Raw genomic sequence first — 62494 nt, forward strand, 5'->3', positions numbered from 1 at the left:
GCGTCGTCCACTCACAAGTCCCTTCACTCTTCTTCGCCGTGTGCTGTAGTACTCCTGTCACCTGAAGTGTGGACCTTATCTAAATTATTGGTTCGTTTCTTGTTCTTGTTAAATTTATTGGTTTGGAGGCCAAATTAAATTCTGAGATTGTCACATCAGACAAACTGGACATGGAACGAGAATAGTAGGGCAAATGGAACCTACTTTTACCCTGAAGAAACGACTGCCTTAGTTAAATTTCACACACAAAGTTTATTTCGTCATTGGTCAGAGCTCATAGTTAATCCAGCGTAACTGGATATGTGCTTAAGAAGACAATTACAAAGGCATTTAATGAATACGGCTTTAAACGCTGACTGGACATTGTTCATAGCCCAACAATTTATTTTATGCCTCCATTCAAATGCAGCCAAGCAAACGAGAAAACGATTCATTAAAGTGGAATAGACAGCTCGGAGTGTAAAATAGGACATCACTGAAATAGGTGGGTATCTTGCATAGCACGTTGGTTTGATATTTGATTGGACAAATGATTTTATCAGCAGTCACACATATTTCAATTTGGATGTTATGTTAGTGGACAACCAGTCTGGTCAACTTTTCTTCCGTCGGTTGAGCAGTAGTGGTGGTGGGGTTACATCATATCAAATACGAGCAGTAATAGGATTAAATTGCAGGTATTTTCTCATAAGAATTGACCATCATTACTGAAGAAGATTCACTCAGATGTGAAGAAGAGTAGAAAAAGATGCAATTTTGAATCGAATTTTACTGGCTAATGCTCAATTAGAATCGAATAAAGACACGGGTTACACGACCAACTTTAAAAGCAGGGTCGTGTAGCTTTATTCTTAAATGTTCTGATTTGAATACTTGTTCAGTGTTAGGTGTCGATGCGAGGTGGACGACGATCTTCATCGACGACGGTGTCTGTCCGGCTGGCTTTTATTTAACGATGATTTGATTTGATCTGATGCGACAAGATTTCACACCTGTCCGTCTCGCACTATCGCGACAACTCTTTAACAAAACGTGATTGCTGTCTCTCCCAAATTGAGAAAAGGTTTTTGCATGTAAAATTATAAATTCAAAACAATTTTCATAACTATAAAACACTCTTTTTTCGCATTAATGACGCAAAGCCAAAATTCTGAAGGAATGCGATCCTACAAAACCAATATGTCACCGAGATAGCATCAAAATTTGAAATGAACAAGCACTTATTAAATTCAAGCAGTGTTTTATGTATCCCTTCCTGGACTGGAATATATTTATCAGAGGAGTTCACACGCAGAGAGACAAATTGAAATGAGCCTTAAAAATGTTAGGCTTGGCTTATTTCAGGGATGGATCGAACCCACTTTGTTACGGGATGAAGTAACCACTTCGTCCATTGTTTTAGTAAATGCTGTTAAATTACCTCCAATTTAATTTAACACCAACCACCTCCTCTCTCCACCCAAACATTTAATGCCAAAACGTATAAAATCTAATTGCCTGAAAATGGTGGTTCAACAGCCAACTAATTCCTTGCTTGGCATTTATTTTCAAGGCTTATGTACACACGTTGGAAGTCAGGATTGTCATAAACCACAAGTCTACGGTAATGTCCACCGTCAAGAAAAATCAACAACACACCCAACCCATCAGCACAGCACGATTACGACAAAAGTTTAAAGAAAGCATGACACTCGGAAGAAGAAGAAGGAGAGATCTCATCTTAAATTGAATGAATAATTTGTCTGCCTTTACTCGCAGCAAATGACCAACTAATACTTCCTGTGTAAAACAAATCTCTCTGGTGAAGCAGTGGTCCTACTGTTTTTATCGCCTTTCTCCATCTGCTATGCTAATACCCGACTCTGGTAATAATTCACCTTCCCGTCTCCATTTATTATTTATGTGGGCGCAAGTAGTACTTGGTAATACGGCAGGAGGGTAGCTCGAAAAGGTGTAAAAATATGTAATAATTCGTCTCTGAGAGCTTATTTGTTGAAAAACTTTTCACTTCTCTACGCTCCTAACTGTTCAAAATGCAATTTAAATTTAAATGTTAACTTCTTCCAGACAAGACACTTGCTCTTCGTGCATGCATGACTGTTGTGGAAGAAGTGACTTGAAGATTCACAAGATAAAAGTGTGCTGCCGTTTCATTTTCACCAACAATGCTGAGATTGCTTTATTACAATTGTATGTTTCTAGTATGAGTTGTTTGGCTTCCTTTCGAGTGAAGGAAGTCAAGTGAGTGAGCTACAAATTGTTTAGGAAACTGCTTAATTATGATGTGTCGTTGGTTTAGGCTTCTCTATTAAAATGATAAATTGCTGGAAAAGGAGGAAGAAATTGATTTCTCAGACACACGCCTCTGCTTCATTTCTGACATGACAGAGAAGCCAAACCAGGAAAAAGGATAATTGTAATTTTTGCTTAAACAAATTTCAAAATGAAAATTTTCATTTAAAACCTTTAATAATTTTTAAGTAATTTCGATTTTTACAGCTTTCTTACTATGTCGTCGACCTACGACATTTTTCATGAAAGTTAATAGTTTTTTCATAAAGCAGCAAAATTTTAATTTATATTGTAATAAAATCAGTAATGTGCATTGGTAACGTGATCACATTCAGCAACCACAACTGTGCTGAGCTCCCACTGGTTTTCGTTGACTTTTTGAGATGGTCATCGTATATACTTACCTGTGAACTCTAGCTGTCTGTCCAGTAATAAAAATAGAAGTGTTATAAATTCAAAATTCTTCTTGGTTGAAGCCGAACCTAGGAGAAGACATAAAATTATTGGTTATCTCTCAAATAATCGACGGCCGAATGATGTGAACAGAATAAGCAAACAGAAGAGGGGCCCGGCCATTAATGTCATAAATTTGTTTATTTTTCCTTTTAGTACTGAACATTGCTTCGAATTTAGTCTCATCACTAGTTTCCATATAATAGTTCAATGTTTTATGAATAACTAGTCAACAACAATTCAGAATATTATTTAGTTTATCGTCCAAGTAGTGTCTATTGTGCTTGCCTTTTACATGTTTCTGCAATTGTGGGATATGTAGTTATCCATTTCGTAATACCAGTTACCAATTAATTAAGAGTGTATGTACAAAATTCTCACACGTCCAAGTTGGCAATATCCATATTATTTATGTATTTACTGGCGGAAGAGGATGTAAACCCATATTTACCTGTCCGAATGTATAATTACTAAATTAATGTAATCATCCAGCTTGTGGTTGGAATTGTTAAGTTGATTGCCAATTCATGATGACATTTGCATTTCAATTATAAATCAACACATTTTGCAAAATAAACATGTGAAACGGTGCAGAACTTAATATGCGAAAAGGTGGTTTTCCTCCACTCTAATTGGCTGATAACTGCTATTGAACATGTCCACTGCAGAAAAGTGATGCCAGATATGGTTAGCTAGCACTTTAGCAGGTTACAATTTGCATACACGCAAAAGTCATGGCGTCTCTCTCATGAACAATGAGAGACGCCATGAGTGGACATGACATGAATCTTTCTGATTTTTATAGCAGGATCTTATTAATTTTATGGACCTAACCACAGCTATAAATGACTAAATAATGAACAAATAGTTTAGAAGCTATATGTAAATGAACAGTATTTTAGCCAGCAGCAGCTGGACACCTAACCAATTCAATTCCAGCAGGATGTCGTTTAGTGAAAAGTGGTAGATGGACAACAGGATAAAATTTTATAGACATATTTTCATACGGTCTAATTTTAAGTGTCGAACTGGACACATTTTTTCCACCCTGCAGTGCCCCTTTAATATTTATGGACGTCATCGTTTCAGACATTTACTGGCCGATCCAATTTTATGGATTTGTTTGCCTTCTGTTGCCTGCTACTTGAATATAACGATGAAATTGGAGGTGCCAAAGTTGCCTTTAATTATTACGCATTTTATATCTTTAGGATATTGTGAGAGTTAATTTCTAGAGCTTGTTAGAAAATTTAATTTCCTGCTTTTTTCCAAATTGTGTACAGAAAACAAACAAGTCTGGTCTAGCCAACTAACCAATATGAATTTATGGGCACGGTACAGGAATTAAACTAAAATTCTTATCAGTCTTAAGTACATACAAATCGTTCTTAAAGGATGTCGGTTGTTTGATTTCTTCGGAATGAGTCAACATGCCTCTAGTCAAAATGCGTAAAGAAAGTGAAAGTTTCGCAAAACGGATAATAATATAAAATCCGAATTTCGGATTCCAAAATGGAAAATTATATTTTTGCTATACATGAATCCGAAACCTGAAATGTACTCTGTTCCTCTGAAACTTAAAATATGTGTCCATCGATGCACAACAATTTCTATTTAGTCATAAAAAATACTCACTCTTAGCCCATCTCTCAAAGAAATATACAATGTACGCGAGAGAACTATCATGGTCAGTCACAAGTAAATCAAACTCGCTCCACCTGAGGAATTGAGGACAGGTTCGGAACTGAGGGGGGCATAGAATTGACGCTGTTCAGCCACTAAAAAGCAAAACAGGTCGGTCGGTAGTCGCTCCGTCATCTCCAAACGGAGAAAAAAAACTTAAGGAGCCTTTAAAATTTCAACTTTAATTCCAGCCAGAATCTTATCTACGATGTGATGATGATGAACCACTAACACTATACGTACCAAAAGTCAGAAGGACAAATAATTTAATATGGTTCGCAGCACGTCTCGCTTATACGCAAGCCTCCAACCTCACTAACTGTCAAAATGATAACTAGTTGCTTCACTAGTTGCATTATTTAAATATGTGTATGCGGCTCTTGTTTTATTCTCCTTCGCCAACAGTTTATTACGGTTTTGAATTAAAAACATGAAATATTTAATGGCTTTGTTCTCAGGTGTGTACAAGCATTAGGCAACAAATACAAGGACATTCAACCAGTGGTAAGCCGAGATTTTTAATTTGCTTATGTTTTGTGTACTGGCTACTTGTCAGTTTTTTTGCAAACAAGAAAAATGTGATATTCACTTTTACTTATTATTATTGTAATTCAGTCGAATCGACTTGTCATACGGTTTACAATTTAGTTAAAAAAGTTGGTTACATACAATGTATTTAGGAGATTTTTCGTTATTTTGACTTGACACCTGACAAGCGGCATGCGTTGGTGGTCCGTTGTCCAAGTTGGAAAAGGTAACATCATGATTTTCCACTCTTACATCATTTCAAAATTTTAATAGTGGGAGGAGGAGACCTACAGATTGGTCAACAGTTTAAACATGTTTGCATTTTAATAAGACAAGCAAGACAACAAGGTTCACTTTTGATTATTTAATTAAACAAGAAAGACCACACTATGTGCGGTTCAATTATGCTAAATAGGAACCGATACTTGGTTTAAGTTTTCACTGTCCATTAACTCTTCTTATGCGCACGTCAAATTCCAAAATTTTACTTGCTGGACGTAACAATTTAATTTTTACCAGAGAGAGACCATTGACCAGAACGGATGTCATTATTCCATCACGTTAACCACTGGCATATAAATATTTTGGGGATAAACGTCCTTTTCAAGTGTGAGCAACCGTTCAAATTCAAAATTTTTCCATTTTTCCCAATAAATTCTTTTACTAAGCGCATCATAGGACTGATTGGATATATTTATTTCGTTGACAATAAATATCCCCGCACGGCAAGAACTAACAGATCCGATCTCCTGATAAAATAAGAAAGCTCTCGAATTTTTGGATTTTTGAGGTAAATCCTTACACTCATATAAGTACATATAATCTCTTCTTCTACCCTCTATTAATTCCCGCAACAGTAGTTAATGACCAACTAAATATTTCTGACTATTTTGCTCCCTAAATAATAAGCCTATTCTCATATAATGGGTAAGCTCTCAACCATTGAGCAGGTATTGTGTCCAGTTTTTCATCACATTGTTCCCTAATGTCGATTGTCGTTTGGGTCTCCTCGTGAACTGAAGGGATGGAAGAACGGAGAGAGATTGTTTCACAGATAACACGACAAACTCATCGCGCTTCACCTTTCAACTTTCCCATGAGCTCTTTTATTAAGCATTCTTGTTCCTGGGGTTCGTCGGTCGCCCTCAACTTTGCTGCACACGGTTTACCTTTTAAACCGATTTATTTATTTCGTCGTCTGATTTAGAAATGGAGGAAAGCATGGCAAGCGAGAGGACATGTCCGAAATAGATAAATAGGGCACTAATACTTTGAGAGGATTACGGCCTACAAATGGGATCAAGTATAACGTTTTCGTTTAGCGATTCCACAATTTTGGTTATTTTAGTTACTCTGATTTAAGTAGGAAACCGTGTAATAAAGTAAAATTAAAACGGATTGAATAATCCTGGTTAAACGAGCGGAATTAAAATATTATTCCGTCACGAGAATAACCAGAGTTGAGGATTTGTCTGAAAAACAAACAGGTAAATTGTACATTGTTAAGGTAAATCACCCACTCATTAGAAAATTACAGGGCTGGAGGAGACAACAAGACAATGTAAAGAGGCAGTAAAGTCAGTATGCAAATTGGAGGTGAAACAAAAGATGAAGAAGCAGGAAACAATGAGGTGGGATGGTCAAGTTTTATGAATAATGTTCAAGAACGGTAATTAAGGTTCCCCAGAAACCACCAAAATTCCAGGTTCATGACTAATAAATTTAACATGCACTCACGTTCCTTGCATACAAAATTGCAAATTTTGGAAAGAGTCGACGCCGTTTTTTTGGAAATAATGAAAAATAACAATATTCACTTAGACGACAGATAAACATTTCTGTAAAGCGTAAGCATGCTATTTGTCCAGAAAAACGAAATTTCTTACTACGAAATATCACAATCGACTTATTTTGAGTAGAATCCTACTTAAAATTAAAATCCCATTATAACATGTTCCCAAATAAAAAAAACATGCTTCGGATCTCAGGTGAATGGAAACCGTGGTGGTTGACTTTAGTCCGCAGTACTCAAACCTATCTCTCAGAAAATATCCATTAGTCATCTTTCTATTAGTGGAAAGTCATCTTAATTCGGATTTAATGGTGCTTCCCCATTAGATTACTGGCCACGAGAGAATCAATTTGAATGTCTCCTCTCTCAGACAGACGGCTTATCTGGATTAATTTATCGTGGGAATATGAATACTCTTCATCTCACCAGCAGCAAAAGTGTGAATGGTCTTCAAGCTCTTCTTCTTTCTCATCTATTTTTTGGCGATTTATGTCCAAAGTCATCGGCCATTGTCATTATTGTCACTGTTTTCGTTCTCGACGCCATAGCACAACTCGAGGTAAAACATGCGTGAAATAGAATTCTCAGATTCCTTAAATTAGATTTTTTACAGTTTTTTCTTATCCCCAGACTGTAGGCTTTCATATCATTTTCTTGCAGATATTGCTTTAAATATTCGCTTAAATTTAATGCAGATTTAAATACGCACAACAACCCATCGTTTCATGGTGTTTGTTATTTTTCACACTTTTTTTCCCCGAACCCTACACAAAACGCCCGATTGTTGAGTATCTATTTTATTTTGCTAAGGTTTACACGAGTCAGTCCAAGATTAATAGAGACTTTAAAATAGTCGAGGAAGTGGCTGACACCTCACGCGAAAATGTTTTCCTATCGCACAGGGGAAGGCTAAATTGTTTAAGTGCAACGATAAGTCAAGTTTAAAAGAAATGGCATTCTTCCCCTAGAATTCAAACTTAATGCGTTTTGGTTACAAGTGCGTGACTTGGCCTAACTACTCCAGCTTTCACGTGGCATCATCAATGCTATACTTACACACCCACAAGTCTACACAATGCTTTTATGAGAGAGATAAATCTTACCGTACTACTTTACTTTCCTCATGGCTTTTTAATAATCACATTGCGGCTGCTGTTGTCGTCACCTAATATGTTTTGACTTTTGGTTTGGTTGGTGGTGCTGAATTCCATTCAAGTTGACTCACATTTTAAAAATAATACTTGTTCTCTTATATAATCTCATTGAGAGTGTTGTTGTTACGTTTTGTCGCAGCGCTTTGTTATTCACAATGTTTTGTGAAATCATGATGGTCATCATGGTAAAGGGCTACAATTCATAAGTGCCGACTTATTGCTTTTTTCCTGGATAAAGGAATTTATATTTTTTCAAAGGATCTGTGTAAGGATCATTAGGATGCTGTATGTCCTATACGATTCTACATTAAAAAAATGATGATAACAACAATATGTCAAACCGAATTGTTAGTTTTATACAACACTGCATACATTCTTTGTCAGGTTTTAATGGCACCATTCTCAAGATGAATTTCCCTGTCAGAAATCCAGAAAGTGAAGAAAATATGATTTCACATGATAACTCAATTCATATTTCTACTCAGAAAACATAATCAACACTTTTCTCTGGTACTTTTTTCTCTAAATATTACGTATGAAGAGTCAAGTAGTGGCAGGCAGCCCGTGGATTTCGGATCCTGTACAAAGAACAAATTTCCATTATCCGGCTTAAAAAACTCTACATCTCTGGTCCCATCAGAACCAACCACCTCAAGTCCAAGTCTAATCATTAGCATTGGAATAATTGCCTGACCTATGCGTGTGCAAAGGGTTATGACAAGAGAGCCACGATCCGAGAGGAAAAGTAATTTTTAACGTCTTGTTCACATCTCAGATCTTCAAGATTTCTTGATAATCTCAGCCATTTTTCACCGTCTTGTTTGTACTGAAGCCTTTTGTCCCACAATTTGAGCCATTTCCACCACTGCTACGTAGTATTTGTAAAATATGGGAAACTCATGCCATCATTCAGCCTCAAGTTTTTCCCTCTTATCTCAACAATTCAAAGGTTGGAGGAAAATTAATGCTTTCAATTAACCATGAGAGATGTGAGGACTCAAAAATATAATGTGCTTTCTTTACAAATTTCTTAACGATTTCCTGGATTCTGTGAGACTTGGAATTCTTTTAAATAATGAACCCATCATTCTCTCCTTTCTTTGATTGTGTTTCTTTAACAGAGAGAACGACGACGACGACGACTTCATTGTTTTTATATCATCGTCACTCTTTCAAACACAAATTGATGTAAAGATTTCCATATTTTGAACGATTCTATTTTTCAAGTAAATCATCTCATTAAATAATTTATGACTGTGAAGAAGGATTCTTCTAGAAATCAAAAACTTTCTCACACTTTCAACAAGTCAATAATAGTTATTCAGGTTTCTCAATCCCCACACATTCATTAAGATCTCATAAAATGGTCTCGTAAAATTTTCCGTGGGTTGGCCTGCTCCATGTAAATATGTATTTTTTCTGCTTTTACTCTAACTTTTGACTGCTGGCCATATTGAGATTTAACTTTGGAAAGGCTTGATTAATTTAAATTGCACCATTTAACACACCACGAGAGCAAACTCAGCATGTGCCATAAAGGAAACTCTTACGACCAACGACGATTATGACGGCAGATGCACATATGTAACATTTATATAACGTGGTTTCCATCGGTGTGTGCCAGACTACTAATTACTTGGCATAAACTTCATCCCAAAAACCAATAGTACCACGCAGTGTCTGCAAACTTTAAAACTTCATCTCATCCCCCTTCCTGGTTTCACTCTTGACTTTTGGGCATCGTCTTTTTGTGCCTGTCATAGAGAAATCACCGTATCTAATGGATTACGTAAGTAAACGGGCATTAAACTGATCGTAAAAGTATTCACTTGCCCGCAAATGGGTAATGGATTTTCCTACGCTTCATCGAACGAAGACTTTTCGAATTTGAACAAATCTGCTCATAAACTTTAACGTAATTAGGGATGTGGTTTACCATGCTGTGATACATACGTAAATATGTACGTACGAGCAAGAATTATTTATTTTGTAGCGTTGCGAAATGTGCTTTCGAAAAAAAATCGTTAAAGGTACGTGTATCGAATCATGTAGAGCAGAGCACTCGAGGTGGACGTTAATGCGAGTAAATTGTGGCAGAGAAAGCAGTAAAAAGTGAGACCACCCTTAACTCTTAGCCATTCAACTAATGCTACACTTGTTGTGGTAATTCCTTGCGGAGGGAGTTTGCCGAAATTAAGCAATGGATTATGAGTACAGATACAAATATAAAGAGTCATTACTCTTGGACAAGAACATCCCATAAAATAGTCCAAACTTGGTAAAACGAAATATTTAGGAAGTGCAAAGGCACCTCCGTTCCGTCCAAAGCTCCCTTTGGACTTTAGAATCTTTGATGATCCTCCAGATGCGAGTGTGGTGTGATGATTACACTGATTCCATTACAAAAGGTGTAAAGATGGAAGTGTGCATTTATTAGAAAGTGTTTTTGTATGCCCTCGTAATATTTTTCCTTTGTGCAAAGCCTTAGCTGGACTTATTCGGAGTGAGTACCTGGAGCGCTTCAAGTCACATAAATTACGTAATAGGTAATTTCACTCGGATGGAGATGGGAATAATTTAAAGTTTAGTGAAATGGATTTAAAATTGGGTTTGAAGAAAGGAACGACTGGGATTTGATTAATTCTGGGTGACAAGTTGACATTCAGTGTAAAATATTTTGACCCGTGCATTTAATAGAAAATATCTTATGTAAGTCTGACTAGTAAATCATAAAAGCGTAAAAATTAAATGAGGTTTGCGTCGTGTCCCACTGTTGACAAAGGATGACCATTTTTTACCGAAAGGTACGGGTTACGTGTCATGGGTAAAATTATAAAAAATATTTAACCTCCAAGAATTCTACAGAAAAAGTTTTCACAAAAATCAAACAGATACATAAATAATAAATCGTATCAAACGGACGTAACAAAGGGGTGAAACAAGTTAAATGTTGTCTCGTTATTACTTAAATTTAAAACCGTTGAAACTAAAATTTAGACCGTTTTATCGTCAAGTTTGACCTCCTCTTCAATCATCGGTCAAAACGATAGCTACTTCTGAAATCTTCATCTAAAATTGCGTCTAAGACCACCAAACTGAAAATTTCGTCATTTTTGATCTTTGACCTCGTCAACATTACGAGCAAACAGGCAGACGGACAGTACCGATGCATAAAGGGGTTTCACCCCTTAATAATAACACGAATTGGCGGTGAGGACCCGAATTTCCTCCACATTCTTTGTGACGTTTTTGGTGAGGGTGCTATTTGTTCTGCTCTTTTTCTATGACATTTGAAATTCCAGATATTTATTGGCTACCTGGAGGGTACTTTATGATCTTTGGTACAATTGCCACCATATAATTATAAAAGTCAGAGAAAAGAGAAGCGGACAGAGATTGAAGATGATTCTGGGAGGAAGAGTCTCAAAATGTCAATTCTGCTGCTGTCCTCGACAAGAGAGAGATGAGCCTTGGTATAAATGGGCAGAAGAAAGAGGACCCTTCGTCATTATGTGATACGTCCCAATTTCACAATAAACTTCTGTCTCCTATTTAACAAGGGTCTCATCTCACAGTTGGACACACAGAGTATGGCAAAAGGGATATCTGGAAATTAGGAAGGGCCACTTCTGCTACTACGAAATACTATTTCTCCCTTCGTAAGGAACTCAACCAACAATTCTTCCCTTTGGGTTGAGAGATGTATGTATGTAATAATATTAAATAGGAGAATAAGAAGACGACTCGCAGCCAGCGGTCGAGTGAGGTGAGCCTTTGTTGATATGCTGTGGCTTTGGCCATCTATTCATTTCAGTTTGTTATTATTGCTCGAAACTCGAGCTCTGAAATTTTGTCCAAAAGAATTTTCCTTGTATTTGGACACAAGAAAAGGAAGATCCTCCTGAGCGAGGGGGTCTAACAAAACATCAAGCCAGGTATTTACCTACAGATCATTCAAACTCAGAGGTCCCTGTTGTTGTCTCTCTCTATTTATGGAATAACGAGACACACAGAAGAGATATGTAGCAAAACATATGTACATGGAATAGTATAACAGTGCATTATTTCCTAAATACTGTATCTTCTTTGGCTTGTGTTACAGTAAGATCTGTGTGATTTCGTTTTTTTCTTCATTTCTACAGTATCATGTTCTCAATTGCGTATGAATTGAACAAAGAATTTCAGCTAGTCTCACTTTCTCCCTGCTATTTTTGTTCTATGAAATTCTTATCTTTAGTTTCCAAGTTTCTGATTTCATGATCCACCTTATCATGGAATTTTAAGATTTCTAATTGTACAATTTCTTATTACTGAAGTAATAACATCGTAACGAATGCGTTTTTGAGTCCGAGCAGTTTTACAAAATCTCAAAAATTCTTGCCAACGTCACATTTCGTTTACTGTGACAAATTACTCAATCCTTGCAATAAAACTTTGCGGTAGGGTCAACCATTTCCTTCAATTTTACAACTTTTTCCACAAATACTGGAATGCCTACTATTTACAATATTGTCGCAATATAACTGCCAATCAACCACTAGTGATGACTTTGTTCACGCCAAATTTCACACTTCCGCTGAACTCCAGTCCCAAATAAATTCCAGTCTAAAATTCAATATGTAGGTGGTATATTGCCCTCATTTACTTATTGCCACACTGTTTGGGGATGACATCTTTATTCCGGATGATTAAGATATTTCCTCCCCGGAAATTTATAAGTTGCAGCAGTATTATTATTATTGCGATCGCTACTATAACCATAAATTGCATGTCTCACTCAGGATCGGTCAACGGCAGTAAATTGAATTGTGCACATAAAGTTCAACCCATGACAATCAACAATGAATATCAGTGTAATTTTCGTGTGAGAATAAGCGTATTCATTGTGCCATACTATTGCATTTTACTGAATTATCTCGTATCCGCATCCGACAGCTCAATTTCAATTGAATCACTTTTTTTTCCACTCGCATCAGGCCAACGACATAATCCAGGGTGTGGTTTCATCCGAAGATCCAGACCAGTCTAATTCGAATCCATCAGAGGGAGTTGACCAAACTGGGTTAGGTTGCGTGCCGTGCGGTTTCAAAGCAGTGGTGGTGCTGATGATGATGATGAGCTGGAAATTACAAAAAATCATCTTGTTAGACCACATTGTTCAACAAGAGTGTGAGCCTAATGAGAGCTTGATTTCAAGGATGAGACGGCTGATTTCTGGCGTTGCTGACACCGTGTGTGAGGGCAAAGATCTCAAAACTCCATCATTCCCTATGTATGTATGTAAGTCATTCAATTCTTGCGTCGTTGGTGAACCATGCTGGAATTGAGAGGCGTTGTCACCTCGTTTCATTGAAATGTTGAGTCCTTGACAAAAATAAAATTTAAACTGTAATACATGGAATTGTAGATCGAGAGACAATTTCTGGTGTCAATTGAATGGTGAATCAGACTAAGAGAATGGTGCCCAATTATCAATTTTATATATGTCATCCTCTCACATATTTGTCTGTCTGATGCAACATGTCCAACTTCAAAATCCACGTCCTTCTTACAACAAATGGTGTGTAAACGATGAGTTTTACAGATACGTACGTATGAAAGTGTAGCTATCTTTGTCCATCAACAAATTGTAGAAGAATTCCAGTTTTTATTACAACGCTTCATCAAATGAGAAATGTTCCTAAAAACAAAATATGAAGAAATCTACACTAACATCTCAAATATTTCCAGTCTTCATGGTTGGTACTTGTTCATATTTGTTTAAATGGTGTCCAGCAGCAGTCCAGCCCATTTTTAATTCTTTTTCTCTCAACTCACATTCTTCTTTACAATTACACGTGTACCAAAACTCGAGTTTGTGTGCGTATGAATTGTTCCGTCCATCATTCATCCAAACTGGATCCATGTTAATACAACGTTATTATTATAATGCGGACCTAGTTTTATTAACCTTGCGAGTGGGACAAAGGGCTTTGGGCATTTTGCTAAATTCTCATGATTTGATTGTCCATTTTCTCGTTTGGTGGAAGAATTTAATGAAAAACTTTGCCTGAAATGGTGAACCTCCCACAAACATTTGATGCCTCTGTAATCAACACTTGTATGTATCCAATCATATCTGGAGCTGAATTGTCTGGATATTTAGTTGAGGCTGAGCCAACAACAAAGCCAACTAATTGTCAGATTCAACATGATTCCTTCCTTGGTCGGTTTGGTTGGGTAGTGGCAAAAGAAACGAGAATTACAGCAGAATTACAATTTATTATGCTATTGCCCCGGTTCCAGCGAGAGATGATATCCTGTGTAAATGAGCTTTTGTTACAGAAAAACCTTGGAATTCTTCTTTACAACAAACATCACGATTTTTAAGATCGCACTTAATAAATATATTTCCAGAATCATGACGTTGACTTTTCTGTGTTGCAACCGCAAAATTGTAGAATCTTATAGCAAAAAAATAACCACTGTATGATATGCCAGTCAATAAGAGAGAAATATTGGTGCTGATTGGATCTGATTTGAAACAAATTATGCTTTATGAGCCGAAATTGGTCATAAAACTTCATAAGAGGTATCTCTCTTTGTCATCTGACAGAAAAATATTTTTCGATTTTGTAAAACCAACTAAATTTGCAAATTACGATTGAGGATGTGGTTAAGAAAAGATTTGCTTTCTGAGTTTACATGCATACTTAAGAGAAGAACCTGATACAAATTGCCACATTTTGAAGAAATGATTCCAAATCTTATAATTGGGTATTCTTCCTTGTTCTCAGGTAGACGTACTCGTACGTAACCATTGTTATTCAAATTTTGCTTAACTACTGCAGATCAAAGAATTACCAGTACTTTTTTCAAACTGCATGGAGTTTACCTTGCCATTATTCCTGTCATTTGTGCACACACGAATATGGAAGTTGGCACATTAAGCCAGGATTAATGGGTTGTGGGCAAGTAGCCTGGCAAATTTTAATTGCTACCAGTTTGCAACCTTTCCACCCGCAGAGCACAATGAAATAATGCCAATATAATAATAATAACAACCAACCATCAGCAGCCCACAAGCCAGCTCCTTTTATTCCTCTAAATCTAATGACTTTAATTGCTTTGTAACTTATCAAGTTTTTTATATTTTCTCAAGTGGCGAAAATGACCAAGTGATGTTATCATTGTTGTGCGGATTACTTAAACTTAATTTGCAATTTAATTTCACCACCACTTTTATGCCTTGCTCGCGTGAAATAATCTGGTCAACCGAGTTCAAACTCCTTGCAAAAATGGAGGCTATACATATATTGATGGCAGCCATTATCACTGTTTGCTTTGCCAAACCTGCAAGAGCAATTCGTCAAGATAAGGGAGTGGTTTAGTCTGACCACGAAAAACAGGTGCGTTTTAGTCATCCCATGACACAGAACGAAATCCACGTAATCATATCGAGTGTGTATTTGTTTTCACGAAATTCCTACCAATGGGTTTTACCGACGGACGATAAAGTAAATAATTTAAAATGTAAGTTATGACTGAGGTGAGTAACCTAATTAATTCGAGAAAATTGGGCTAAGCAAAGAAATATCGGGCCCTAGTGACGTAACGAATATGATTTTGGTTGGCAAATTTTCAACCATTTTTCCCTTTTATAAAGTAACAATCTTACTTTTTAGCTGATGTCCAAGAAAAATTCTCTACAAAATAAAATTAATGGTTCGAATGAGGTGACACTGTTTCACTCCACCTATAATATTTCTCTTGTCTTTGTCCTACCATCTCTATGATGTGACATATTGGGCTGTGTGTATTATGACCACATTTGTCCCGTTGTCTCTTGTCTTCCCTTGTGTCCCACTGATTCTCCAATGTTCTTGTCCCAACCATTGCTTGCTTGTTTTCCATGTGGCTGATAGGATCTTGAGACGATAAAATCTGACCAACTATGAATGTTTGTACGAGAAAAATACACATGAATAGCCAGCAAGTCAATTGGAAGATAATTTTTTACTAATAACGTGAAAAGTCTTTGGTACGAGTAAACCACAGGTTGTCCTTTAAAAGGGCGTCTCTTCCTTTGCTCAAGCTTTTATTCTTTTGTCCCCTGCAAGGCAATTTTAAACTTGTTTTCCTAATGTCACCTACTTTTAAGTCACTTTATCAGGTAAAGATAAAGTAAAGGTTTAGCAATAATACAAATAGTGGAGGGGAAAATACATGTGTACATGGTCGTAATAATAAAGCAAGCCGAAGGTGGTAATTCCTGATGTAACTGCCTATTTTACGGAGGCTGTATTTTAAAATAAATCCAAAGTTTTGATTTAATCGCGTTTTTAATCTTTTATCAAGATTTCGACTTGTGTGATAAAAGGAATCTGTAGAAAGGAAGCACGCACATTGAATTAAAATAGGAGAACGGCAAACGCAGATGATTTTAATATTGCTTAATAAATAAATGCATATTTTGTATCTGTAGATAGTGTAGAAATTAAGAATTAGGCTAAAAATTTGACTAATAGAAGAGTTATAATTTTTCTACAAGAGTCGACATATGTAATTCAACGTATCAAAATAATAAAAATTGGCTTGGCCGAAATTTTAATTTCCTAATTAGTGTCCCAGCTATAATAAGCTACTGATCATCAGACTGATACCCAATAACTGGGCAAGAATGTCGCAATGTGGTCATTCCACCGTCTCCGTATATCCATGATCCTCCCACATTACAGGAAAATAAATAAAATGAAATGTGAGCGAAACAAGGCGATAAAACTCTGTGACACAGATTTCAAACCGCATCGACATCTACTTCAAGTTCCACCCCCCTCGGAGACTTTATTAGAAAAGAGAAGTACGGGAGACTGGGAAAGGCAACAATTCTACACAATTTATTTTTTAAACAGAAACGGAGCCGGGCAAGGTATGCATGTTTTTTAAGCTTCTAAGGACCAACTTTACGTTCATTCGTTCCATGCACATACATATTTTTTAAATTGATGATACCCAACCAGTTTGGCTTCCTTTCTGCCTAAATGTCACTAACTAACAAGCAATACAATCCAATTTCAATCCTTCGAGTCGTAATGACACGACGAGACGACGCAGTAACCCAAACCACAGGCAGTAGTTTTGTAGCAAGTGCTTTTTAGTGGTGGTGAGATGAGATGACTCGAGTTTTGTACAGATCTTTTGTGGTCCCCTGCAATTTTGTACTTTGTGGTTCAAATCTTATTTCAGATTGGGTGCAAAACATACAAACGTACGTAAAAACAGATAACTAGATGGGTTTCTTCAACTTGTACTTTCCTTCGTGTAGAGCAATGTGTTGTAATTGTGATCTTGTTAAGATTGCTGGGACACAAGATGATAAATAAAATGTATCATTTATGTGGTTTAGAGGATCTTGCATAATATCCCGATTTCTTGTTATGCACTGTAAATTGATGTAGATTGGAGATAAATATTTGGATCAATTGCAAACCACTCGAAACGAATGCATGCATACAGGAAAACGTTCAACAAATTGGCTTGTTAGTTATCTGTTGATACTTCTTGATTATTGATTCACTTATTTGAAATTTGAACAAGATACTTGTCTTCTTTCTGTTGTAAAACACTTTTATTTTTTGCTGAGATGATTCTATGACTGAACTTGAGACGGAGGATTTTATTTGTATGCAGATTAGGTATACATTTCCAGCACCCCGCACCCCACCTCAATCCATCACCCAATCTTCCCGTCACATCTCATTTGTCAAGAAATATTCGTTAATGAAAGTAAAAATAGAGCAGGATGCAGGTCACACAGAAAAACCTAACCACACAGAGCACCCTTTTTCTCCTACGCTTGTATCTTTACGTAGAGAAATACGTATGTATGAAATGGGGGATTTGAGGCTAATCCAGGAAACGTGAGATATTTTGGAGAAGATTTAAATCTCTCTGAAAATATAAGAACAACACAATATACAAATCTGAGACGTATTTGTAAAGCAAGCGAAAGTGTGTTCTCGGATCGAGTTTTGACATAAACATAGTTGCACATCATCAGTAAAGATTTGTTTCAGTGGCAGGGGAACTAAACGGCTTTCTACCGATTTGTAAATTTCCTTGCACACTGACGACTGACATTAATCAAAATATTATTGGACTTTTATGCATTCTTTTGCAACTATTTCAAAAAATGTGTGTATGTACATAACTCGAATCGTAATGTGAATCTGTGCAGTAGGTAAAGTAAAAGTAATGGCTGTTTTAAATTTAGAAACAAATATCGTTTCTTCGAATTTGTACTAAAATATTCAGCGGAACAAGATGTATTATTATTGTAAAAACTCCACACACCAAAAACATTCCAAACTCAAACTAAAGTTTTCGAAATGCAATTAAAATTCCGTTCCTGTTGGTGAAAAAGCTTTAAAATGTTACTTAAAATATTTAAAATGCTCATTAATGATTACATTGTTCGTAAAAGTGAGAGTGAGAAGAGGGTGACATTTTGGTTGGGCAAAAACGAAAAAAAACTTCCAATTTCATCGATAAGATATAAGGTTAAGATTGAGATTCAAAGGACGGAACTGTTTTTGGCATCAGTTCAGGGCAGGTTCCGCACTTTGCTTTTCAGAAAATGTGGTTCGTTTTCGTCGTAACTTGGTTTCAGAATGTTTCGAGCATGTTAACATGGACGAGGAGAGAAGAGGAGTGAAAAATGACAGCACGTGCAACTTTAAGCCCGACAACAGAACATCGACTCGGCAATTCGGCAACCAAATCGCTTTGAAACTGATGACATCGTGGCGTGGCCCATGTCATTGGTTGGATAGTGGACCCCTCTATTCCTACAGAAGAAACTGATCGTATTCACATTATTAGTATTCATGCTTGTAACCACCGCAAACTACAAAATGAAGTGGCGATAACTTTCCAGTTTGTACAGACTCTAGTCGTCGTGGAATCGCACATTGTTAAAGATGGACCTATTATTATCAAGCATGACAGAAATGCCCAAAAATAAGACGTTCCTGAACCAGAGAAATTTACTGCCTAAAATTTATGCCCATGAATTCTAGTCCTATTTAGAAATTCAATTCGTAAACAAAATGTTTGAAAATTACGATTCTCAAGACGGACAGAGAAACTAGTTTAAACTAATTTGGTAAATTTCCTAAGTGCAACATTATGTATGCGTCTTCTTATCCACTGGTCTCGGGTAACTGGTCTCAAAGGTCTTTGCATTTCTTCCAACAAATACATAGTTGTCATTTGCTCAATGAATTATAAACAGCTTTTCTCCCGAACTGTACGCACATAAAGAGAAGAAATCTATGCGACGCGATGAAAGACATGCAGAAAGAAAGTGAGATGACTTTTTGGTCGTCGTCGTCGTCCGTTGAGTTGTTGAAGCAAATGATGGAAACCGAACCGGGTGCTTATTTCTTCTCTCGACGACGACATCTCCTCCTCAGACTGAATATTTATTGAGGGATGCACTCTCCAAAGAGTTGAAGACAGGGAATTGAAAACTTGTTACAACTTTGTAATTTTATTCTTAGCATGTAAAAGATTAGTTGAACACGGTGCGTGGTGAATTAGTTGGCTGATACTTTGATGATGGGTCTCACACCAGTGGCAAAAGGGTGGCATTGAAATTATTGCTGCTGTTCGTAGTATCGTCACCATTTGCTGATCACGTTATTCGAAATAAGCAGCATCTGCATTACGACTTTTTACAACTTTTTTTCCTCCCCACTCTGAGCTTTTGGTGCATTCGTCGTAATTTCTTTGCCTCAAAAATAACATGTTACTGATTATGCAAGCCAGTACACAAATCCCTTTAGTAGATATTTTAAAGTAGTCCTGAAAGGAAAACATAATTAAAATCAGACACTGTTTATAAACTAGGAGACAAGATTATGGATTCCAATTGAGGATGTATGTTTGGTAATCTGTAATCCATGCGACCACGCAGTAAATTCTTGTCATGTACGAAATTATGACCATAAATGAACGTATAATCATACGTTTCGCCTAATCAACAGCCCATCGATCAAAACCCTTAAACCAACTTGCTAACTGACATTTGTTTAAAACCCGGACTCATTATTGATGTCCACCTACACTACATGTACAAATTCTTAAATGTACATTTTCAAAAAAAAATCAATCTTGCCAAAAAGTTACATAATTTCACATAAAAATTCACCTTTTGGAGTGTAACCCTACTATTAATAAATCATTATGGAGGTAGAAACAATAGAATTATAAACGATTTGATTCCAGAGAAGGTGATGATTTACGGAGATGGAATAATTGGTTGATTAAAGGTTTGAAAAATTTAAATACCAAACTTAATCCCTGCTAATGAAGAACCTCTGTAATTATCTCCGGTTTGGAGATTTTAACCTTGACTCATGCACACACTCTTTAAAAGGAATTTTGTTAAGCGTATTATGTGTATCTTGCTGATGAAAGAAAGAAAGGATCCCTTGACCTCATCTGATTGTATTAGCAACAGCCCCACACAATACGCAGCGAGCCCACGAGCATTAATTAAACGAAAATGCAAGTTTACGTAAAAGTTGTAATAATGCCAAACAAAAACTTGGGTGATGAAACACGAGTTGAATATTCATAACTTGTAAAAAGGAGACTCTATTTCTTATTCCATTCCGAATATGGCAGCGTGTTATTAAACGATAGGGAAATAATAACAGGATGAAGATGACTTGTTCAATATCAATTACACTTTTGGCGATCTATAGCCGACTATGAGTGCTTTTTGTGTTTGCCATAAAAAAAATATTCACAAAGTTGCAGCGTGGATGGCCAAGATGTTTAGCCAGTGATTGATTAAGTCATGTTTTTCCTATGAATGTGGTCATTTTACGCATGATAATTACATTATAAACGCATAAATTATCACTAACCAAAACATTGTTCTTTGTACTGTACTGTTTGCCCACACATGATGGAGAATATGTGAATATTAGCGAGAGACAATGTATGTGGCTGTGTGCCATTCTGAATTTTGAGATTTTATTAAGGGGAGTTTGCTATTTAAGGAAAATTAATATTCAACAAAAGTACTACAAAACAGGATAATGTAGAATCGTCTATATTTGGGTGGTGGTAGGAAAAAGAGTGCTATTCCATAATTTATAGTCTTGTTGAAATTACCTGCACGCTACTACTACTAATTATCAGCAGTTTCAAGGTTATCATATCACAAGTAAAAAAATAAACTTATTAAAACTCGATATTTATTAATTCTCCAACTCATTTCATCATAAACCCAATTAATTCCTGGTAATTAATGTCCTCTCGAATTCTGCATCCTACTACTCTTCTTCTTCTTCTTTTAAATGACTCAATGCCACGAAGAACACCAACCAAACCACTAAGAACAACTTGTGTTTGTCCAAATTGCAAGTATCACGACATTTGAACGCTCATATTCATGCTGCTCATTGTTGAATAGTTCGTGATGATTGGTGTTGACTCCGAGGGTGCAGCTAAAAATATTTTTCTATTCTCTTTTTTTCTAATTTTCTGTCTTCCTTGCAGACATTCCATCCGTTCGATGCTTAAAATAACAAGAACTATTATGAACTGAGGTGAATGAGTGAGTCAGATCGAGTAATCTTAAAAAAGAGCAGTTGAATAGAAAATTACTTTCAATTGAAATATATATGTAGCAGAGTTGTAGAGTTGAATAGAAGAAAGGTGATCATCTTCATGCATGGTGTGGGTTTCCGTCCGTGTGGATCACTGGAATTATCATCATCATTCCCAAAACAGACCTACCACCGCTGCTGGAGGAAAATGGTCGTGCTTCTGTAATCCAATTTCAAGAATTTGGTTTGGTTTTTCTTACAATTAAGCACAATAGGTATTTATACTTGGAGGAAAGAGTAGTATCAAATCAAAGTGAGGGGTGCTCTGGGCAGGGTGAGCATAACTAGAAAAGTGTATAAATAAGAAACTATCTATGACTTTGAAACTACACCAACCAACCCAACATTACACATTTGAATCATAAAATAATCTTATGCACGCCACATAATTACGGTGGGGATGATGAACTTGTTTAACCCAGACATCCATCCAGTCCAGTCCAGAACCTTATTCCATCGATGACTAATAATATTTGGTACGCAGTTCAATCACAAAGTTGAATTGAATCTCGAGACAAAATTAGACTTAACAAGGTTCGACTTGATGAAGAGAGTATGTAAAATGGTCATAAAGCTACTACCTCACGCTCTGCTCAGACGTTGACTGACAGAAAAATAAGAAACCATAAAAACTGAATCATTCCAATGGCATTCCATCCTGACAAGCGTAATCACCATCATTATCATTTTGGTAGGAGGAGAGAGAGTCTCTTTCAAAAACATTAAACTGTGAAATAACAACAAAATCTGGTGGCCGTAATACTGAATTCATGCAAAGTTGCCATCCCACTATTGCAACCGGCCCTGGACTCAATTGAAAACTGGAGGAATTGTTGTTCCAAGAAGAAGACCAGACGAAGGTGGCAAAGAAATGTCTTACAATTAGATTAAGATTACAGCAGATACCAAACAAACCAGGCAGCAGGGAGGCATTGAATTTGACACAATGAGAAAGTCTGGAGGACAAGAAAAGAACCAAGAACTGGACTTGGATACGATATGTGTGTACGAGTCCCCCTAAAAAACTGGTCCACTACTCAACATCCTAAAAAATAGACATCTTTAACGAGACCATCACCTCTAAACGATGAATCGCCCCATGTAATAAGTAATTCACTTATCTTTATCAAGTTTCAGGTCAAGTTTCACCTTTCAATCCGAATTCAATCCACCATTATACCTTGTCCATTACAACTTGTTCGACATGACGTGAGGAGACAAGAGCCAGGTATCGTACCGTGTGGCCTGACCACAGCCAGCCCCAAAACGGCCATCATTAAGTATATGGAGGAGAAATTTGATACTTTAAATCACCTCCCTGCCTGAAAACTGGATTAAACCCATTAAAAAAATGAAAACAGTAAATTCTCCAGTCAAATTTGTTTTGGTTTCGACTACATTGAATGAAATATAACGTAACCATTTTGTAATTTTATGCTCGTTTTATGTCTCATTTTTCTCCCATATAATCATCAGGATTTCAAGGGAATGTGTCTGCTGTCTGTCTTTCTCTTCTTTTTCTTGGAGGTTGATTATTATGGTGATGATGATGATGATTGAATTTGTATTCAATTTAAGTGCAATAAGCAAACACAAAGTAAGCAAGACAAGGTACATAAATATACGGTTATTATTTGAAAAGAAGCTCAAGAAATTACATTTTAACATGTGTAGGAAGTCAGACATTAGCTAATCGGTGATTGTTATATATGGGAGACAATGAGGTGCTGGCTACCACGTAGTTGGGTTACATTAAGTTTAATAAGCTCGGCCAAATTGAGGCTTTATGTATAAATTGCTCCCACCTATTTTAAAGTAATTGAGAGAATAGAACACAAATGATCATAAATTTTTCAAGGTGACTATCCTGGATGCATATTTAACAGAACAAGAAGAACGGATGAAGATCAAATTTACTTTCAAATTCTAAATTTATTTAAGTACCTACTATTATTCCGCGACCTTATTTCCCTTGAATTTAAATCCTGTGTATGCATGTGAACAGTTATTCTTTCCACGTCCACCCACCGACCCCACTAATCTCACCTCACGTCAGTTCCATCTCTAAAGTGCAATATCTCCCCACATATTACAGAGCACTACAAGAATCAGGTCTACAAAGAAAGAAAGTCAAGTTGTATGTATACACTTCTCTTAACCGCATTTTACTTTCCAACCTTAAATCTGCATGCACAGTTAAGCTAAGCAAATGTTTGGAAAAGTCAAGAGTATACACACAAGAAATCCTGTCATACGTAAGCCCAACCTTTGACCGCAACCCTTTCTTCCGTTTTCGACTCTGCGTACGTATCTGCTACACGACTTCGACTTGGTCCCAATCAATTTCTCTCTGTGAATTCTTTTTGTCAACAGATTGACACTCGAAAAGTCAGATGACAATGCGGTGATGATGACAAGTGACAAGTCGAGAACTGTGTTGAATTCCCAGAGTGAAGGTGAACCCATAATGCACTTACTGTACAAACTAGATGATTGACAGGTGGGGTAAGGTGGGAGTTGACTGACTCCCAACTTTTCTTTGGAATTTACTTATCTCAACCGCAACAAAGCCAGCCGTTCATTATTTTAAAAGAATGTTAATTTGAAATACATTTAATAAAGTAAAGTAAGGCAAAATATGGGTGGTTTTGCTTGATTCTTCCTCTTTTGGGTCTAAATCTGAAGTAATTTACCTCCGGGTGTGGATCAATATCTGTATTTTACAAGGTGTACAAATACTTTAAGTTTAATATACCTTGATTTTGATTCCCGTCCGTCAGAGAAGTTCCAAATTTGGATATTTTTCCATTTCTTTTCTTCCTCTCAAGTTTGTGAGCATTTCTTTGAATCCACTTTATATCTAACTTTATGTTTGGTTGCATATGTATTTACCGCATTGATTGCTGTGCTTCCTTCCGACCTACCACAGAGATGGGCGGCCGAATCCTCAGGGTTTGTTAAACATAAGCCACATTGAAGGAATTATGAACCCCATCGATGTACGTATTTCTCTTCTTATTATTATTCCCGTAATGAAAAATGCAAAGCCACCTTTTTTAACCAAATAGGAAGAAAGGTTGCTCCGCGATGATATTGGTTGTGATGCGCATGGGTTCGGTTTGATTCTCCATTAAAATCAGTCACTCGATTCAAAAGATTCGTAGATATATGCTCTTTCTGAAATGATTATGGCTTGTCCTTATTCCTTTAATGATTTGTTTGGATTCAAGCCTTGAATGTGTGTTGGTTGGCTCATGAAATGTTTTGGCCGAGCTATTGATACATGATTTATGACTTTGTGAACTAACCAAGAACCTCCTCAAGTTCGAACTTTTATATGAAGTTTTATGCAATATTTTCATCATCAGGATATATATGAGAAGAAGGTTTGCGTGCAATAAGCTCAATATTATTATGAATGCACATGGTTCTTCATCTTCAGTTATGTTGTTGGTGTGGGATTCAGTGGTGTGGTAATATTGCATGGTAAATAAATGTAAAGTGATGTCGTCTGGCTGACTAATGGGTTCTTGCTGATTTATGAATTGCTTCTCTTACTTTAACTTTTTCTCTCGTGGCGTGGCTTCTTAGCTTGGTTGCTTTTTTCATGTAGAAGAAATTGTACAAGTGGATCAGACAATTTTTAAGATTACAGATTTAATCCAATCACTTCATTATGCTGCAACGTTATCTGAAAGTTTCTGAGTAAATTGAATGAATGGTTCCACGATACATGTGATGTAAGAGTTTTCATTTATGGAAGAAAGTTACAAAATTTGCAAGTTAAAAGGATAGTTTTTATATAGATAAGTTATTAATTAATTTTAAATTGATAACAGATTGAAGTCTTTTTTATTATGTCAAAAAATAGCACATGAAGAACGAGCAAGTTGGATCTTCACGTAATCTATTGTGATCTTGGAGTTGCTATTCAACACGACACTACATTCGACTCTTCTTTGAGTTCAGAGATTCGATTCACAAAAATCTCACAAAAAACTAATGATGAATTTTTATCATTATTCAGTTGAGTTGTATAATGAAGATATTGTCAATGCAGATAGGGTTGCTTCCAAGATTATAATGTGCATACTACATGTATTTCTAATAAGCTTGAATTTTTCGTACCAACTTTTACTTCATAAAATTGAGGAAAAGTACGTATAATTACCAATGATTAGAACGAAATAGACATTCAAATTTTATTTAACTTTTTAGTATCAATATGCAAATTCTGTGTAAATATAAATTCTCCAACTATTTGAAATTAATTAATTCAAGTTCAATAAAAAAACTTTTCAGCAAAATTATCTCGTGCTCCATCAGCCGATTCATTCATTTATTATTCTTTTCTTTCTTCTTCCTTCTATTCAGCCGAACCCAATAATTTACACTCATCTTAAATCAACACCGCATTTCATCAAGTTCATAACCCATTCACAAACACACAATTTCCTCGCTTCCTCCAGCCCGACCAACTGAACCAAGAACAAGAATTCATCTGAGGATCCATCTCAGCAAGGTAATAACTAATCGGGAGTAATAATGCTCAGTCTGCGTCTGTGAGTTAGATCTCGCATTACAATATCACTCTTCTGGTGGTAATTTCACCATCACCACCAGCCAACCAACCAACCTTCATAACCGCAAAGATTCATAATAATAATATTCATATATCTGGCTAAAAACCAAACCACCTCTGAGGAAGATAATGAATGGCACCTGGGTCATTGGAGAGAATGGAGCGTGGGTTCATTTATCAAATTAATGCTCTGGTCATGGATCGTTCATCTCTCGACTTTTACTACTCTTCTTCCCTTTCGCCAGGTTTGCTGAAATTTTACTTTGTATTAATTCTTCCCAACTTCTGGATGACGACGATGAGTCTCCAAGAAGAAGCGGAATGTCAATTCGGAGTGTGTGTGCTCTTCTCGTGGCATCCTTTAAAAGTCGGAATAATATTATCGCGTTGTTAAATACACACGAACTGACATAAAAATATAGTGAATATAGTCATATGTGCTGGACAAACGCAATTAATCGGCCCCTCTCAAGGGATGATTCCTGTTGGTTTATCCCATAAATTGGAAGAGATGATGAAAAGTTGAAAATGGCAAATAATTCGTGTGAGTGAAACCCCTTGGCGAAATATTTCGTGGAAATTTATTTTACTACCTGCAAACTGGCTGGGGTATCATATATTTACACACCCGACACCAACTCGCGTCCAACAGAAACTTGTCGTCATAAATATTAGGGTGGATGGAATTTAACAGAATCGTAATAATAACAGCAAGCAATGATATTTAGTAGGATCCACCCTTATGCTTCCGAACCCATTAGCTCTCAACATGGAAATGAAACGCTCCGTTGAGCGTTCCGTTTCGGGGTTAGGTTAATGCTCCATGAAAGTTATGTTGTGTTGGTTGAGATGGTTTGCAAATGTTAATAAATAATGTGAAGTCAAATGTATGATGTGAAATGAACTGAGCACTCCTCGCAAAAACAAAAACTCTGGATTCAAAAGTGGAACGAGACCGGAACATTGCGTCCAGTGCAGGCAGAGTGGACCTAAAAATGTGCGTAACTACATAAAGCAAACTAAATCCTTCCGAGAGATACTGGGTCAAAGCAGTATATAAACTTATTACGGAGTTCAAGAGTGTAACCAGTGAACCAATAACTATATCCGTGACGATACAAACATAAGATTCGCAATGGTCAATAGAGGAAAAGAACTTTGCCCCTCTCTCCCCAATTTGGCAGCCTTAAAAGAAATCCTTTAAAATCCCTGTAAATGGATGGGTGTGCGAATCGTGTGCAAATGCGTGTCATGTCAAATGTTTGCTTTGTGTATGTGGTTGTCTGAACTCACGAGAGCTCATGATGATGGGGGTTCAAAATGAAAATAAAATGGCACCGTTCCACATTTTATGGCCAAAAATGTGTCAGAAATTTCCAGCTTGCAGCCTTTGTGGGAGGAGTAGTGAAAAGCTGGCGATACGACGAAAAAGTGATTCAAAGTCATGCGAGAGTGAGATTTGTGAATACGTCGAACAATTTACATACACTTCTGATTTTGAATTTGTGTTATGTGTTTGTCATGATGATATCATGCAAAACTTTTCTAGTCGTTGTGTGAAGCGGAAATAGGATGGACCTCTAAAAATATGAGATTTGATATGCGACCGAGTGGTGCAAATAATAACAATATTCACCCCTCGAGAGGTTTCAAGTGGTGCTTGACAACACAATTTGAAACTGGAACTGGTCGTACGTTTCATGATTTTGTTTGAGGATTTACCCGCAGACAAGTGTGACCCCCGCTGGTGTAAAATTGACATTTTGCCCCCTTCACTTCAAGCGACAGCAGCAGAACAAATCCAATCCAATTCATAGCTCAACATTTCAAATCGTTTTGCAAAAGAATTAAATCAGCTCGTCCATCCATTCCACGAACCAACCAACTTTGCTCGCAGAAGAAGAGGTAGATAACTGACAGACAGAATGATGGCGGAAGAGTTTCCATTATATATTTCCCTCCCCCTCAGGGAACTTGATGGCATGTCTTGTCATCACTTTTTTAAACCGCGTCTGTTACAATGTAGTCCCACATGTGTACATTATTTGCATGCTATTGGCGTGTGAAAAGGTATGTACATGGTGAATTGCAAGTTATCTATCCGGTGATCCTTATGCCAAAGTTGTACCCAGTACCCACCATTTCAATTCTTCCTGGCTGGAGGCAAAAAGTTGAGTTACAGGAAATATTTCAGGAAATGAGGTTTCTTTTTCAAAATTAATCGGACCAACCAAGTTTTCAAGCTGAATTTTGGGTACATTTTAAGTACACACGTCCGCCGGGACTAATTTATAATGTAACAGAGAGTGATTATTGCATAACATATAATCTGGCTGGATTTTCAGTTTACATAATTTCTGAAATTATGAAATATTTATTACATTTTCCCGACGACTTATATATTACGTACGACGGTAAAATTCTTTAATATTCAACAGCTCATTATATTTCACATACATATCTCGAATTTGCATCATTTCTTCGTATTTGTTATCCTTTGCACAATGAAAGAAAATTAACGACCACAATTATTATGATCCGTTGCATTGCATTGCTTATTGTATAATTGCCGAAATAAATTGTTTGCACAAGTAAAATGATGAAGAATGCGAACTCTCAATTGTTTTGCATATGGTAATTGAAAGCTATGATTCTTCGCAATCCAACTTTTTCATGTCTGGCTCATATTAGTAGAATTAATTAGTTTCAACTTCATCTAACGGTGATAAGTATTTACATTGCCGTAGAATTTTATCAATGTTGTCCTTTGCTGTTAAATCACACAATTACACTACTTTTGAACATCATTTTTACAGTGATAAGTTGACCCATCATTCCTCATTAAGATTTTAGATAACTAACCCATGAATATCAGCCATCCAACCATCAAAATATGCACAAAATGAAGAAGCATTCGTTGCAACAACAGGTAAACGACTCTGACTTGAATAGCGCAATGCATAATAAAAGCTGTTATAGCTGGGAGAATTTTGCTGGCTTTCTTTCTCCATAAAAAGATTTCATATCACAGCATAACAAGAAGACTAATGGAGGTTAGGGCTCAATAAATTATAAATAAGTACGTTGTTTGTATTGTGGAAGTGCTTAACTTGAAATATAATTGGTCGTGAGTGATTCTGTTCAAGGTGGTCCGGTCCGGTTACGTTACAGCCTCCATCCCACGTCTATATTTCCATACCAAGCAACTTCTTTTACCTGCCTGCCCGTACCTGCTTAGGCCACACTATCATCATCTTAATAATACCATCCTAACGTATATGTATGCATTTAGTTACATATCTGTGAAGTCAACTGGTCCGTTGATCGCACAGGTGAGGGTGGTGCATACATATTTAGTTTGGTGGGTAGCAGGACAAAGACCCATCATCATATTAAAATAATATTATAATCACATTAAACGACGGACCCTTCATACATATTCACTGTCCAACCAAGAAGTACTTAGGTCCTTTTCTTCTCAGCTTCTTTGGTGGCTTTAAAATGAGTAGCACTTGACATGAAAATATGCTTTTCTTTGACCCAGGGCCCATGACTTGCAAAGGATACGTATGTATAAATATATACATACGACCGTTTAATTACAAGTTTTTTGTCATATTTTCCTAAAATTGGTCTGACACTTGTTCTTTTCTTTCTACTTATAACACAACACCGCAAAGATGTCTAGTAAGTAGCATATTGGTCGATGTTTGTTAAAAAGCAACGAATGCCACCTATTCATCTCTTATACGTATATCGTTTGCTTTCACATTTCACATCACCAGGGAGTCAAAGCCAAGCCTTTCGTTCGAGTCAGTCCAGGCATCAATTGTCATTCTAAACGGTGAACCAACTTGGGTGGACCTTGTAATAATGCAACTGACAACAGACAAAGAAAATGCTCCATCGATTAAAGTCTTTAATATAATTGGCTATTATGCAAGCTGGATACCAGCCACGGTCACAATGCGGGTGAACAACAGAGTAAAATGATCTCATTACAATAATATGTACAAGTATTTACTCTCTCCAGTCTGCGGGTGGACATCAGAAGATTCTCGACTTGAACTTGAACTTTAAGTTTTGAAGAAATGTGCAGTTTAATTACACAAACTTATTATGACGAGAATCTGGTGATGATGATAATCCCAACGGGCTCCGGCGAGGCTTTGTTTTAGTCTGAGTCTAATTCCTAACCTTTTTTTACCTAAGTCCAAGTGTCTCGCCGTGTCGTCGATTTTTAGGGGGTTGTGTAGCTATAGGTATACGGATTAAATGGGTTCATATGTAGTGGTCGAAAGGTAGAAAAAAAGCATGTACGCATTTAGTAATGAATGGGGTTCAGGAAGAACACTTTCGAAACAATAGGGTTCATGCAGCCGTGGTAAAAAAATATATTATCCAGCCAAATGTCAGACTTTAATAAGTCGTCTTGTTCCAGTTATTGAACTGTAAAGAATTCAGGTATCATCATTATCATCCGTTTAACCCTGTCCAAGTAAAAAAGGGATATTTTTTAGCTTTCAATCTTTCCGAGAAGGTGGAAAAAATTTCTGTACATTAAACTCTTTTAAACTGCATGCATGTACTGACAAGATTTTTTGACATGTTTTTGACTTTTGGTAAAAAAGTTGTTTTCTAAAAAGCAAAAATGTCAAACGTCTAGTCAGTGGCAATCGGCAATCCTCATCGGCGTCGTCGTGTCCAATTAAAATCAATAATGCAATACAGCATTTATTTCGTTATTCATGTTATAAAAGTAATTCATATTTGCAAGATGTGTGATTTATCAGTCTTCATTAGATTTATCTACGCTTCCCAGTTGTTGTGGACAGGATTGCCCCGCAAATCCACGCGAGTGCCATCGATCCAGCGTTCCTTTAGGGCCGATTCCGGGATTAGGATGGGGAGGTTTGTGACCTCGTCCAGTGATGCTAGATGGGGGAGGGGAGGAATAACTCCTGGGCTGTCGTCAGGAACGATTTCGAAAAGCATCACGCCATCTGCCACATATTTCTCTGCTTTTTGGTGGAGGCCGAGTCCGGGAACGAGAGCGGCATCCGGTTCAGTCACAATCCACGGCTGTTGATTGTTTGGATAAGCCGTATTCCAGGTAGTTAGATAATACTGCGAGAAAATAAGTAATTTGTTTGTACACAGTAAAACTTTAGGCAACAAATATCCTTACCATTACAAAAGATTCGGCCTGCTGTGCGGTAGCCTTATCTTGGCATGGAATGGCTCGTAACTCGAGGCAGACGACAGAATGCTCCAGATTTCCGTCTTCTTTGGCCTTCAACAGGGACATGATTGCATCCCACACCTTGCTGTCAGCCCACCGTGTGAAATGATTAATCCTCATGCAAATTTTTCCATTCATTGAAGTCCAATACCCTGGGTACAAGTGTCGGCTGTTTCCAGGTTTGTCATAGATAAAGGACCACGGCACATCCCCATATCGACACGATTGGACGTCCAATGGCGTTGTGAATACGTCCGCAAGGTAGAAGATGTGGCGATTGGGCGTCTCCGCGAGTTTCCGGGCCATTGACTCCCTCACCTTCTCACGCTGTCCTGGGTTAGAGTTACGGATGCGGGTGGATTCCATAAAAGTGGTCGAGTCCCTCCTCTTCCATTTCCGTCGTAGATCTGACGCCAAAGAAGCATTCCATCCATCGGCGCGTACGAAATGGAATCCAAGATCATCTGAGAATACTATATTGTCAAAATTCCTGCGAAGGCCCGCAGCCCGTCCTAAGCGAACTAGTTCGGCACGGTCATTAACAAAGGGCTGTCTCTCCAGGAAGTTTCTGAGATTTTCCTCATTTCGGAGTTTCTCCAATTTTTTGAGATCAGGAATCACTTCAACCCCCGATGATGGGCCCTATTTAAACAAATTGAGGTCTTAGCAGAGTTTCAAATAAATATTATTAAACTTTTCCCAACCTGAACGGGGGTTCCAACTTCTTGTTCTGAAGAATTCGAGGAACTGGGCTGGTCGTCGACCTTCTCAGGGAGTCCACGAGACAGCTCTTGCGCCCTAATACATAATAACAATAGTATTATAATTACTCTCAGCGATGACCCATGTTGAAGGAAAGTAAATTATTATTACAAACAAACCTGGCTATGGCGTCTGCTTCATCAAAAGTGACCAGCATGTCATCGTTTTCGTCCTCAACGGAGATACTAAAAACAATAATATTATAATTAACCCCGGCGATGACCAATATTGGAAAGTAAATTATGACGAGCAACAAACCTGGCGACAGCTTCCGCCTCGTCAAAAGTGGCAGAAATTTCTTCCGTCTCGTCGTCGCCTGTGATGCTAAACACAGTAAAACCAAGAATAATTAATTCCCAGTCATATGGCCTTAAGTTCAGGGAAAATTAAATAAACAATTATTTACAACTTACTCGATAATGGGGATTGACGTAGACGGGGTAGGCGAAGAAGGAGGAGTAACCCATCTGGGCCAATGTTCTCCATTTTCGTCGGTCACGTAGACCTTTATCTTCCCAGGAGGGGCCACAATTTTTCGTTTAACCATGATCAGAACGACAAGTAAAAAGTTTGAATCAAAAGTATACAACAAAATAATCCCTGCGAAGGCCCTCAATTTAATTTTATACAACAAATAATTTTCTCGTGAGAGCTCAGTCAATGTTGTGCGCAGAAGTGGCGTGTGTGTATGCTTGTTGTAACAGTTCGTTCGCAAAGCGTCACCCTCCATGAGAATGCCGATCGAGTGGTGAGAAAGTGGCACTCGCGGGAAGGGAGAATAAATACATGTCAGTCTGAGTATAAAAATATTATCCACTTTGATTTTTGTTACAACATTGCAACCAATTAATTAATCAAAGAAACATGAGTCGATTTGGCCTGCACAGGGATCAATTTGTAAGTACAAGTCAATAAACTTTTTTATTTATTCATTGATTCATAAATTGTACATAATTTTTTATAATGAGTTAAATATATTGTAGGCACAAATTCTATCGTATCTAACACGTCCAGCGTCGAGGGGGAGGAGCAGCAACATCCAGGGATGGCTTACTTGGTTCCTTGAGGCCACCCACGCGACCCCATCGGAATTCGAGGCCATAGCTGGGATAATGTTTCGTAATCGGTTGGGGGATAGGACATTTGTCGGACCTCTTCCGTTGCCCTTATTTCCGCGAGGGCCTAATGTAGGGCAACATTAATTTTTTTTTTGCAAAATTATGCATTCGTTCCTTTATTGTTTTTATGTGTAGGATGCGGTGGTCACGTGGGCTAACGCACTTATCCCCGTGGAGGGCTTTCGACAAGGGATTGTTGACTTTGTGACATACTTGTTGAGAAATTTGTCCCTCAATTCTGTTGAACACCGAGAGGTCCTCCACCGGATGCAAAACCAACGAGCGGAAGTTGATCCGGCTTTTCGGTGGGGAGCGGACTCACGTCGGACCATGAAGCAGGAAGTTGTCCCTGTGAAGATCCTCATGGACATTGAGTCAGGTCAGCTGGCTCGCGGGGGGTAAACATCTCATTTGTTGACCAAATTGTAAGTTTATTTTCTCATTTGTAATTCATTTTTGAAGTATACTTTTATTAATTTTCATACGCTTTTTCGCTCAGGTTACTGACCTCCAACAACAACACGTTGGACCCGGTGACGGTCAATTGGTTCATTTGGGCATGATGAGAGAACGCGGCATGGAAGCAGGTCTGCCGGTTGCACAAATATTGGTACGAATAAACGTTCATGATTGGAGAAATGAATCATAATAAGTCCTGTATAAATCTATGAAAGATGACAAGATGGCAAACCAACAAACCCGGTTTTGTTACATTAACCAGCGCAACAACCGATGACAGCAGATGGTCGACTTCTTGTGCAAAATATTTTTTTATGCATCGTCTCGTCTCCGTTCGACTGTGCAATTGACATCATGTAACTCGTGTTGTGCATAAAACCACCTTGTTATATTTTCCACATTATTATGCACACGTAATTTCAGTTGTTAACTGGTGTTTACATACCTCCAATTTGCAATTATGTGGGAAGATGCATGTACGACTTGTGCTGGATTATCTATGTAGCCAACTTAGTGGTAAGTTGATGGAAATAATATGCGGTAAGAGTAACAATAAGGAAATTGTTATCTGATTCTCAATTTAAGTAAATAAGATGGAAGAAGACTCTCAGTTTTTAACAGTTTTTTCGCCAATCGTTCTGCACCTCCTCCTCCGGTAAAATGAAAACCATCTAAAATTCAATGATATACCATATAAATTCAATGATTGCTATGCAATTTTTGCAATTTTTTTCTATCTCCTTTGCCCACACACTTTTATGGTACAACTCGTCGCTTTAAAATTTGTAGTCTTGTCGTAAATTGCACACGTTTGCAAATTGAAATAGTAAATCAACATGATGAACCTTTGTGAGGAAGGGTAACCCAACTACATCCCACAATTAGCTCAGGTTGCACAGTTGTTTTTTCTAATAATGAGTTGAAGAAAGCGCCGTAAAGTTTTTAAACAAACCGTAAAAACTAATAAAAATCATCCTTGCTCACACAAATATTCATTGTAAAATCGTGAAGATTTAGAACCATTGTCATTTTGTTTGCTGAATCTATTTCTTCCCCTCGGTCGTTAAAGACGCTTAAAAACCAGCGTGGTACGTACGACTACGACCTGCATGGATTTTCCGTGAGGAGCAGAGAGATAAAATAAAAACATCGTATAATAACAGCTACGGGGAAATTGCAAAAAAATTCTGAACTGTATCTCGCACGCTAATTTACCTTGTACATGAATTTATGGGTAGGAACTTATTTTTTTATTTTTTTAAACTCTCTCGGTATATCTCATAGCACAGCGACTAAAATGAATATGAATGAGGAGGGACATACGTACAATAATGTGAACCTAATCTAAAAGTAATTGTAGGTTTTCCTATCCCTGGCGGAAAAGGCTTATCTATCTCATTCAGCGTCTTTCCTTTCTCTACAAACAAGGTGAACTGAAGCATTTTTTTTCTACTGTCAGACGGAATCCTATTCAGTATTGTTTATAATATAACGAACTGGTGCGATCGGGGTATGTAATGTATGTACGTGAAAGTGTAGTAATTTGAACTTTATCGTTCCCATCCGGAACATTGGATTCACTAAGGATATCATCAACTCTAAGTAACTAGCATGTCCTACCGTATGTAGGTACTTTCAAGTTTAAGTAAATAAATAAACAGACAACGTGATGAGACGGAATAAAATAATATGTACTAATTTAAATGGAGACAATCAAGCAGGAAGAACAAACTCTCCTCCCCCTGATGATGACTACATACGAGGTTGTACACACATGTTTCTAATGTAATGCAAACCTCAATAAAATGGTTCAAGAGTTCCATCAATTTCACTACAAGCACCAAACCTTAAAATCACCTCAATTATTTGGAATGGTTACACGGTTCTTGGCCGACGGGATGAGTTCTTCGAATCAAAGTCGGGATCTGAGACGAATATTAGAGATGAAAAAGAAAGAGTTGGATGATGATGAAGTATAGCTTGGATGGATGTCAGTTGGGAAGTTGCATTATTATTTTTTCTTTCTTCGCCTTATATTTAGCCAGAGATGAGTGAGGGATGCTTTGAGTAATCAGGAAAAACAAATAAATGATCATATCCTGCAAACAGGGTGATTATTTGGAAAGATAATGCTCAGACACATTACTCAACGCTTTTTTCTTAAAAATTTATAAAAGCCTAAACTCCGACCGAGGTTAATTCGTACCTTGTATATCGTGGGTTGCTTGCTGCACCAAATAAAAATAACCCAATGGGCAATAACAATAAGGCAGATTAAAGGTAATCTGTGAGGTAAAAGGTATAACAAGATCAGGCAGCAGTTACTTTATGACAGGCTTCGCTTACCACCACCAAAAATACTTGGATAGTTAGCTATATATTTCCATTGTCCAGGACTCACGGTCCAGATACTTGACTCCTCTGGCTGGCTTACTTAATAATAGTGCCAGCCAAGAGAGGAGATGAGACCAATTTCTCTCCGAAATAGATCCAAGAAATTGCTCCGAGGGAGAAAGGTTATTATTTGGTCGTCCTTTAACCAAACTGTCGACGTCAACTAAAACCACCACGCGTGTGTTATGTAATAACTTTAAGTTAAGTATGTGGGTAAAAGGCTTAAGCAAACAGATGGACCGGGTTAAGTAAAGAAAGGGATTAATCTCACGATGAAATTCTTTCGTGTGGATTCTACTCCAGATATCGGAGATCATTGATTAACGCGCATCGCATTATCGTCATGATAATGTTATGATACATTCTAGCAGCACCGGCAGCTTAGGTAAATTCACCCCGTCAGATATTTATCCACTGACCTTAACGCATATAAATGGCTATTTTCTCTCCGCATCATGATACGTACTTACTTACACATCTCATCACGTGTGTAACGTGTATATGTAAAAGTCTCTGTCGTGCTACTCATTTATCTTTCATTTCATTCCGACAGAAAAACATGATGGATAACTGATTATTATTACTTGTTGGATGAAGGTTAGAAAAAGCGAGGGCTGGAAATGTGATGTGATGAGTGGACTAAATTTTCTTCATTAAATACACAACCATGCAAGCCAAGGGCATCGTAATATTATTAATGGGTAAATAGTGTCTGTGTGTGAGAGCAACTGCAACAAAGGCACGCCGACAGAAAGGAGGACCCTTAGGGTTCATATGGGTCATGTATGCACAGAAGAAAATGAGAGCAAGCCAGGATCAGTGACTGCACTCTTTTGTTTGATGAGAACAAGCTAAATAGCCAAGAAATCTGAATTTTTCGTAAAAATCAGTCTAGTAAATATTTCAGGGTAATGGGGTAATGATGATGAGAGAGAGTTCTTCATATCTGAGATGGCATCGCATAAAATTGGTTTCGTTCGTGGTGAATTTTAATGTCAGACCCACCTTGTCGACCTTTGTTTATTCGTTCTACTTGCTTAAAATTATTGAAAATAACGCAAACTCATACCTCGATAATTAATATCTCAACTTTCCGTTTACCTTTTGACTCGACTCCTCCACATGAACCCTTCACTACCGAACTCCGCTTGGGCATTTATAGCGAGACGCGTCTGGTCGATGGCCCTCAAGTTAAGGGCCATTTTAGACAATATACTGCATATTTACTATACCACATGTAGCATATTTTCATTCTTTAACGCCTGGTAACTAGAGAGTTGGATACATAGTCTTCTGATTAGTGTACTCGCATGTCGGGGCATCAGCGTAAAATTGGAATATTCCGAAATTGATGCGTTCAAGTCATAAAAATTTTCAAACTCATCTCCCTCATTGTTTTACAAGGTTTCCTTACCAAAAAGAAAGTGGAAAGTAATAAAGCAATTATTATCCCCTGCTGTCAAAGCCAAAACGTAAACTTGTTACCTCATCATTGCATCCGTCGGTTCCTTATTTTATGTAGTGTCTGCCCAGGCAGGCAGGAACATATCAGCATGATTTTATAAAATATGGCCAAACTTTGAAAATGATGAGCAAACAACAAGCCAGAACGGAACATAAATGTCGATAGGGATCTCATTTCCAGCAGCAGCAACAGTTTGTTGTTGTTCTTGTGAAGCAATCCACAATCCAAATATGAAATTACAAATGACTACGACGAGATAAGCATAACTTTTTTAACTGGGAAGGTCGATGATGATACATACCAGCATACCCACGAACTTAAAAGTTATTACTCCAGCCATGCCATAAACACGTACATACAAAAACAAGAGGATAGTTGACTGAGAGCCCAAAATAGGTATAGCGTATCATTTCTCATACCAATAAAACTGAAATATTAAATATTCACGAATTGGGACACGCATCACGAAATACAACTTTTCTTCTACATATAGCGCATAATGTAAATGAGACGAACAAACCATAGTGAAAGCTTGTATGTACATAATGAATTCACATTTTATCCTCTTTATTACAAGCAACCAAAAAGCTGCTGTTGTGGTTCATATAAAAAGAATTGAGCTAATTTCCAGCAATAAAATAACTTTAATAAAAAGCAAGCAATTCGTCTCATCAAGGGACCGACGACGACGGATCTTGTTGTTAATATTTCGAGTCGGATGATTTTAATGGGAAGCTGAAACTCTGTGTAGTGATGGATATAGACGCTGATTTGATTTTCATTGCAGACATTCGAGCAGAATACCAAGTCAAAGAAAGATTTTGTTTCGCGTTTCAATTGGAGAGTTGTTCTCCACTCTTATTAAAATGGACAATAAAATTACTTACGAATTGCGACCTCGTCCCTGTATCAATCAGCCAACTACTAACTTTCAGCAAGTGTGTATGTAGCTCTCACTTCCTTGATTAACCTGAAACCTCTCTCTCTGGTTCGAGTACTAGTAAATTAAATGAAATGAAAATCAAGAAAGTTTCACTGTCGTAAAATTTCTATCACACTTTTGAGATGAATCCATGCGCAATTACGAACGAGAGAAAGCTATATATTCATCATTCCTCCACCAATTCGTCACTTGGACATAATCCGAGCAAGATTTTAACACCCGTAGCTTCCAAGTGGGTAATAAACCCTCTCGGCGCTTACTAACATACTTATGCATGAATCCCAATCAAGCTGGCAAATTAATTAAGCCAGGACGAACGAAATCAAGCAGACAGTACTTAAAATTTGGAGCACTTTCAAATCGTGGTAATAAACAGTAATTAAGTCAAGTTGTGTGTGCGCGACGGAGCGGTCGTGTACGTCGCCACATTTTTCTGGTAATTTGACAAAGCGAAATCAGGACCAAGTATTCGCAAATATCTGCCGGGGGTAATAAATAGACACAGCAAGTTACTCTACAAATGTGGCTCACCCGTCCAAAATATATCTCTACAACCTGGAACACATATATAACACGATGTGACGAGATCAACCTATGTCTGACTTGTCAACATCAACACCATTTCCTCGAGGCGGTCCACGTTCAGGAACGACCGAAATGAGAGAAATAAAGTGCCCAGAAGTCAAACAATGTGGAGAAAAATGGCAAAAAATCATTATGGGATAGGCACATTTTCTTGTCTTTGTTCTATCCATCCATACTTTAATTTACTCTGTGAACTTTAGCAGCTCCACTTTTAATGTGGTCTCAAGTGAGCTCTGACTAGTTGACATTTGACGGTGAGTGTTTCCTCCTGTTTGACTTGTTCATCAAAGAAAGAAAGATGTGCATAGTCGAGTTGAGCACCAACTAAAAACTATTTCCGATCATATACAGAATCTTATGAGGAATGAGGTGACGTGACATGTCATGTTAATTGCATACCTTCCTGGATGGTCTTTTTTGTCAATTGTTTGCACGTTCGTTTGTCATCGTGTCATTAGGGCGATTAAAAGTTGTATTTATAAAACCTAGGAAAAACAATTGAGAAAACCTCTCGTCGTGGTGAAGTAAGTAGACAAGTAAGCACTCAATTCATCTCAAGGGTGCATTAACTTGTTTTGGTTTTAGTATAAAAGTTCACAGTCGGTAAATTAAGAGTTGTTGAAGGGGGTAAATTCATCGTCGTCGTAGTCGTCCACCAAGCAAGAAACGTCGTGACGAACCGTTTGCCACTCGAAACTCCAAACAAAATCAGTGTGGATTTAGTAAGAGACCAACAGTTTATTTTACCAAACATGTACAGAAGTTTTGTTCTGTTCTATAAGCTACCGGGCACTTTCAGTCGCTTACTTTTAGGCTGGCTGCTAAGTGCTGTTCTTTAATGTAAACAAAACTCCATTTAGTAAAGAATTAGTCTTTTTTTTATTCCATGATGAAGTAATGTGATTAAGAACAGGGCTTTGTTTTAAGGTAAAGTTCAATAGTCGAGGCGAGACGCATCAACCAACTTAAATTTTGCTTATGTACGAGGAATTCTTAATCTGAAAACTGATAGCTGCGCATCAGGCGATCGTATCATTAAGTCATGGTCGTAATAATGTAATGAATGCACATAAAAACTGTTCAACTGTTGCGAAGAAGAATTTTTTTATATCCATGTGAAATTGACACCTGTCCATTTAAAGAAAACAATTTGTTTGCTGGGACATCAAGCAGGACAATCTCTTTGTCATTTCACTTCCATTAATACAACCTGTGGATTCGCGTATTAATTCCAAGTTATAGACCTCACAGCGTCTCTCTCTTTCACGGTAATGTGTGCGTGAGGTTGGTTGTTTTATAAAGGATTGTATTTAGCCTTTGTCTCTCAGTCATTTTGTTTATTTAGCCCTTATTCACTTTTATTCTACACGATTAATTGTACAAACTGGAGCATAGTGGTGGATGACAAAAAGCACATTATCAATGAATGAAAAAGGTCGAGGTATGTATGTATTTTGTCGCATGAAAGCAGCAGCAGAAGCCATTTCGTTTCGTCGATAGCACAGCAAATGTAGCAGCAGCAGCCGTTTCATTATCGTGATAAAAGATAGAATATGCAGAAGGAGGAGGATATGCATGGGTGCATCTCGTACTCGTTTTTTACCTCCGATATCCAATGCTGTTGAGCTATTCTGTTACATCATCACACTTGGTGAACGACGTATCAAATGTACACCTGTACTCCATACATCTACGTAACGTAGGTACGTACGTATTTAAAAACTGCTCCACCATTTCGGAACACATTACACGATTTTATGTGTATTTATACTCTGCTGGCAACAATACGGGGTTAAGTAGTAGTTTATTATTTACAAAGTGGATGGATCTCAAGCAAGCGAGACGGGATTATTAGTGTGGAGGAGGAGGAGACTGACTCTTCCTTTCTTCACGAAATGGAATCAAGCCAAAGTAAAGACAGGAAATGATGATTTTCGTTATTTGCTGTTTGTCTCCGTCGACTGCCAGGGCTGGTCCAATTCGAGATAATCTTTGCATTGGGTAAAACACTAATTTGAAGAGATGAATTATTTTATTGCTTCCTTTAAGATGAGAAAAGGGACCTTGCATAACGTGGACTCGAGTCCCTCAAGTACTTAGCGTTTTACATATTTAAGGTATTCCCAGGAGGATTAATATAGTCGGGTAAATGGGCAGCTAACCCAATTCTTTTTTACTGGTAGTAGATTAGTTTACGTCTAAAAACAAAAAGAGTCCAGGCACTCACGTAACACTACTTTTACTCATTTCTTTATTCGGTCTGGAATTTTCGCAAATGTAGAAAAACACTAACAAAAATGTGCATACATTGTAAATCTGAGCCGTTCATTCGGTTTGGTTAAAGACGGAGGTTGACTAAAGTCACTTTTTTTTGTGTCGTTCCAAAAAATCCTCCACTTGGTTCTTCTCCTCCAAGATTTGTTGCCATCATTTCAAGAAGCTTGTATATGCATTTGTCGCTATGCATGTACTAGAATCTATCTCAGTTAGTGGCATATTATGGAAGTAGAAGACGATGGTAGGATGTACATACTTACTACCACGTAGTAATTGTAGTAGTAGTAGTACTACACTTATCCAAATGTTAAATCAGAGGACATTGGTTGGAGTTGAATGAATGTCTGGTGGAAACTGCAAACTGCCTCGTTCTCCCAAGGATTTAAGACCATTTTAATGAACATTGTTTTCCTCCGGGTTGTTTAAGATTCTTCCACTCGCATTTTATTCCAGAGACGATCTTCGGCAGAGGCAACAACCACTCCAAGAAACAAGCTACACATCAAGAACCATAAGAAAGAAAGAAACAAAGAAAGAGAGTCGGGCTCTCTGTCACCCAAGATTAACCCCGTTGTACTTTATGGTGGCTAAATAGTCTTAAGGATGGAAAATCCTATCGCATTTCCAGTTTCACGTCCAATAAAAATAAGAATAGATATTCTGATTGAGTTTTAATTTCCTCTAATTTCTTGACTAATGCGATTCTAAGATTCGACCTGAAGAACCACTTAAAATTTTAGCCATGCATTTCCTATACCACGAACAGTTTGCTAATTTTGTAATTTACTGATTCCATTAATATGTCAAGTACTCAGCATACATAAGCCAGCCGTAAGACAAGTCAAGACTCAGACTCAGACTTTCTGGCCAAGTCGTCATATCGATTTGGGACGTAATGGGGCTGAACGTCGCAATTTAGATATTTTCAAATTGCACGAAAGGATGGTGTCTGTGGTTGAGCAGAATGCATACGTTAAGTACTTGGAGAAGATATGTATGCTCGAACAAAATGTGCAAAAAGGTACCAGCACAAACAAAATAAGATGTGCGTCACACACGCCAACAAACCAAAGCTATAGGGCAAAATAATCAGAAGAATACATACTTAACGGGAGGGGGAAAAGGAAGGAGGAGTGGTGTCAGTGAGTGAAATAAGCTCGTTTGCTTTGCCAAAACCTTTGCTTAGAAATTCCAAAGTTTAGTGTCATCCTTTCCAACCAAAAGATGCCAATCGTGACTTTCCGAGTCAAACTAAGCGTCACACAAAGCACCAGCAATTTTTTATTTGTTATTTAGAATCACGGAGTAGTAATAATCAACGAGACAGACAGATTTACCTATCCGTCTCTGAGAATGACTTCGTTTTAATCTGAAATTGTAGGTCATACTTGGTGCAAATCTGTCTTGCTTAATAAGTATCCAACCACGCGCGGTGGAGATTGATTGTAATCTGCACAGTGCACACACAGCCTCGATCTGATGAATGACTAACTAACTTTAATCCAGGATTACATCAAGAATAGGAAAAGTTGACATCTCCGTTTTCGCAACTTACATGTGCTTAAAAGTGTATCATGTCATGTAACAAATTCCATATGTACTTATGCACAATGCATAATCGCTCTCCTACAACTACATGTATATATCCAAGTAATATAAAAAATGTACACATTCCCCTCACAAAAATTACGTTTTATACGGCACTTGAACCATATTATATCATCATCACGGTCAGAATTAATGGCTCCGGGCAGTTTTGTAAAACTTTAGCAAGGCTGCTGCATTACTGAGGTCCGTTGATTGTCAAACTTTTATAGTTTTTACCCATGCTTCACATCGCACAAAAAGTAAACCTCATCTCGTTTATGTCTGTTTATCCCCCACAATTTCACAACCAAGAAAACTTTAAGCAGATACTTTACCCTTGACTCATGATGATCATGATGATGAGCACTCGCTGGCTTGTGCAACCGGACTTTGATTTGACTCACACTCCTGTTAACAAGAAGCTTGTTATGTACCTGACTTGTTCACCGCAACTGCAATTCTTCATCGTCTCCTGTACATACGTACCTGTCCAATTTCTATGGTGGGGTATTGGATACAGGATTTTTGGTGGGTGCAATAATAATTTCTTATAAACTCAACTACGATTTACGAGTAAGAACAAACAAGATCAAGAGCAAGTACGGACAAGAAGAAGGCAATTCATCTTGACCCTTGGATTCGTGTGGCTGTTGGGAACATATAATTTCGATGAGAGTGTTTTCCTCCAAAATTGGTCTACTCCTTCCTTTTTGATAGTTGCAGATTGCACTCAGAACGACGAAGGGGAAACAAACTTGAGCTAAAATTCCGTGTGCTTTATTTCACCCATGGATCCTGTGTATATTAGGATTTCACCCTATCACTTTTCCCTTTCTTGTTAAATACGAAAGGTCCATTTTACTTTATGAATCAGAACCTGTTGAACACTTTCTGCTGCAATTTTCTTTCAATATTAATACTTTGTTTGACAAGTTGTAAACTCAAAGTGGCCATAAAGCAGTAAAGCAATAATCCAATTCAGCAATGAGTGAGTAGGACAATTCAGATAAAGGGATGCAATACGATCCAAAAAGAAGGAGAAGAAATGACGTGCCAGGATTGGGACAGGTCACACTTGTAAAGTGACAAAAGCAGAATTTAAGACTATGCTTATAAGGAAATCCTTCTGGGTGTAGCTACAAGTTTCATGTTTCTTTTACCTAAAATCTCAACTTCCAGAAAGTATGTCCAATAATCAGCAACTGCTGCACAATTGCTGCTGTTGTGAACAAAGAGAATTATTATTACTATCCACGAAGGTACAGTTACATATTAGTTGGTACAAGCTTCGTTTTTGTTACACTTAAGTTCCTGGGACAATTCACTTTTATAATCCATTGTTGGCCTTATTCTCTTTCTGTAAATAAATTTAAACTTGCAAGTTCCAAGTTATAGCAGCATTTTAACCGGTCAGTAGTATGCATGCATTTACATAAGCATTTACTTGATATGCAACATTTTCCAAGACAATGCACCACCAGAACTTCTTGAGACCGGGTTGGAATTGTTTTTTTGAGGGATTGCATTCGCCATAAAATTCTTCACCTTCTCAACTCACCTCCTCATTTTGTTCTCGCTCTCGTGAAGTACAAGATGCTGTTGAGAAAATAACAATGCAAAAAACATTAGTTTCTTATTAAGATGAGGTGAAGACAGATACAGCTGCAGTAAAGCAAACGAGATGATGATGGTGGTTGTGTTTGTTGGTATTAAACGGTTTTAATGCATAACATAATGGGGTGAGTTTATTGTGTGCATGATAGAATTTTTGCTCGTTAGTTGTACTCGCATAGTGAGCTTATACGTAGGACATGAGCCCATTTGCAATTTACAAATCCACAGGTTAGTTTTTAAGGGGCCATAATAACGTCACTTATCAACCCGAAAGATATTATGATTCATAAGTTATTGCCTATTTGTTTGCCTGTTAGGATAGCCCAGCCATCTAGACTTCTCTCTCGAGCCAGTAAAGATACACATACTATAAATTCATGCTAAACAAACCAACGTCTCATATACTAGATTTAAGACTGTGTTATGAGATCGTTATTTCGTGGGGTACAAAACATTGGCATCCTCATCATCATTTTTACCCTGTAAATCTCCTGCATCTTACGGTGTCTGTCTGGTCTTCGATATGTCATACCCCTTTTTTCCTCAACGCGTTGCCCACATATTGCACGTTCAGGATCACTGTTGAGTGTGCAATTTTCCGTCTTAATTTAAATGGGGCCAGTCACCCACACTGGCAATTTCAACGAGTAGATTCCTCACAACTTACTTCTCAACCAAACCTATTTACTTAACCAGTTAGCAAAAAAATATGAATTAATTTGCACCCACCGCAAAATCTGCACAGCACACCGTTCCTTTATTCAGTTTAATAACTACCAGCGGTATGCTGTTCTTTTGATGTGAATGTTTACTGTTCATGTCTTTCCATGCCACTCCTTACTTAAAAAATCCTTCATAAACTATACACTTGCATTCAATTAAAGAAGAGAAAAAAACAATTAAACGGAATGAAATAGGAAGACGTCGTAATGTTTGAGCTTAACGTGAGTAAATTAGTGAGCAGAGGGGGGCCTCTTGTTGGCCGGTTTAAGGGCGGAGAGCTTTAGAGAAGAAATTCCCGACTAATTATCGTCTAATAGTGTTGAATTGTTGAGTAGCACTTACATATGCATATTATGCGCTTGATTTTTAGGATACAGCACCAGCAGCAGCAGAGGTTTTAAAGAATTGTATGTAGGGGAATCATCATCCAACCGGCCTCTGCTCTAATACATAATTAAATACAATGCAAGCCCTTACTTCCGTACTAAATACGGACTGCTAAAACATAATATATATACCACACACTTCCAGAAGCTATAATAATATATAAAGTTGGCCCTTTCTCGGTCCACTTTTGCTACAAAATGCAGTTGAGCCTGGGGAGGATGAAAATAATAATGCACACATAATCCCTACCCACCCACCCACCCAACAACAAGAATCATTTCGCACGATCCTCCTAATTTACACAAAACCAAGCAGTCGGATGGAATGGAAATTGTTTATTTTCCGCTTCCCTTCATAAAGCTTAAATGTTTCTCTTAATTATGGTGATGCTGGAATTATGGTGAGACTTTGTTCAGCATTTCATTTCATTCCAAGAGGAGAATTCCCTTCCTAAACAGAGCTTTCTGTGAGTTTTCCTTGTGTCAAATGTTACAAACAACTTTTGCAACTTGAACAAATTGGTCCTGTAAAGATTAAAAATCAACAAACTTTCATTCTACGCTACGTAACCTTCTGCGTATATATTTGATAAGGAAAATCTAGGGACACGATGACGACGACGACGACCCACCCATACTTCGCATCTTGGTTGGATTGGATGCATTAGGTAAGTAGAAAGGTAGAGTAGATTTCGACGTGTTTTCTGAAACGTGTACCATTAGTTGGCTGTAAATGACCCAGACTAATGCAAGACAAAGTTGAATCCTGACTTGGAGATTTGGGCTTAATTATTGTGCACCGTACTTGCCACATAGCTTTATAGCTTCACCTTCCACTTCTTCCTCATTTTCCACCTTCTTGCTCTTAAAACTGAGAGGATTGTTCTTCTGATAGGATAAGTGGTATTACTCGAAACAAGCCAAACTCATATGTGATTAGTTAGTTAGTAACGTAACATTCTGTGTGTCCAAGTTTCAAACTTTATATTTACTGTACATAAAATAATGTTGGCAAGATTGAGTAAGTTTTTTTTTCTTTCTTTTACAGAATCCACTCACCCGGTGAGTTACTTATGATTGGGATAAAGTAGAAGGAGGAGATGCACACAGTGAAATAATAATGTTTGTTAGTTTTCGTCTCAGTTTCAGAAAAATAAAGTAAAAAATTGACTCATGATACTCAATCAGTAAAGAGATGATGATGATGATGCATGTCCTAAAGTTGCCACGATTCTCGCCTTGCAACAACTTTCTGACCTTTCAACTCTAATTCTTCAAAACTTCAATACTTCAACTTCTACATCAAACTTTAAACAAGATGTAATCCTGCCGTGGGTTTAAGTACGTACGTAATACGTCTGGAAATTGCTATTTTTATTGTGCATTCCAAAATTCTTGAGAATGTGGACGCATTCATATTATGAGAATGACGACTCGTTCATGATTTGCGAGAACAAAGTTATTTTAAAGAGAGACAGACTGCTGGATGGAACGGGAGACGTCGTTACTTTGTATTTTTTCGTCGTCTTGGTTGGTTTTAAATTCTAATCAAAACTAATGTAATGGCTCATTAAACCCATTTGTCCCTTATCTCCGTCCGCCACCAAAGATCAAATGTTAATTTCGCTTTATATGCAGTTACAATTTGGTGTTACATAAATATTTCCCTTGGAAGCTGTTTACTTCCTACTAATCTCCAGACTTTGTGGTTACTTGATGGCAAAGTTGCAGGATGGTGTCAAACTATGTAATGATGACCCCGTCACCCGTCTTGAGGGAAGGAATATGAGGAAACTTTGTAAGTCTTGAATAGTTCAATCCCACCACAACAACGGGAGAATACAAAGTCAAGTAATACTTACTTGTGGATCATATTTCTGAATTGACTGAAGTAGAATTTATGGAAAATGAGAATACAAAATATGCCGATCCCTCCTAACTAACAAAGTAAATTGGCAAATAGTTTAATGACTGAACAGCAGCAGGTAAATAAATGCAAACCAAGTAGTATAATGAACAGACCACAAAGAAAAATGCCGAAAAACTGGTCCAGCCATCAATTTTATTATGAAATGAAATGAAATATGTCCGCTGCAACAAGGATGCTGATGAATACCGTATTTCTTAAAGTGATGGATAAATAAGTATGTGTATCAACAAAGAAAAACATGTAAAATCAGCATGATGATTATTATTGCAAACAACAATGCGGTTTCGATTTATTCTTGGCAGACTTGAAAATTCATCAAACTAAACAAGCAAATGTAAATATATGTAAAAATAATAACTAGTTATACATTTTATGTTCGATATGACATTGGTTTTATGTATATTCCATATTAATTTAAGTATGTAGTGAATATAACTTTTAGTCGATATTGATATCATAGTGAATTCGATCAGTTATAACAATAGGAGAGTAGTAACAAGAGATGAATAATACATTAAATGTTTGGTATAATATAATTATTTAGTTTTCTGCAGGCAAGAAGACATCATCATTATACGTATCAGGTTCAAGTGTGGATTGGATTGGATGAATATTACAACATTGATTTAACAGGCATGAGGCAACATTTGAAAATTTTATAGATTGAATAACATTGTGTAAATTATAGGTATCCAACTTTCTCGGTTTAATTCAAGTGCACGTAATTATCACTCTCTCTTTTTCTTTAACGGGCTGAATAACAATGAGGAAAGTTAATCGAGCAGTAATACATAAGAGGAAAATCCATTGTTTCGACAAATCAATAAACATTGACGACTTATAACTAAAAATGTTTAGCAATAAGGGTAAAAAATATTGAATAATCGTGGTCCTGACTAGTTTATATTGGACTTTTTGCTAAACTGTGGGTATATTTTATGCGAAATTTCATATCAATTCTACATACTTATGTACATGCATTACGAAATAATAAGTAAATTGTCCCCTCGTCATATGTACGTATGCTTAAACTAATCGTAAAAACTACCTCCTTCTACATATGTACTTATTTCAGTCTTTGTAAAAATTGTAGTTGTGATGTGAGTAAAATAATTTATAAAATTACGAACCTACACATGTGACTTTTTTTGGTAAAATTTTAAACGGAGAAATGAAAAAAAAATCTTTCTTTAAACAAAATACATCTTCCCATTCTGGTTAGTGTTACTGCTGCCCCCCGGATTGTTGTTAGAATTCATGTGGGCATTAAGTTTATTGAGAATCCCGTTCTTGATGGGGGACGATGGCGACACTGCACTGCTGCTTTCACCACCACACGTCATGTCCGAGCCGGAGGACACTCCCGAGCTCGTGCTATGTTGGACCGTGTGTTTGGAACTGTTTCTACTGTCGACAGTGTTATTAGTGGGACCACCACCACCACCGTTCGGGGAATAGTCAACCCTGTCCGAGGTCAGGAGCCCGGGGGACTGGATTGGAGAATCTAAAGTTGAGTAGACGTGGTCAAACTCTGCACAACTGGAAACCGCACTTGACGAGTAATTTGGCTGATCATCTCCTCTCGTCGTCGACGACGTTTGTTGGTGATGATGCGGATAAAGAAGGGACGTTGAAAAATTATTAGAGACTTGCGACGCGGTATGGAGGTGCTGCGGATGGTGGTGGTGAGAATGTGGGGGAATTATTACTGGATGCATTTGCTGGTGGTGGAGTGGATGATGTTGGTGGTGTGGATTTTGCTGAGGAGATGAGAAATGGATGGGTTGGTTATGATTATTATTGGGATGATGATGGTTTACAAAGTTTTGATGATGATTGTTCTGTTGGAGATGAAAAGTCTCGTTACTGTAGCCAAAGGCCTGCGGGGTAAGTTGTGAAGGAATGGGATGAATGAGGCTGTTGTTGGTGGTGGAGGATGATATAATCGCGTTATGATTATGTTGGTGGAGCCCATTATTATTAGAATTTGCTGGAAGAACAATTTGATGTTTGGGCACTGGGGGAAGCAGGGAATTGGTCCGACTCATCATTCCATTCGGGACAGGAATTTGATATGGTAGGATGTTCGAGTGGTAATGATTCGATCGGAGGGTTTGTTGTTGCTGTTGGAGTTGTTGCAGGTGATGCAATTGGGCCAGATTGGGGTTCATTACGAGATTGTAGGGAAGTTGAGACGGGTCACAGGACGAGTTGTTGTATATCTCATTTTGCAAATTTGTCCCATTTTCTCCTCCTAAAAGGCAGTGGGGAATGGGTGACGTGGGTTTGGGTAAGAGTCGCTTAAACTTGGTCCAGAAATTCTTATCTGACCAAGACACACAGGAATTCTTTATGGTATTGGTCGAGCTGTAGTTGCTAAGCTCGGATGAGATGGAGGACATATTCTGATTGAAATCAGGGAGCAGGATGAATATTAGTTTTTTCGGGTGGAGGGCAATCGCAGATTGGATTGATGTTCGGAAATGAATACTGGATGACCATTCCGACTGGAGAAAGGTGTTGGAGAGGACGAGAACGACTCTTTAATATACAAATTAAGAAATTAATGCAACAACACACTTTTATATGATTGCATACTCCCCATCCTTGCAACTCAGTGTCTTAGTCTGCCCCTGCCCGCTTAGATTTACATGAGCGAGTAAATGGGAGCAGACAAGATGTTAACATTGAGCTATATAGGACGGAGATAGGACAGCAACACAGGAGAATTCTCAAATGAGCAGTAAACACTCTTGCAAAAGAAATATTAGTCTTTCAAGAATAACTATTTCTCAGTTTAATTAATTATTATTATCTGAAAAATTGATTAAATTTCGATTAAAAATTATGGATCCTCCGAAAGAAGAGTGTTTGAGAGTTTGGGATCTTCTAGATTCTAATGGAAAAGAAGAATGGTTGGCGCTTGGGATCCAGATTGCCGAGAGAAAAAAGACTGTAGAACTGCCACTAATAACTTGCCTGTTCTGCCCAACGCAAGCTGATGGATTGGACTCTATTCTTCTTCACATGACCGTGACACACGCTTTTTCCATACCTGACATGGAGTATTGCAACAATGTCGAAGGTTTGCTGGACTTTTTGAGAAACAAGGTGAACGAGAGGATACTTTGTCTTTGGTGTGATGAAAAGAGGAAAGCTTTTCCTGATGCAGCGTCTGTCCAGGTAGATAAGAAGACAGAAAATATATATTTTTGCTCATTTCATGATAATAAATGATGACGGTCTTTTATTTATAAAGCAACATATGAGAGATAAGCGTCATTGCAAAATGCGTCTCCACACAGACACGTCACTCGCGTATGGTCCTTTCTACGATTTCACATCAAAATTTCGTCAAACTGATGTAGGAACGGATGAGACTTATCATCCACCACAACCATTCGATGTACAAGAAGAAGATGACTACGATGAAGAAATTACGTGGACTGAGGGGAGTAGACCAGGGTTTAAAAAATGCTCGAAATGTGGGATGGAACTGTCAATCAATGGGGGGACTCGAGCCAGACATATAAGAACAGGGCATGATCCAAAGAATACGTTTCCTTGTTTGTAGGTTGCATATCATTTTTAATTTACTTACTATTTTTGAATTTTAAAATGACTCCTATTTTAATACAGGGAATGCAACACTCGATGGAACACAGCACAGGCTCGTAAAGCACATGTAGGACGTGTTCATTCTATCACCAAAATCAGAGACAAATTGTCAAATTTCAATGATTATGAATATGAAGATTTTTGCACGCCTGTGTACAAGTTTGGAAAGTTTTATGGAGCATCAATTGGAAGGACAGAATATGCACAATTTTCATATGTTTCGAAGCGACGAGTCAATTGTTCTAGAAGGTAAAACTATATATTTCTAATCGTTGTAACTCGTCTGTGATTTCACTTTCTAGTCAATAGTATTAGTTTTATAACGAGATTATCATGCATATACAATTTATATATTTTTTATAGAGAGTTGACACCAGAAAACGGGTACACCATCGCTCATGAACAAAGCTTTGGTACGACGATTACTGGAAATGATGACGATGAGATAGAATGCTGCAAAAATTATGCTCGTCGTTGTATCGTTCACTTGGCTAAGCGTGCATCTGTTGTAAGTTTTAAGTTACGTAACGGTATTTTGCATTCATAATAATGCAATTTAATACTTTACAGCGTTCAGCCGTCACGTGTTTGGAACTCACCACAGAGAGAAAGCAAGAAATCAAGGAGAAATTGATGACATTTCCACTATTACGACCCTATGTTGTAGTCAACCCTTTCTGGATTGATGAAGGAACTGATGAGGATGCTACCGAGTCTGACCAAAGTGAAGAAGAAGAAGAGGACGAACCGGAAGTCAAACGACGGAAGAATGACGAGACAGGAGCTTGAAGGTTAGTAAACACATTTGTAAATATTATGATCAATATAAACAATCTGTTTATAAATTTTACAGAAACTTGCAACAACGAAAATTTACTTCCAGTTGTAGTTATAACGAGGAAAACTGAGAATGAGGACTGATTACCAAACATGTTTTTGTGGCATCACAATGTTAAATAAAATTAGTTATACTTTTAAAATTTGGTTAATTTAATTGTGGTTTACCGCTTTGAAGCATCACAAGCACTCAATATCATTTCCCTGTTCCACGGGCTTTCCGGGCTCAGGCAGAGATCTCGGTAGTGTAAACATAGACGAAACTTATGTCCCGGAGTGGTACTCGCAGTCGTGGGATCTTCCAGTTCTGGAACGATCTTTTGTATGAGCATGTCCTCGTCTCTTTTCGCGTACAAAAAGTACGCATCAAACAACTTTTCTTGGTCATCGAGCATGGTTGATGGACACAAGTTTTTCCCACCAGCCCCACCAGGGTGATGAGTTCCGGAATATTTTTCTGGACAGCAGCAGCAGCAGTTGAGCAGGTTGGCGAGGAATCCACCACTACTTTCTCCTCCGTTAAGTAGGCCATTTCTGGCCCAGTAATAAATTTCCTGTCGAAAAATGGCGAGAATAACTAGGATCACAATGAGGAAGGCGGTCAGGCAGAGGAGCAGGGCCCAGAAAGTGTTGTCAGCAGAGTTGGTGTCGAGGCGTGAGAAATTCGAATGGTTCTCCGAGGGGGGTGGCAGTGGGCCTACTGGACCCGCAACTTTTTCTGCAGCTCCTCCCATCGAAGAGATATGATTATTAATCTCCAACAACTCGTTATTCCCATTCTGCTCGTAATTGAAAGTTATGTCAGCATTAGACGCGAAATTGCACATGGAGCTGATTGTGGGTTGAAGTTGGTGGTTAGTAGAAGGCGAAAATTTGCTCATAACGCCATCATGTTGATGATCTTCATCTTCTGCATAATATATCTGACACGTTGCTAAACTGAAATCAGCCACGATCGTGGTTTTGGAAGCTACCCAATTTCGAAACGGGATGAGAAAGTCACAATCACAATTCCACGGGTTATTTGCCAACATGACACTGTTTAGATAACCGTTTGCACTCAATTCCCAAACGTTAAAGTCAACTATCAAATTCCCGTCGATTCTGAGAACTTGTAAGAATTTTAGATTTGCAAAAGTGTCTTTATGAATCGTGACAATTTCGTTGTTTTGAAGGTAGATTTCGCGTATGTTTTCTAAATCGGCGAATTCATAGCCGTTCAACTCACTTAAAAAATTGTCCTGCAGGTTCAAGGTCTGGAGGGCTTTTAACCCGTTGAACGTTTTGTTCTTAATTGATTCCACGTTACTCCCGTTGAGATACAAGGAGAGCAAGTTTTTCTTCCCGATAAAGATGTGGCTGCCCAGTTGGCTGATGTTGTTCCCGTCCAAATAAAGTTCTGAGCTATCCATGGGAATTTTCTCAGGAACATTTTCATACTGGAGATTTGAACACACGACAATATTGGACGACCAGGAGTTATCGTGGTAGCAAGTGCAATTGTCCGGGCAGCTATAATTGAAACAAACATATTGTGGTGAGCAAAAAAATTGTGAGACGTGTGTTTTTAGGTGAAAGTGATGATGATAATAGTGATGAGATTTCGCATGCTGTGCAAATATACAAAGCGAAAGACGAGATATAGAGTAAAAAAATACGATTCAAATCTTACCTCATTTCGCAATCACAGAATTCAAACTCGCAGCAATGGCAAAGTGCAAAGCAGTGCGATTTGTACGGGCAGAGAAAGTCCTGTGCTCTCGTATCCATTAATGACACCGCTTGATTCGGTCTGGGGAAAGTGGGTCTCAAGAGAATCGCGTCAAGGTCCACAATGTGAGGATGAGTTCGGAGAACGGTCAGTTGATGGGTTCGCGTTAACCATTCCATTTGGCAATTTTGTGTAAATGGATTATTAGCCAGATAAAAGTCGGGCAACATTCGACCCGAAGGAATCTGCGGGAGTTGAAGAGCTTCCAGGGGCAGAATCTCAATCTGGTTTCCAATAAGTTCTACTCTTCTTAATTGAGTCGACGCTAAAAATGTGTTGGGCTCCACGGTTTTGAACTGACTGTTGTGATTGATGCGCAGAGTTTCCAAAGACGCTGGGATTCCACTCTGATCCAAACTTTTAAGTCTGTTGTAAGAAATGTCCATGACACGGAGGCTGGAACTTCTCTGGTCATGGGTTACATTCCGTGAAATGGGTCCAAGAGTCTCAATCACGTTGTAGCTAAGGTCAAGCCACTCCGTACTTGGTGGGAGGAGACGATAGTCAGCCGATCGGATCTGGTTTTCGGACACGTTCAACCACAAGAGCGAGGGTAATTGGGGTGCCAGGGTGGGGGGAAGTTCTTGCAAGGAGTTGGTGTCAAGTCGCAAAACACGAAGTTCTGGACACGATATGAATGCAGAGGATGAGATTTCTCGGATCTTATTTTGAGACAAGTTTAAAACTCGGAGTTTCTTCATTGATGAGCAAAAACCGGAGGGAAGTGATTCAATCCGGTTGTCCACCATTCGAAGCCCGATAAGCTGAACCATTCCGGTGAAAGAGGCGTTATTCACGTGGGTTATCAAATTTTCCCCAATGTCCAACGTTTTAAGATATGACAAGGACTTAATTGCGACTGGGACGTTTAGAAGCCGGTTATTTGCTAAAATCAAGTCACTGATTGAGCTACAATTCTTGAGAGCGTTATCTTCCAATGACCTTATCTTGTTGTGATCGAGGGTCAGTTGGCTAAGCACAACCAAGTTGGAGAAGACTCGAGAGTCAATGTGAGACAATCGGTTGAACGACAAGTCCAAGAAATGTAGGTTACGGAGCGAATTGAAGGCTGTGGGGTGAATCGTGTCAATCTTGTTCCTCTCAAGTGAGAGAGATTGCAGAGAGATCAAGTCCTTAAAAATGCTCCCATCCACGTAACTCAATTGGTTTGATGACAATTTTAAAATGACGAGTCGACTCAGACCTTGAAATATGTCCTCCTTGATCCATTGGCTCGTCAACGTGTTTCTGCTAAGGTCGAGAGAAAGCAGGTTTTCCAACCCGGAGAAAACCCGTGAAGAAATCGCAGATATGGTGTTATTCTGAAGGAAAATTTCTCGAATGTTCCCATTTGATTGGAAAATTGTCGGAGGAAGTGCTACGATTCTGTTACTGGACAAATTCAAAAGTTTTATTTGACCAAGTCCCGTGAACGCGGTGTCCTCCAATTCACTGATTAAATTGTTCTGAAGTCGAAGTTCCGACATGCGGGGAAAGTTGGAGAAAGCATTGTGCCCAACGCGACGAATGTGATTGTGCGACACGTCAACATTCTGGACATTTAGTGCACACAAATTTTCACCACTTTCACTCCGAGAAACTACCGGAGAAGCACTGATTAACTCTTCAATGTCACTTAGTCGGTTATAGCTCACGTTTAAATGTACCAAATTACGAAGGGGGCAAAGTGCATTCTTACTTTCGCCAAGTGACCACAAATTATTTTCGGCCAGTGACAGATATTCTAATTGCCCCTGCCCTTCGAACGACCCCTGTTCCACCTCCAATCCGGCACTGCTTGCCCTCCACTCTGTATTCTGCGTGCGGATTGTGAGACTTTTCAACTCTGCAAACAAAGCAATAGTATTTTTAATAAATTCGTTATAATAAAATAAAATTCACGGAAAAAATTAAATAAAAATGGTGGAAGAATAAAGATTTTTATCATTTCTGTAATTTGTGAATAAAATACTTAGTCTTGATGAGACACGGCGGAAATCAAATTCAAACGTGCTTTACTTTTCTTCTAATCTCATCTCTTTCTCCTTCACCCTCTCCCTCTCCCTCCTCTTACCAATATATAGTTACATTGAAATTCTAATAATTTATGAAAAATAATTATGTAGTACTAGTTTCAGTGCAGTAGAGATAGTGCGATCGAGTCAACTTAATAGGGGAGATAGGATAAAAAGTATTTTTAATTAAACTTGAAAAGCCAACGTTTAACTGCAGTTGACATCAAAACAGTCAGAAAATGGATAAAATTTTTTAAAATAACAATCTTGCCAAAGGTGAACTGAAGTGCAGTTTGTGTCATAGGAAGTATAAATCAAAACACTCATTGAAGACGCATATGAACACAAGCCATTTAAATAGCGGACAATTTGTGTGCAATATGTGTAATAATAAATTTGATACACATTATTCATTAGTTAGCCATTTGAACCGTAAAAGTTGTGTCAGCAGTCAAAAAGAGAATTCAAAAAAGGGACAGAATATCAAATGTACTTACTGTAGTATGTCTTTTGAAAAACAACAGGCCTTGATACTCCATGTTAAACGTGAACACTATGACTCCGAATACAAGACCCAATGCACGAAGTGCGAAAAAAAGTTCAAAAATATTGCTGGATTGCGTAACCACACCAATACCGTCCACAAAAACAAAAGAAACTTTCGTTGCCTCCTATGCAAATCAGCCTTTAATAAAAACTTGGACCTGCAGAAGCATATGCAAAGTATGCATTCTGAGAAATCAACCAAAAAAGCGGAGGAGAAGAAGGAGCAAGTGTCACCTGCAGAGATTAGTCTCGACAACTACCGAAAATTCAAAGCAAATCCCGGTGATGAAACTATTCCATGCACCATAATAAACAGTGAATACTATTTGAAATTAGTAAAACAACAGTTCCAAAATCTCGAACCTGAACGACTTGAAACGCCAGTAATTTTGGATGAAGTTAATGGGCAACGCCATAAGCAAGGATGGGGTTACAAATCTGAGGAGAAGAATACACAAGTTGCATACGTCCAACTAACAGAGGAGGAACTTTGTAAGTATTTATAATAATTAAATGTGATGATTTAAACTTGTAGCCCCCTAATTCCGTTGCAATAATCCCCTGCAAATTTGTGATTTGCTATGAAGGAGTGCTCTAATTATTTTATTTTGCTTCCTTTTTTAGTGAATTCCAAGAAGATATTTGGATACATATGGCGAGATCCAGTTACTTTCGAAGTCGTTGCAGTTTACTTTGGCCTGAATGAGGAGGATTGTAAAGTAGCCGCAGAAAGTAAATGGAAACTAGTTGTAACCTCCATAGATAAGGGCTGTACTGATAGGCGAGTATATTTTAAATAAATAAAGGAATATTATGTAGAGCAAAATTTTATATTTAATGTATGTAAATCTAAATAATGCTGGTTTTTTGCACAGGATTTTGTTCAAAAAGGGGTATTTTTTCGATCCAGAGGAGGCGTTTGAGGTCAAAGGATTGGTGGCAACATCAAAGTGGGTTGCGGGGCAATTGAAATGGTTCACAAGGAACGAAACTGGATCGATCTGTTCCGTCAAACCAAAGGAATGTTACGGGTGGCTCGCTAATTATTTGGAACAACTCCGAGCCGCGTTACGTTCAACAAATGACCTCTGGCTTGGCCCAGTCTTAACTGTTCAGTTGAGCGAGAAGGAGGAGCTAAACCTGGCGAGAAGGGAGTTGGAGATAGAAAGAGGCAAGAGATGTGAGATGGAAATTGGGTGAGTAATTTAAAAAGTTTCATGTCGATTAATTATCTATAACTCATCCAAATAAGCATACCCATTTTATTAATACTTGTATTTCAGTTTCACAGAAAAGCTTTCATTCCTGACGACAGAGAATTATAATCTGACGGCAGTGATTTCCAACCTGACAAAGGAAAATTCTAATAATGAGGTGAAGAATTGCAAGCTACTAAACTAATACCAATAATAGTCGTACTGCTGCTAATCAAACTAATGAGACTGACCCGTGTGAAGAAAAGACTGAATTTAACCGAAAAGTGTTCGTCGTTAAACTATGCGATTAATTGTTTGTTAATTTTATATACTACTTAATGAAATTTGTTGGTGCCATTAGTTCCAAAAGGATTATTAATTTATGCAGCCCATTTTAAAAAAAAAACTGCAGAATAAAAATCATCAATTTTTTGTAATAAATCCATAAAAATACCTGTCAAACTTGCCCAAACCCTTTTCGGTATTTTGCGAATTTTACAGGATTCGATCTGCACCTCTTTGAGATTTCGGAGTTGGAAAAGAGTTTGATTTGGAGTCAGAACTGATTCGAAAAAAAGTTTATCACTACACTTTATTCGCACGACGCGAGTTTGCTCGATCTGGTCACGGTTGAATGTGTAATTCCAAAAATCTACGTTTAAAGTTCTCAAGTTACAATTTAGTAATCCGCCACCACCTCCTCCTCCTCCGGGCAAGCCGTGTTGTTGGTGGGGGGGATTTATTAGTAGTCCGGAAATATATGGGCCTGGTGGAGAAGACGATGCAATTGAGGGTGTTGGTATAGCAGCCTCCTTTTCCATTGTTGACCAGACGCATCCATGCCGGTTGGTAGATAAATCATTCCGATAAGCTACAACTGCCACGGAGAGGAAAACTGATAACATCAGTCCCAAAGTAGCAGTCCGACCGAGGAGAAGATCCATTTTGTTCAAGGATTACCAACCAATTCAAAACTTTCTTCGGCTAACTATGCTAGATTCTCCTTCGTGGTTTGCATGCATTTAGCTTCTCTTCTTGGTCATATTGATTGGTTGGTTGGTGAGATATGTGATAAATCTCTGCCCTCTCTCAAGTACTTACTATACAGTCTCTCGCTCTCTTTCTTATTGTTAAAACGGTTTCCTTCCCGTGATGATTTCATTCACTTCCTCCACACTCCTTATTAGTTTCCGTTTCGTCGGTGAATCCCACGGCACGGTGCATACCAAACATGGGAGTTTTGTCGGATTGGATGGTGCTGGTGATCATAAATCTTGGATCAATCAAAATCTGCAATAATGGGATATATTTCATCTATTATTCATTTTCTCTCTGCATGGGGCTATTTGCTTTGACGTTCAGCCCAAATACAACAAAACAACGAAGGAGAACCAACCACTTGCCTTCAGATTCATTTTCCACTAAAGAACCATAAAGCTGATCCTTCCTTCTTTTCGGAGAAGAACTGTCTCAAACGTACAAGAGCTCGAAGACGAAGGACGAGAGAACAAGTGCTCGTCGATACCAACTGATTCAATTGAATCTCAGCAAGTAATGAACAACAACCGTGGTGCAGTGTATCGCATTTCTTTCTGGAGGCAAAGGGCACTTCACTTGAGATTTCCAAGTAAATATTTTGAACTCGGAATGGGCTCACCCGTAGAGTCCCTTTACAACTTTGGTTGGACACTCACTGAGTCACAAGTGCTGAATCTGTCCGGCTCAATTTCCAACAAAATTCCACTTTTCAATTACTATAGTCCTTAAAAGAACTTTTGTTCAAAAGTCACAACTTTCCAACCTTCAGGTCAGGTTCTCATTGTCCAAACGATTTAGTAAATAACTCGACTTTTGTGTATTTGTGTAACGCCACTAACTGAATTTGTGTGTAATTGAACAAAATATTCACAAATTTGCAACTGTCTCAACACTATTTGTCTCGTCTGCTTCTCATGCAAATGCACAGAACGAAATGTTCATACGTATTACAAAAATTTGTTTAAAACCGTGTTACTTAAACGACTCGACTTTGCTTTTAACACGAGAAACGTAACACTCACAGCGTGCATTACATTAGAGAACGGATAACAGAGTAGCTCTGTCTCTTTCAAAGCCTGGCTTGCAACTGGATTGTAGAATGTGGTTTCATGGGAAGAAAGAGGGTCTTGAAACTCAAAACTTGGGAGGAATACCTATCTCACTAAAGAATCTTTTGTAGCTCGTAACATAACAGGCATACCAAACCATCCCTCACCAAATGATTCCTATGTACTTGTACGTTATAAAGTTGCCTTTCTTATTGCATCAATTCCTCCACTGCATGCTGCACCTCTTAAGAAGTAGCCAGTTTAGTGGTAGGCAAAGTGCTCCTTATAACACAGATACTTATTTACGTGGAGGTAAATTCACTTTACCACTTTGGTCGTGGTTTTGGTATACAAGTTCCTTCTTCCTATATTATTATCAACCTCAAATGTTTCTTCTTATTGTTATGTTACTCCAGGCTGAATATGTGGATGGAAGATGATCATCTCACATATTCCAGGGCAAATGGCATCCTCGCCACGTTTTTGTTTACTGCTTGCCCCCATCTCATACCCGTTTAAGCTTCCTAAAATAAAATACTTTGTGGGTACCTACTCACACCCGATTCAGAAATCTCAGTGTGTGAAGAGATGTATAATTTTGATGGAATCCCTTAAACGTATGGTCTCATCCATACACAATATTATCGCCTTAAACGATGCATACACACAGGAGTTATGATTGTGAAATGGTATCTTTTCCATTGGACATACAGATAAAGACTCTTCTGGGTACCCTTCTTCTTAACCATAAAATGGTCAAAATAGTGGTGGGGAGAGACGTGGTTTTTGGTTTGTCCATTGTTTGACACATAATTTCCGACCCTTCCTCAACATTCATTTCTTATCAGGGAATGGCATGTATGGCGGTCCAGGAGTAAGGAACAGTACAGTAACGTTGTCCCTTCTTGAGGGCTCAAGGGTACTCTCTCACATTATCTTCAAGTTTTACAAATCAGACACTTGAAATCTACTTGGTTAGGTGGTTGGTGTTTCGGTGTGCCAGACAGAGAAAGAAAGAAGAGAGACTGGTTTCCAATTCCGAAATGCATTGGGCTCATGTTTTAATAAGACTGCGCGTAGGTCTTAATGAGTTGGTAGATTAGTAAACTATAATCCTTTGTATTATCGTTTTCTTCCCATGAATTCTAAAACTAAATAATATTTCTGGGAATTTCTCCAAAACGTCAAAGTCCAGGTTCTGCCCACAATGCAATAATGCTCCGTTTGTAATGTATATTCTACATACAAGACATACGTTTTGGGGATCGGTCTTGGTCAGGTCAGTAGATCAAAAGTTGAAGTTTTGGCTGGAAGGTTTTCTTAACATGGTTTTTGGTTTGGGGATTGTTGTCAAAGTTTAGACTTGTTGGTACGGGAAAAGAAAAGCTGGATTAAGGTGGGTCCCACCTACTCCATTTAAAACAATGAAGAGAAATGGACCGAGAGAGCCGGATGATCACAAAAATTCTTTGTTTTTAAGACTTTGTGGGAGTTGGTTGGAAAATATGGTGACGTTTATCATAAAATGTGGGTGGGGAGGATCTACAAATGTGATGATTGCTAAAGGTATATAATTATCAAAGTATTTGGAAAATTTTTAGAGAAAGTCAGTATTTTTCTTGGAATTTTTTGTCATGACTCATCTCAGCAGTCAAAAAGTATTTCTAGATAAAATTGTGTACACTATGAAATCTAATGATAAGGAAATCAGTAAATAAATCCCAAATGGTATGCACTGCGTACAATGATAAATACATTCATTCATGTAATATTAAGTTTCTATGTTCATGCACGAGTATATGACACAAACTTGCATTCACAAAACCTGGCACTGCACGAAATCTTCCGGCCAAACTTTTCATTACAGACTTTTAAGCGTCTCAAATTTTCATTTCACTTCGTTAATTCACCATTTTAACGTAATATTACATATTTTCTTTCACTTGGGAAATGATCAATCTCCCTAAATGCTAACCCATGTAATTGTGGCTATGTTACTACGTAATCAGATAAATTATTCAATTAATTGAGTTGCTCTATCTCCTCCTTTTGAGGGGGTAAATGAGTGGCTAAATTTTTAACTCGGTATAATGGGAGTAGAGCACCTCGTGCGTGGAATATGTACCTGAAAAGTTAAGAGTTTCAAGCCATACGGGCCGGATGCATACTTATCACCGCAACTCCAGGAGGAATAATACCTTTAAAATATTAAATCTCCGTTTTACCTTCTGACCACTTTCTATGCCACCACGGGAAAAGAGATTGTCCGAAATTATGGTAGAATTTGTAATTCTCTTCATTCATTCATTCGGACAGCATGTTCGTTCAGTTAGTCCTACGCAGAAAGAGACATGTAAAATTAAAAAGATGCGATTACCCCCAACATGACCCAGTACTCTGAACACAACAATTTTCCATACCCTTAACTCCCATCAACTATGAAAACCAAACCAAATGAGATAAAATAAATTTAATTAACACTCCACGCCGACCATTAAGTGGTGCTTTTTCTACTAAAAGATGAAACCGAAAGTGGTCCACCCACCTTTATTCTTTTAAATAGTTCACGCCGTGCATACAGAGTTACGTAGATGCGCACACGAATATAAAGTGCTGACCGTAATGGCATCGTCTATTTTGTGTGGTGTACTTTTGTTCTTTTGAAAACTGATGAATTATAAAGGAAGATTGACTGACGCATCTTGGAAGTAATCAGACCCTGCCCAATCGACCGTGAGTGAGGTGGGTTGCCAAGCAAGATATTCATTTGTCGTACTTATTACAACACTACGAC

The 62494-nt window shown here is 37.9% G+C and overlaps 2 protein-coding genes and 2 long non-coding RNA genes across 4 annotated transcripts; 3 read left to right on the forward strand and 1 right to left on the reverse strand.

Moving 5' to 3' along the window:
* The first annotated feature begins 32683 nt into the window (after positions 1-32683).
* On the forward strand, positions 32684-34913 carry LOC118438935. Its single transcript, XR_004837151.1, has 5 exons — positions 32684-33046; positions 33133-33336; positions 33403-33692; positions 33767-33877; positions 33942-34913. It is a non-coding gene; the product is annotated as an uncharacterized LOC118438935 (long non-coding RNA).
* A 12975-nt stretch (positions 34914-47888) lies between these two features.
* Positions 47889-58902, reverse strand: LOC110860029 (toll-like receptor Tollo). The gene is made up of 4 exons (XM_022109082.1): positions 58068-58902; positions 53758-55702; positions 52254-53597; positions 47889-50171 (listed from the first exon to the last, which is right to left on the reverse strand). Exons 1-4 carry the CDS (start codon positions 58555-58557, stop codon positions 48821-48823), a joined length of 5130 nt encoding a protein of 1709 aa, XP_021964774.1. The 5' UTR covers positions 58558-58902; the 3' UTR covers positions 47889-48820.
* On the forward strand, positions 51623-52228 carry LOC118438909. The gene is made up of 3 exons (XR_004837124.1): positions 51623-51756; positions 51819-52039; positions 52102-52228. It is a non-coding gene; the product is annotated as an uncharacterized LOC118438909 (long non-coding RNA).
* LOC118438908 lies at positions 55771-58066 on the forward strand. The gene is made up of 4 exons (XM_035859749.1): positions 55771-56909; positions 57042-57198; positions 57293-57613; positions 57701-58066. Exons 1-4 carry the CDS (start codon positions 56210-56212, stop codon positions 57816-57818), a joined length of 1296 nt encoding a protein of 431 aa, XP_035715642.1. The 5' UTR covers positions 55771-56209; the 3' UTR covers positions 57819-58066.
* Positions 58903-62494: the final 3592 nt, after the last annotated feature.

Source organism: Folsomia candida, unplaced genomic scaffold, assembly GCF_002217175.1.
Source record: "Folsomia candida strain VU population unplaced genomic scaffold, ASM221717v1 Fcan01_Sc028, whole genome shotgun sequence".
NCBI lineage: Eukaryota > Metazoa > Arthropoda > Collembola > Entomobryomorpha > Isotomidae > Folsomia > Folsomia candida.

Coding starts and splice junctions, on each gene's coding strand:
- LOC118438908 (XM_035859749.1), top strand. CDS start 56,210: ATGAACACAAGCCATTTAAATAGCGGACAATTTGTGTGCAATATGTGT. Junction 56,910..57,041: donor ACTAACAGAGGAGGAACTTT/GTAAGTATTTAT, acceptor TTCCTTTTTTAG/TGAATTCCAAGAAGATATTT. Junction 57,614..57,700: donor AGATGTGAGATGGAAATTGG/GTGAGTAATTTA, acceptor CTTGTATTTCAG/TTTCACAGAAAAGCTTTCAT.
- LOC110860029 (XM_022109082.1), bottom strand. CDS start 58,557: ATGGATCTTCTCCTCGGTCGGACTGCTACTTTGGGACTGATGTTATCA. Junction 55,703..58,067: donor GGTTTGGGCAAGTTTGACAG/GTATTTTTATGG, acceptor CTTTGTTTGCAG/AGTTGAAAAGTCTCACAATC. Junction 53,598..53,757: donor TTCTGTGATTGCGAAATGAG/GTAAGATTTGAA, acceptor TTTCAATTATAG/CTGCCCGGACAATTGCACTT.